Source organism: Epinephelus lanceolatus, chromosome 3 (assembly GCF_041903045.1).
Source record: "Epinephelus lanceolatus isolate andai-2023 chromosome 3, ASM4190304v1, whole genome shotgun sequence".
NCBI lineage: Eukaryota > Metazoa > Chordata > Actinopteri > Perciformes > Serranidae > Epinephelus > Epinephelus lanceolatus.
In genome coordinates, this window is record NC_135736.1 from 22569970 (window position 1) to 22626531 (window position 56562).

A 56562-nucleotide genomic window follows, 5' to 3' on the forward strand; every position below is an offset into this window, starting at 1 on the left:
ATGCCCCTAAATCCCACACACTGGACCTTAAGATTTTCAATGCTGGACTTTAACCCGTAACAAAGTATTTTTACACTCTTTTACTAAAGTAAAATATCTGAATACCTCCTCCACCCCTCCCTGTCTGACACACAGTGGGGTGTACATGTAAAGGCACTAATGAACCGCCCCCGCCCTGACATGTCTTCATGCCTCCTGTGGTAAAGGTTTCCTGTGTTGCGTTTAAGTATGCGTGTAAAAACCAGCTCCCGCCGCGACCGCTGGACTCCTTCCTCTCATCTTTGGAAATGCCGATTGATTCAAACGATCGCACGGAACAGCCTGGAGGCGGTGTAAAAAAAAAAATAAAACCCTCTCCTCCCACCGCCTCTCTGTCCATCCCACATTTCAGGACTCACCGTCAGACACACGTGTATCTAATTTAGGTGACTGTGCGGCGCTGTGCCCCTGACAACACAGCGGTTTCCGTTAGAAGGAAATGATGGAGAAGGAAAGTTTCTGACGCCTCTCCGTTGTGTTGGGACTGCCCGCAGGAAAACTGAATATCACTCCTCGCTATGCGCTGTTTGCTCGTCCTCGGCATAACACACAGATACTGTAAATCTGAACAATCTGTATGGATTTGGGATGAATAAGGTCTCCGACACTGAAATGTCTCAGGATTGGAAATGCAGCTCCACGCCTGCCTGTTGCTTTTTATTATCACAACAGGTAAGGAAATCTACCAGTCCCTGGAATCTGCTACAGACTTCATTAATGTGTTCTCCTTTTATTATCGCATTGAATTGAACACATACTTTACCTGGAAGTGCTAAATTATTATCTGCTCTTTTCAATGTAGTCACAATTGTGCTGCTCCACTGTCATAATGGAAAGGGTCAGTAGGGAGCCAGGTTTATGTAGTTTGTGGTTACCTGATTGCCTCTGGCCCAGGCCCAAATCCTGGGGTCATCAGATTAAATGGTAAAAAAGAAGGGGGAAATATTTGTGATTTTTCTTTAATCTAATTTCTCTTTTTTTGTTTATTTATTTTTGACATTTCATCCCTTGATGATGCAGAACAGTGGTTCTCAACCTTCATCATGTCAAGGACCCCAGACCACAGTGTGATAAGATTTGCTTAACGGACCTCCATCTGAAAAGATTTTAGTTGTTAGATATGATCGGAAATACTCACACTATGCTCACCCCTGTAGTGTATTTACGGTTCAGTGTGAGATTTAGTGGCATAAAGTGGTGAGAATTGCAGATTGCAACCAGCTAAAACTTCTCCCAGTTAGGAGCCGAATTATCGGCAGAGGTCTCTTCCTCTCCAAAATAAATGGACCAGGTGATTAAAACAAGTAAAAACAGAGTAAAGCCGTTTCAAGTTACAAATCAGTATTTCTTCGATGCTGTTTGGTATGTCAGGGACAGGTGGCTCGCCCACACCTTGCCAATGTGTGCTCACCTTTATCCTCTGATAACTTAAGATCCAAATGCTCAGGGGGTTTTCACCAGGAGCTGAATTATCCACAGGGGTCTCTTCCACTTCGAAACAAACGGCTCAGGTGATTACAACAAAACAAAAACACAGAATAAAGCAAACTGACATTACAAATCAGTGTTTTCCCAATGCAGCTCGTTGCAGATGGACTTCTTACTACAGTGGTCAACAAGAAAACGCGAATGACCATATCTAGAGCCAGTGTTTGGTTTGTCCGATCTGGGCTACTGACCCACTTCCTGTGTAGATATACATGGCTCAGTGTAGTGTAAGGTGATTATGTACTAAAGCAAATGTACATGTCTGTCAATATATGCCCCTACATCCTACACACTGAACCACACAAGGTCCCCTGGTTGAGAACCACTGGTGCAGAATGATACCCCTTTGTCCGAACTCCCCACAATATATACCCATAAATGAATTAGTTTTCACCGTAACATACAGATCAGGAGATCTATGCCAGAGTAATACCCTCCTTTACCACCATCTTTTTTTCTTTCCCCAGATAAAATATTGGCCTTGTCACCCCTCCACTGTGGCGGGAATGTCAGCCTGGACACAGAGCCTGCAGATCACATCAATCTCACTCTACCTGGACTTTCTACTTTTGACACCAGCAACAGACTCAACCCCATGAACAGTCAGTCCGACAAAACCCTACCGGTTTCAATTTGCACTTGGACGATAGGTATTCCCAGGGGTCGGACGGTACTTATAAAGTTAGCATGGTTGGAAAGTGGTTCGGGTGTAACAGTGCGCTGTGTCTGGAAAGAAGAAGGTCCGGTCTTGGAGAGTGGGGGGACGGCTCTGCTGTCAGGCTGTGATGGAAACAAAGCCACCTTGACTTGGACAGGAGCAGGACGATCCTCAAATCCAATTCAGTTGTCCTATTATGGTGAGAAGCCATTACTCAGTTATCCAGTTTGATTTATTGAGTCAGGATGGTCCACTTTCCCGCACCCTGATCACGAGAGTTTAATCTAATTGTCATAATAGCATTTAGATCAGACTTGTCTTTTTAGTTGACTGGATGACTGCATGAAAAGTATTTTGTTTACAGTAGAAGAATATCATGGATACTTTGGCTGTGCGACTGTGGAAACATATTGTGTTGTTCAAACTGTGCTGTGAGCCATAAATCTGTCCGTCGGAAAGTTCTTATCACACTCACCGTGGTGTGAGAGGCAGATAGATATTATGTTGTTGTGATTTCCACTCTGTCTCTCCTCACCCTCTCTGTTTTTGTGTTTGTTTCTGGCCATCCAGTCCAGGAAGATGAGAGGAATTCCTCGGAGGACCACACCAGCCCACACTCAGGCCGAGACTTCTTGCGATGGTCTCAGACAGGAACCAGCTTTACAAGCACAGCTCCTGTTGGTCAGGAGGTGGTAAGAGGGACAGAGGGGAGCAGAGGTCGCCTCCACGAAGGTCTGGAGGGGAGCTCTGAGGCTCAGTCTGTGTCTAGCCCCTCCTCTGAGGACCAGGGGCTGCTGCACCCCACCTCACCCCTGCAGGGACTCGCTGTGGCTGGGAGAGCCGATAGGGAAACTCTCCCTCTTCCTGAGGAAGGACAAAACAATGGAGCGGATACATCTGGAGCTGCTCACCTCGCTGATGGTAAAATGCCTGCCAGAGGGAGAACACACCCCTATTTTCAGCATACACTCAGTACAGATACACCGTTTCACACAGCAAACAGAGGAACAAACTCAAGCAACGAGCCCCCTCACACCCAGATGGCACTGACACACAAAACAGACAGGAGCAACAACACCTCGCATGGCACAGATATACACAAATATACAGACACTCAGAAGTCTATAATATCTATAACCACAGAAGCTCATCCCACTGTGTCCAGCTCCCGCCTCCCATTTCTCACCAGCTCTCCCCCTGAGCTACCTTCCCAGACAACCTGGGAGAGTGGAACCATCCCAGTCCCACATGATGGAGCTGTTAGCAGGACACCTGGAGAAAAACCACCCCATTCCTGGAGGAGCCAGCGAAGCACAGACAGACTTCACTCTGATCTGACCTCCGCTGTCACCTCTGATCTTTTAAAATCGCCCACTGAACCTCAGCAGGATGACTCGAGCAGTGCGCACACTGATACTGAACCCACTGCGTCATCCTCACAGGGCCCCAGTGGAAGTCAATCATCCTCCGCCCACCTCACAGGGCTTGACACCGCTGTTGGTACTGTGGAGGCTGCTTCATCTCATCCAAACATTAGTCGAGCTGACTCCTCTGTATCAGCAGCATCAGACGTTACCAGCCAGACTGCTGCGTTTGAGTCCTCTGATAAATTTGAAAACATGGAGATGCTTCACACTTTCACTCCTTCCACACAGACACAAACAAACTCTCCACAAAGCACAGAGAGCCTCCCACCTCCTCACACATCCTCCCCACTCACACAGACAAACAAGGATGAGATGCAAACAACAATAACCCAAAGTACACACAGGCATTTTGTTAATGCATACACGACTACTGAAACTATCTCCTCCTCGCCTGACGTTACCAAAGTTGATGACCAGACTTCAAGTTTCACCGGTCCTTCCTCTACACCCACAGCAGCAGTGACTTTGGGAGATGTAGTCCAGAACTCAGCTGCCACAGGAACCACCACTGACACTGGATCATACACACTGCGTCCCACTTACACATTCTTGCATGACAACTCACCCACAGATTCACCAACTCCTGCTCATCTTTCATCCTCCAGTACACCCATACACTCATCCACGACTTCATACACACTCCAAGCACACACTACAGTTCCTGGTAGTTCACACGTCACTCACACACCCCTGTTTTTGTCCTCTACTAGCACTGATTCCGCTGCACACACACCCCTCATTGACCCCGAAACAACACCTATACCCACACAGACGTCAACAGTCAAATCACACACACCTCACACACACAGCCACCTGCCTCTGCCATCCTCTACTAAAGTCCCAGTTATACATAAACAGCCCCACAGCTATTTTACTACAACACAGACTTCTCTGCTCTCACTCACAACTTCAAAGTCAAATCGTGGTTATGGAGATAAAGATGTAGAAGTAGAGAAAGAGGATGAGTCTTGGCAGCGGTTTCTCAGCAGCACAACCAAACAAACTCCCACAGCTGGAGCCCCATCCCGGACAACCCCACATCCCACCACCCAGGACAAACATTTGACACTCACACCTTCTGTTTCAACCTTTGTACCCACTTGGACGTCCACGACTCAGACTCCCAAGTTCTACATTGTGTCGGACCAGCCTGCAGCCATCAGAGGTACTGCACATATTTGTGTGTAATTAAATAATAGGTTGGGAGTGTCCAGGCCTGTTGTAATGAAATTATTTGCTCGTTGTGTCCAGTGGAGTCGATTGAGCTGCTGCTGCAGATCATTGTAGAAGAATCCAGACCGGCTTTTACTTCTGGTTTGGAGGAAGACACCGCTTCCTGGGTGAGAGCCAGACGCTGTAAACATTTGGGGCTAATCTAAAACCTATGGGGATTTAGATTGATTGATTAAAAAAAAACAAACTTGCTTGTCAAGCAAGTTGTTTGTTTTTTTTGTTTGTTTGTTTTTTGTTAGTTTGTTTTTTTCTGCCAGTCAGTGTGCAGTGTACTTCTGGGGATGTTTTTCATAGTGAGTGCTTGTCATTGTCACGCTGCTTTTCATTGCAGGCAGCTGCAGACACAGCCCCATTAGGCTCCAAAATAACGTTATCTTCTGCCTTCTGCTTAGAAGTACTGGATTTACACCTCACAGCTACCTAATATGATACAGTCTCTGGCTTTTGTTTGATATCTGTTGTCGGCAGAAACTGCTGTTGCACATTTCCAACCTGTTGTTAGTGTAGTTAGCTTGTTTACTATACATCCAAACTCTGAAACTTTATTTAGAAAATAAAGGAATAAATAGTAGAATATTCGTATTGAACAACCAAGTCTGACACAACTCTGAGTCAGGGACAGCCCTTGAAATGACAAAGAATCGGGGCTTTTGAGAAAACACTTGGGGCCGGAGCCCTAGATGCCCCCGCTCCACCTCTGGTAGCTGCTATTAAGTTCTCACTCCCTGCTTCTTACAGTTGGAGCCATACCTTCAGAGAGCCCCGGGGTTCAGCAGGTTGCAGGGAGTCTGGAGCAGGTGAGGTCTTATAAAGTACATATGTGTACCATAGCTACAGTAAACTGCAGTTAGCCTCAGTTTGTGCTTCTCATGCATTACCATTTAAATTGTGGATATACCTTCAGAACAGCAGTAAGTGTTGTTAAATGACTTTCTGGATTTTTCAAAGAATACCAAGTAGGTCTTTTTCAGAACTTTGGGTGCCTACCTGTAGCTCTAACTTGAATGTAATGGTGACACATGAGAAGCACAAACCGGGCTAGGTTGTGTGAAGAGAGGTACAGAAGGTGAATGTACTGTTGTTCCAGCGGCCATGCAGTGCAGAATCTGCTGGAGTTTAAGACCAGTGGGGCTCTGCAGTGGCTCGGCATGACTGGACCCACATCACTGTTGGAACGAACAGGACTAGCTCAGGCTGTGAGTGAGGGCAGAAGCTTCAGATCCTCCAAGATCACCAACATCACACTGGGAGGTAAGCCTGGGTCGAGATGCAGACGGCTGACTCAAGATTCCTTTTAGGGCGCCCCTGGTGGCCTCGTGGTTTAGAGGTCTTTTGTGTAGGATTAGTGGCATTTAGTAGTGAGGTTGCAGAGCTGAAATTTGTCCCATGTGCCAAGTGTGTAGGAGAACAATGATGGCCAACACAAAATCGTAAATGGCCCTATCCAGAGCCAGTGTTTGGTTTGTCTGTTCATGGCTACTGTAGAACAACATAGCGGAGTCAGTGGAGGACCCGCTCCATATGTAGATATAAGTAGCTCATCTTAAGGAAATGAAAACGCAACGATACTTACATTCAGGTGATTATACACTAATGAAAATATAGTTATGAAAGTTATATAGCATTTCTGCCAGTAGATGGCCCTAAATCCTTCACACTGGACCTTTATGTCGAGTTTGGACGGGAACCTTTAGTTGCATGTCATTCTCCTCCACTCTCCAGTCATCTCCTGTCGACTCTCCACTAAAGACACAAAAAATACTTTAACCGCCAGGTTAGCCGTCAGCCTCAGTGGCTCCATTTACCTGGGGGGAAATTCCATCCCTAACCTGCTTACCTAATTAACCCAGATTCACACTGGCACATAACCCAGACTCATGTAAACATCATAACTTGGTTAGATTGATTCAGTTAAACTCACAATCCAGTTATGAGAAATCCGATTAACACGTCTGCCTTAGTCTGGTAATAAACTTGTTACTGTGGCATGTAATCATCTCTACTGTACTCTTTTGACATGTTTGGTTTGTCACATGTATAAACACAATGGCACAAGTGTTGTGGGTCCCTGTTTGTGGGTGACAAAGTAGGTTGACAGGTTTTATTCTGTTGGTAAATATTTGGGACATAAGGGATACTATCAAATAATACAGTATTAACAATCCTCAGCCAACTCAACATGTAAAAATAGTCACCAAAGTCACACTACATAGACTTTTAAAACCTGTACTATTTTATTTGCTAGTTTTCTAGCACACATGTGGCCAACCATCTGTGAGGTATTTAAGCTATTGTTTTACTGGCAGACACATTCAAAGCATCACAATAGTAGTGGTAATGTTTCTTTCTTTCTTTTTTTTTTTTTTAAATCAACAAACCTCTTGAAATAATCCCGAAACCAACAACAAAATCATCCTGCCAACAAGTACAGTCTCTGTATCCAAAGTCTGATATGTCTTATTCCTCTGCAAGGTTATTGTATTTCACTAAAACTACACTAAAAGTAATGGTGTGGTAGTTTTCCAACCACTCAAATTTACCCATTTGCACACACATTCACACACTCGTGGCTGAGGCCATCATACTAGGTGCCATCTGCTACTCTCTTTAGATACTGACACGCTCACAGACTGATGGCACAAGTATTTTGGGGGTCAGTATCTTGCACACGAATACTTCGACATGCAGATTGGAGGAGCCAGGGATCAACCACCGATCTTCCAATTATAGGATGAGCTGCTCTACCTCCTGAGCAACAGCCACCCCCATAACTAGGTATCAAAAATTTTGTTAGATGACTGAAATCAAAAGGGAATAAAACTAAAAAACAAAACTAACTGAAACAATATTGTGAACTTACAAAATTAAAAATAAAAAATGTACAGGAAATGTTTAGTTTTAGTCTTTGTCAATTTGGTCAAATTTGTATTGCTTGTATTGTAATACCTATTCTGAACTTCTTAATTTTTTCCCCTGACAAATACCCCTCATATTATAGTTATAATTTAAAAATAAAAACCAATACCAAAACTAATAAAAATGAAACTGAAATTAAATATTTTTTAAACAATAACAACTAAACTGAGCTCCATTTTTGTGCAGAAACTGTTACATAAAACATAAATGAGCCCTACTGGGTGCACTGGGTGCCATGTGGCATCAAACTACTGAACGTCAGTGCCCAGTGGTTTTTGGACATTGCTATTCCTGTAAAAAACAAACAAACAAAAACTATATATTTGTGACTCTCTGGGGGTTTGTATCCTAGAGTTACCTCTTCAGTAGGTACTGAAATGGGTACCTTGCAAGTGAGTGTCACAGACAGGATAGGAAAGTCATAAACACAGTCATTTAACACACTGTTCCTCCAGGTCTGCAGGGCGATGTGTGTGACTGGTTACTGCAGTGTCCAGGAGGCTACAAGTGTGTGTTCCAGCCTGGTTCGTCTAACTACAGCTGCTCTTCTGTCTGCCACTTTGATTACTGTCACCACCACGGCATCTGTACTCACCACCCGAGTCAACTTCCAGTTTGCCGGTAAGAGAACACAGACACACTGATAGATACATTAATTTTGTATCTCTCTGTCCATCCAAGAAAGTTCTGTCCACGTAAGCCTGTTTTCTTTTTCCTTATTGTGTACTAGTTGCCTTGTAGGAGAGGACTTCTGGTACATGGGCCAGAGGTGTGACATGAAGATGACTCGAGCACGGCTCGTGGGTGCATGTCTTGCCATCTTACTCGTCATGGTGACAGTGATCGGCGTCTTGGCCCTTGTGGCAGTGCGACGATACCGAGCCATTCTGATCCAGGCCAAAGTAGATCAGACTAGGAGCAGGTACTCTACGACTGACTGATGTGCAGATATAAAGTTACAGCTCACAGCATACAACATGCAACATTAAGATTAATACACATAATGCACAGAAGCGGGGATTCTGCGAGGTTGCTCTAGTTAAATATTAGACTTGTAAAAACCTTTTTAATACAACATGGAATTCAATTTATTACTGATTTCAAACTCTTATGGGCTAAAGTAAGCAGGGATGATATGACCAAAATTTAGTTCTTATTATATTACATTTTTTCAGTGCTTCCATAAAGTATAGGACAATAATTTCTGATGATATAATTGATTAAATTAATAAAACGTGAACTCACAGCCTCTCGCGCACAATCAACTGGCGAACCTATCCTACTTTTACTTAATCCGTGTATAACTGCATCCAGTAAACTGTAATCTGATACAAAAACTAGGGCTTAACAATAGTGAGAAAAAAATATCTAATTGCAATTATTTTGACTGCGAATTGCGATATGATTTGCTGTATTGGAGGGTATTATCATTTTTATATCTTCTCTGTATTTTTAATTAAAAACATATTAAAATGATTATGGTGTAATATTTGTGAGAAATATTTTAATACATTACATTCAAGTATTTTAATAAGGCCTAATTCAATTATTTTAAAGACTTTTAAAAACCTGCAGATGCCCTATACATGAAATATAATGTAAAATGTTTAGAGGATGATTACCTTAAAAGAAATATTCAGAAAATGAATAAAATGATCAACTTTGCTTGTGTGGGCGATGAACTGTCTCGAGGGCTTTTGGGTGGAACACAGGAAACACACGTTAACACACACAGACACATATGGTAAACATTAACATACATATGACTCTACATGACTTGAACTGATGAGACACACATGGAAATAACTCAGTAGACACCATGGAGGCGGTGATGTGTTGGGAGGGGAAAACTAGATAGTGAGATGGTATGACTGCATAAATAGTACTTGTAATGACAGTAATATCCACTAGGTGTCAGAGTCTGGCTGCTGAACCACACGCTGAAGGTGAAGGCTGTAGACTTTACAAATGTGGAGACACTCTGGCTGTGAAGTGTTCACTGTCACCACGTCAAGTCTGTTAGGATGCCAGGAGTTGAGGGGATTAGATGTGTTAATAGACAGGACTTAAGATCTGACTCACTTCTGTGGTGATGAATCACAATTCTGTTAACAACCTCAAAGTGTTCCTCTGAGCTGTTTTCAAAGGTAGGCCTACTGACGACTTCAAATATATGTACATATATATGAGTATTATGGCTTAAAAATGTTCTTGTTGCATCCATATTGCTATAGATAATTTTCCAAGTGAAGCCTTGGGAAATCTGCACCCCTAGCAGACTCTCTGGAAGTCTGTAAATAGTCTCTTTGAGGGCCCTGTGGACTTGATGAATTGTGGATATATACAGCCTTCAAATGTATTAGACTGCAGACATTTTGATTCAGCCTCTTAAAGCTGCACTTGTCAAGATTTTTATGTTCCAACACTTGTTGTCTGAACCTAAATCACAGAGTTTGTCTGCGAGAGGGAAGAGTTTTATTTATCTTAACTGAGACACTAGTTTCATCCTGAGATTAACTCCCAATACTGGGGGGAAAGTTCAGACAGACAGTGATAAGTCTGAAGTTAAACCTTAAATCCAGACTGTCTCCATAACAGCAGGGAGTAGGAGTTCTGTCTAGAGAAAGTTGGACTCTTCAGAGCTTTACTCAGAGCACAGTTAAGTAAAGTCAGTCCTCTTCCTTATTAGTTGATTTTTGCTTTTTTCCCCCACCAATGAGACTTTTAAAACTTGTTAACATTGTTATATATGTGTGTGTGTGTGTGTGTGTGTGTCATAAAAATGTATACAGATACAATAAATCTAATAATATTGTCCCCTGTGAATATTTATTTATCCTCACATTATTTGTCGTGTGTGCAGCTATCGCAGGTTCAACCATTTTGATGAGCTGTCAGGACGGTTCTGGTTGCGTTCGTGGGCAGGGTCAGCAGACTCGCTGGATAATCCTGCCTTTACACGCTCCGATGAGTTACTGCACCTGCGGGCGCTCGACCGCCCTTGCTGTTACCACGACGACACGCTGTCGCTGGCCTCCACCTGCCCCAGCCATGGAACACGCATCAATACAATCTACCCCCACAGGTACACACACACACACACACACACAGTCCAATATTACACATTATGGTTAATATGCCTAAGAGTATCAGAATGTTATTGATCATGTAGGAAGCAAATATCATTTTGTCCTCCTCAATCTGTCTGTTTAAAACATGAAATACACACTACAGTATGTAACATGCATGTGCCTGTGCCCTGCTGTCATTTGTACACCCTTAAAACAACATCAAATTTAAGCTGTAACCAAGAAAATAATGATCAAGGCAAAAACAAGTAAGCTAAACTCGAAGCCCACTCAAAGGTATTCTATGCAGGATTGTCTGTTACTGTTTAACATGCTCAGCAGCTTAAGTGAAAATAAAATCCCATCCCACATTCACTCTCATTTGGCACATCACCTCACTATATCAGTGTTTATTTATTCATTTTGTTTTTATTTATTTTATTTATTCCATTTTATTAAGCCCTGACCTCACCTGAGCGCTGTGGGGATACATGGCCATAAACCTCCTGTACAAATACAGGCAGAGGGCAGAGTCTCTGCACATAAATACAGCACCACACTCTTCTAGTGGGCCATTGCTTATGATTTAGTGGCATTACTTTTGTATGAGTCAACACATTGTTCTTTCTTTAGGAAAATCCTGCGTAGTAGCCTTTATCTTTAATATACTGTACATAAATACCTTTAAAAAAAGTTGAAGACCTTAGTGTAAAGCTGCCACTTGGGGGCAGCAGAACAAGTTTTAAACACATAGTTGACACTGAAGCAAACAATGAAGATGTCATTGGCAAACAGTTGCTTATTCGCATATCCAGCAGACCTGGAACTACATTATCATTTGAAATCGTGTTTCTGGCCAAATGACAAAAGTTAATCAAACATTCTCATGACCTCTTGTAGCTCAGGAGGATGGAAATATTTGGCTCTTTAGCAGAAGTCTTCACTGTGTTCATCAGCTGGTTGCAAACTATCTGTCACTTAAAGCTGGGCCAGTCCTGTGCAGTGATTCCTCAGAGCTTTATCACTGAAAACAGCTGCCTACATCTTGCTGTGACTCTCATGAAGATGAGACACTGGACCAAACACGAAAACATTAAAATTGTTGGCCATAAAGAAAACAAAAAGAAAACACTGAACTAAAATGTGTTAAAAAAGACCTCTAAAGGCCGAGTTATGTGATAATTCTCTGTAGGTTTTTCATTCTCAGCAGCCCCTTGCAAAGTACACGTAATCATTTCATCTGTTTTTGGTATAAAAATATTGATCATATTTAATGTTGGGAATGTTACATTTTAAATGTAATATGTTACAGATTACTAGTTACCATGCTAAAAATGCAAGAAGTAATGTTACTATTTTAATTACTTAATCAAAGTAATGTAAATTAGAACATTTGACTAATTTTTGATAACTTTTGTGACAAATGTTTTAAACTTGGCAATAAAGCTAAAAGAAAATCCTAAAGTGCATAAATGTTGCACTCAAATTTGTCCCAACGTCTCTGCTGGCTCTTGTTGTCCAAAAATATGTTAATAGAAGGCATTCCTGTATGGCAAATGCAGAACAGAATAATAGTTACATTTTACATATACATTTTTACTAAAAAAAATATTCACATGTAACCCCTTTTGTTTTTATTAGTTACTGTAATTTGATTATATTTTTCAGTGACTTTAATGGATTACAATCATGTGTTTTGGTTATATCAGCTTTCACAACTGAACGCTGTATTTAATCTAAGTAAAAGTGAGCAAGTAAAGAGGTAAAAAGGTAAAAAAAAAAAAAAAAAAAAAGCAATTAATGAGTGCAATTTAGTGACTGTGCAGTTAAAATACTGACCTTAAACTGTTTTCCCAAACTAGAGCTGAATAAATCATTAAATCCCAATATCAATTACTAAAACTACATTTCTGGCACTATTCTTTTCTGACTGCTCAAAGTTTTTCTGTAAGTTCTGTAAGACCATGTCTGTGTAAATAATCCCTCGGCTCTCTGTATGCCCTGTAGCTCTCAGTATGGTTGGAGGGGAAGTGAGATGAGTATGGGGGACGGCGTGTTGGACTCGGGTAAGGCCAGTGACCTCTCTGTCTGTAGCTGGCCTGTGGAACCCATTCACTGGACTCCCTTCCCACTTCTGCAGCAACTGGCTTCCCACAGGACACCCCCAGTGAGTGTTTGACTGTGTGTGTGTGTGTGTGTGTGTGTGTGTGTGTGTGAGAGAGAGACACACACACACACACAGAGATACACTGTATGCATATCTGGTTTCATTTGTTTTTTTCCCTGTGAAACCAGGTGAGGGTGACGAGGCCGCGCTCCTACTGTGAAGGCATGGAGCTGGTGGACATGGGGAAGAGCTGGACTGCTTGACACAGTCAAGCTGTGGAGAGGAATCAAATCTGTTCTGACACTGGTATTTGCAGCTTGTGCTTTCATTGTAGGCCTTGCTTGTTCTGTTGATAAAAAACTGTAAAACAATAATTGTAAATGTGTGTGTGTGTGTATATAAGTGTATATTTCGTGTTAAAGTGTTGCTACATTTTCCAGTTTGAACCTGCAGTCTGTTTCTTATATGCTCACTGGATGGATAAACTGTAAAGATGAAAAAACAAAGAGGATGTCTAAACGTCTGTGGCGCAGAGTCATATATATAACTTTAATAAACAGCACTTTTACTCAGGGCAAGAATACATTTATTGTATTTTTTGTAGTTTTTAATTATACATATATACATAAACATTTATAATTTCACAACCAAACACACAGAACAAAACAATATCAAGAGTAGAAATAAAAATAGATGAATAAAATAAAGAGAATCAGGGGTTGGGCATATTGGGAATGATCTTTTCACTCCGAGGTCATCGCATAGCAAGGAAAGTTAATTTGGGTAACTTACTACATTTACAGAAGCTTTAAACAAATATATTAAAGGTGCAGTGTGTAGGCTGTAGGAGCACCTATTGGCAGGAGTAAAAAATAATACTCATAACTGTTTTCATTAGTTCATAATCACCTGAAAATAAGAATCGTCTTTTCGATACCTTAGAATGAGCTGTTTATATGAGCTAAATGAGCCGTCTACATACTGAGCTGGTCCTCTTCCAACGAGTCAGCCATGTTGTTCTACAGTAGCCCAGAATGGACAAACCAAACACTGGTGTTTTTGTATTTTCGCACAGTCCACTTTAGTGGACCTTTACAGCATTTTACCGAAACCGCAGCCAAGACCATTAAACATAAAAAAGACATAAAAGAAATTAAAAAGATATGAATAAATTACTCCTTATCCTTCCAAAATATCTTCTGGAAGTTTGTTCCATTTATAACTGGATTACAAGCTGGGCAAAGTAGGTAACTACCCCCGGGCCCCAAAAGCCCCAGTTTGTTGTTTGTACGTAATTTGATAAATCCCAAATGTGTTTAAGAATTTGCACAGCTCAAGTACACTCTCAACTAAGCTGTGTCCCATATTATTGCTAATCATGTGCTCCTGTCTGATAGAGTGATCTTGTGTCAAAGTCTAGTTTTTGGTTTCTTTCTCATTTTAAAACGCAGTTATCACATCCACAGTCAATATAAGTGGATGTACAAGCAGTGAAAATGAGCATCAGCAGACCTAAGAGTGCGGGAGGGAGTGTGCCGGTGGTGGAGCTCAGACAGGTTGGGGGGGAGCCAGGTTGTGGAGAGCTTTGTAAGTGATGATGAGGAGTTTGGAGTGAATACGCTGGGGGATGGGGAGCCAGTGGAGGTTATGAAGGGCGGGGGTGATGTGGTCATGGGTGCGAGCAGCTGAGTTCTGGATATACTGTAGTTTCTTGAGTGTTTTGGCTGACAAAGACTATTGCAGTAGTCTAGTCTGGAAGTGATGAATGCCAGGAGGATGAGAGTGTGCAGCTGAAAAGGAGAGGGATGGATGGAGGCAGGCAGTGTATGAAAATGTCCATCTTTAGGTGTAAAGAAAAAGTAAGCTTTTCCATCATGTAAATCTCCATTGTTACACCTATCCAATTATTTATAATGGGACCAAGATGCATCATTCATCTTCTGGTCAGAGCCTTTCTCCCTGCTGCCAATACCTAAATGTATGACTTTGAAATCTAGTGGTATATATATATATATATATATATATAGGTATATATATATATATATATATATATATATCCTTCTGGTAATTCTGTTTGGTTATTCCCATAAAACATGGTACCAGTTTGCAGCTTGACACAATTCCTCCAACAATGAGATATACTAGTGTCATACTGTACCTTCATAAGGGAATGATGAAAAATCAAACTACATTTCCCCAGCAGAATTCTTCCCATGCCTGAGATTTTGTGCTCAAGATCTTTAGTTTGAAGACTTAATTAGGGACCGGAAAACATGTTTTCTGCCTCTCAGCCCACTCATCAAGCAACGGCTCAAGCTCTGTGGTTCACACTGATTAAATGCTGCCTCTGCATGTTCAGTTTGAACTCTGGAAATGGTTAACAGACAACAGAGGCCAAGAGGACGCATATGATAAGAAGGTCAGAAGTGTATTAAGGTCTAAAGCTCTGTGAAGTAATAGTAAATTTAACTGTGTTTAATGACACCTGAGAATTGGTGTCATGTGTTCACTTTTCTTTGTCAGACTGGAGATTGGGGGGGTGGATTTCTGTCTGGAAATGTGTGTCTTCTAATTCAAAGAGTATCTCACTCACGTCTTCCTCTCTCTGTTTCACTGGAGCACACACACATGCCACACTTCCTCTGAATGCAGCTGGAATGTGATGCCATAAACGACTGGTAGGGAGTGTTACGGGCAAATATGCACACTGCATTGCGCTCCTATAATTGTCCCTGTCCTGGGAAAAGGAATAAGTGAGTGATTCATTTGGGTCGAAGGGAAATGTGGCGTATAAAGGAAGAGAGTGAATGTGTGTTTAAGGGAAGGAGAGAGAGGGAGAGAGATAGGGATGAGTGAAAAGTGGACAGAAGCTACCTGCTAGCTTCTTCCATATACGGTCTTAGTCAGAGCCGAGAGCCAGGCCTGTGAGTTTCTCTGACTGTGTGAGTGAGCAATGCAGGGAGTGTGTACATGTGTGCGTGTTGCAATGCATGCTTGAGTCACGCACGCCACTGAGTTATGAAATGGCTTGGGTGTCCGGAGGAAACATTGAGAAATATCTGCCAGGGAGGAGTTGATGAGTATAAAGTTTAAAAAAATATATGTATTGAAAAATGGTGTTATCTCCCTCCCTACATGTAATTCTTCAGGGTCTGATGAAGAATAGAGAAATGAAACCCAAGGCAACACGCACATGCGCACACACACACACACACACACACACACACACACACACAGCCTTAAAAAGGGAGATTCATTCATTTCCTCAGAGTGGTCACATGACCTCAGCAGTGCATTCTTCCCCCCATGTGACTAGCTCCAATATCTCCTTATATGGACGTCATCCAAAGAAACTCTTAAAGGGATGGTTGTCCTGCCCTGGGTCTATACTTGGTGTGTGTGTGTGTGTGTGTGTGTGTGTGTGTGTGTGTGTGTGTGTGTGTGTGTGTGTTTGTGTGTGGGTGTGTGGGTGTGTGTGTGTGTGTGTGTGTGTGTGTTTAGTGTCTGTCTCGAGCAGGATTTAATGCCACTCTGGAAATCCAGCTCCCTGATCAGCTCATTCACCCCCCTCTATGTTATCCTTAGCTGCCCCACACCTGATGACCTGTGGGTGCTTGTGTGTGTTTGTAGGTCTGTGTGGTCACTTCCTGCGTGCATCTGCAGAAGTGAAGCGCTCTGAAACCTACTTCCTGTCTCCTTTGGTGAGCCGGCTCCCATATATCCTTATTAGGAACACACAGAGCCACCGAGAATTCCTACTGTAAGTTTATGAGTCTTTGTCCGGTGCCCTTATTGAGTTAAAACAGCACCCTGACACACCCACTTAAGTCTCTGGTCAACTTACAGTATGAGATGAGCTTTGCATGATGACTTCCAAGTGTGTTATCATAAAAGAAAAAAATCTAAACATGTAATACAGGTTAGAGATGCACCATGCCTGTGTGTCATACTTGGGTGTGTCTATGAGCAGGTGTATATGCATATCAGCGTGAGTCACATTCCTGAATAGTAATTTCATTTCAGCACCAAATATAGGTATGTACCGGAAAGTGCACACCTGTCTATTACATCACTAAAGCAAGCAAGGTTAACCTGCACCCTCCACTCACTTAAGCATTACAAGCGATGAGAGATAAGAGATTTACACCCTCCTAAGTGTTTGCTGTAAACATACCTCAGCTTGACCACATGTATCACTGTCGCTCTGATCTGCATGTGTGTGTGTGTGTATGTGTGAGACACTGGTATGCCAGGCAGACGTGTTAATCAGGGTGTTAACAGTGCTGTCAGTGACCCCACGTCCTGGCACTACTGACCACGAGTGTCTGCCATGAATTTGCAAATGCATTAGCACAGTCTTCAGTGCAATCCTTTGCATTCCCTCAAATCCTTCACTTAAACAAGATGAATCACGGATCTGTTTGTCTGCACTTTTCCACCAATGCACAAATATAGAGCAGAAGACAATAGCATGCGTATATGAATCAAATGAGACTTTGTGTAATCAGGATGTGTAGGCCCCCTTCCCAATGTGCATGATGTCATGGATTAACACTGTAACAGTGGAGACAGTTCAGTAGAAAATAACATAAAAGCACATTTCAACTTGTTTCACACTCAAGGACTCTGCTGGGTGTTTTGCAGCTGTGATTTGTTGCCCATGTGTATATCACCCACATTGAGATCATAATAATGATGAAGAAGGATATAAAAATGTGTTTTATTGAACACTGAACGACCCCAGATTGGTAGTATTGATAGTACATAGGTTAGTTTTGGTGCTGCTTGTCCCCCCTGTCTTGTCAGAGCGCAGGACCGTTATGCATGCGCCACACCCAGTGGATGCGGCAGGACCAATCAGAGGGCGCCGTGCGGAAAGTTCTCCTTTTATGGAGAGGGGCTGCAGCGCGAGCTCTGATAAAACCCTGCAATTTATTGGCGTCCATTGCAGTCAAGTTCAGACATTAAATCCTACCGGAGTGTAACGCTCAGTCACAGCCTTCCTAACGCCGACAACCCTTCCTCTAACAGGTAAGACAACTGCGGTGCGACGATGAAAGTTTCTGTCACATTTTAAATACCTTTGTTTTAACACAAGTGTGTGTAATATCACAGCCTGGCGCCAGTTAAGTTACGATGTGGGGTTTTCTGTGTGACTTTCAAGTTGCAGCAACCGTTACAACTGCTAACTGAAATTCACGTAGCCTGTCATTCATTACATGTCTTTGAATGGGCACCGTTTAAGTTTAAGGGGATGCTGCCGGTAACATTTAACGCCTTTAAGTGTGGCTGTTTATCGGCATGCTGTCGTTTGTATTAAAGAGCTGGTGTGAAATAACCCGGCTGCTCCGTGCTGTCACCACTTCATTACTGAAACAAATCAGACGGCGTTAAAAAAGCTTGACCTTCTCGCTTACATATAAGCATCTGCTTTGGCACGGTCCCCGGGTCTGCTGTCTCCGATTTCACACACGGACAGATGATGGCAGATTAGACGGATTAAACTTAAAAGACTTCACTTAAATTGCATGGAGACATAAGAAAATGTTGCGTTGACATTACAGCCACAATGTCATTTGGTGATCAAGTTAACGTTACGTCTAGCAAATGTCAGAAGTTGTTATTTATCATATAACCTTGTAGGTATGAATAATGGTCACGACAAAACTGCATCTGATGACTGACATGATAGTGAATGGAAGTTTATGCACATCAAAACTGCTGTATTAAATTGTGCGTTAGAGATGTGTGGTTGGTTAATTCAGTGATGGTGATCCCGGTAAAGGGAGTGGCCGGCTGTCGGTGTCATTTGAGGTTTAACGACACACGGGGCGGCTTCGCGGGCCGGGCTGCCGCCGTCTCTAAGCTGCTCTCACTTTTGCCTTATATGGCCATGGCCAGACCGAGGGAGAAACTGCCTTTGTTTCTCAGCTCTGGATTTGGGCTGGGACCTGCGCCACTGCGACATCCAGCGTCCAGTCTCCATAATGACAAGGCTTTCATCCAGTTGATGTTTGCCAGATGTAACTCCTAACTGTCACAGAGCATCAGTTGTAACCACCCTTCCTCTTTTTTCATCCTTCCTCCTGCTCAGAAAATGGATGATGAAATCGCCGCCCTCGTTGTTGACAACGGATCCGGTATGTGCAAAGCTGGCTTTGCAGGAGATGATGCTCCACGTGCTGTGTTCCCCTCCATTGTTGGACGTCCCAGACATCAGGTACAGTTTGTGCAGAATATCATATCAAACATTAATACCTAAACTTGTTCTACATTTGTCTTGATTTTAACCTTCTGTCTTCTTCCCTAGGGTGTGATGGTTGGTATGGGCCAGAAGGACAGCTATGTCGGTGATGAGGCACAGAGCAAAAGGGGCATCCTGACCCTGAAGTACCCCATTGAGCACGGTATTGTCACCAACTGGGACGACATGGAGAAGATCTGGCATCACACCTTCTACAATGAGCTGAGAGTTGCCCCCGAGGAGCACCCAGTCCTGCTGACAGAGGCTCCCCTGAACCCCAAGGCCAACAGGGAAAAGATGACCCAGGTAACTACAGCTGACATACTGACATACTGAGATCCCCTCAATCAGGAAACCCTCTCAGCTCACTTTTAGGGCCCCGCAACAGGAAAGCGTGTTGCCGCTCAGGCATTTCTTCCTCTGTTCAATCTGTCCATTTCCTCCTGCTCCTTCAACCTCCAGGTTTCTTCTATCCTGTGCTGATCTATTCATCTCTGCAGATGCTTCAGGTTTCTATCTCTCTGCACTGTGATGCATCAGGAATGACTTGTTGCAGCATGGTCACTGCTGATTAAATTAGGCTTGTTTTTAAGACTTCCTAAAGTAGATAAGCATTTAACCACACTGGTGTCTGCATGATGCAATAGATGATGGTGGAGCAGGTTGCTGCACTCATTTTGTAAGTCAACATGACCTAACTAAAGTACAGGTTATTGTAATGACTGGTTTTAGTATGGATTTTCTACTCAAAACAAAACAGGCCAGTGTGCTGTGCTTTTCTTGATCTGACTGTACTAACCCATACCAGCTTACTTCAGGTTACTTTGACTCACTGAATCAGTGACTGATCTCTCATCTCCTCTCTCCCCCAGATCATGTTTGAGACCTTCAACACCCCTGCCATGTATGTGGCCATCCAGGCTGTGCTGTCCCTGTACGCCTCTGGTCGTACCACTGGTATTGTCATGGACTCTGGTGATGGTGTGACCCACACTGTGCCCATCTATGAAGGCTACGCCCTGCCCCACGCCATCCTCAGGTTGGACCTGGCTGGCAGGGACCTCACAGACTACCTCATGAAGATCCTGACTGAGAGAGGTTACAGCTTCACCACCACAGGTTAGCTCAAACACTGAATAAAACAAGCTAATATTTTAAAGCAAGGGGGAAACTGACAGGGGAAAAAATGGAACTGGCTCTAAATTGTATTTTCTTGTCTTACAGCTGAGCGTGAGATTGTGCGTGACATCAAGGAGAAGCTGTGTTACGTTGCACTGGACTTTGAGCAGGAAATGGGCACTGCTGCCTCCTCTTCATCCCTGGAGAAGAGCTACGAGCTGCCTGACGGACAGGTCATCACCATTGGAAATGAGAGGTTCCGTTGCCCTGAGGCCCTCTTCCAGCCCTCTTTCCTTGGTGAGTTGAGTCAGGAAGACTAAATGAAATCTACGTATGGACAAAGTTTGTTGAAGGGAGTTAAATGGTTAGGAAGAATAGGGGTGTTGTAGCAGCAAATAGAGTTGAGAATTGTTTTAAATTTTCTCAAAAGTATGTGAAACACATTACTAACTTTTTACTTTACACCCTCTCACAGGTATGGAGTCTTGCGGTATCCATGAAACTACCTTCAACAGCATCATGAAGTGTGATGTGGACATCCGTAAGGACCTGTATGCCAACACTGTGCTGTCTGGAGGTACCACCATGTACCCTGGCATCGCTGACCGTATGCAGAAGGAAATCACTGCCCTGGCACCCACCACCATGAAAATCAAGGTATAACTCAACCTTATTATTCAGACTCACATCCTCCCTGAGGCAATGATGCAAAAAATGTTCCAGAAAGCTCTTTACCTCTACTGCCACTCAGTGGACAAACATGGTTAATGCAGTGTTCACGCTCTGTTGCTTCTCCTTCAGCTGTAGACTTAAAGTACTTGTAGGATGTAAATGCATATGCAAACAGATGTGGATTGATTTATATAATTTAACATCTTATTTTATCTTGCTCCCTGCAGATCATTGCTCCCCCAGAGAGGAAGTACTCCGTATGGATCGGAGGCTCCATCCTGGCTTCCCTGTCCACCTTCCAGCAGATGTGGATCAGCAAGCAGGAGTACGATGAGTCCGGCCCCAGCATTGTCCACAGGAAGTGCTTCTAAAGAGACTGTCAGTCCCCTCCCCCGAAACACACACTGCTACAAACCCAAACGACTGGCTCTGCATACATGCCTATACCAACACACTGGTGTATGCTGAGCCCACAACACCTCTTCCCATTTTCCCTCATCACTATGGCTATGGCACCATGCCCCCTGATGGGGAGAAACTCTGCAGGAAGTCCAGAGCGTCCCAGGCGGTGTGAATGTGTGAGGAACATGATGTCCATTGTCGTGTTTGTGTAGGTCATTCCAGATGTGTTTGTTCACCACCTTATTTGCCTCTATGAAGGTTTATTCTCTGGTGGGCCCACTGCCCAACAGACCTCTGTAGTATTGCTTATGTAAATTATGTAATCTGAAACTTGTTTTGTTTTTGTACTTTCAGCCTTAAACGATACTTGGTCCAGTTTGTTTTTGTCATTATGCAAAAGACAAAGCTTCTACCTTGTATGGGGGTATATGAAGGATTGTGCATGGGGCTCCAAGCCTCTGGTGTACACAACAACCCAATAAAGCGCACATGTCTGAGATTCTGGTCTGTCTGCTTGGTATTTATTCATCTTAGCTGATACGCATTAAAGGGAAAGCATTAATCATCCCAGGATTTATACTGTATCAACCACACTAACTTTCACATATACAAAGATCAGACACACGTTGCATCACACTAAGATTAAACATCACTGAGAAGACCTTTTCAAATGTCACAAAAGAAGCACAGGTGTAAATAGGTGGATTGCTGAATTTCATTTAGCTGCTTCAGTTTCAGGTCCTGGTGTTGAATAGAACAGGGCCATCATTAGTGCCAGTAACACCTGTTGGTTTATACTATAGCAAGTCAAGTCTGCTGGGGAAAAAGGCCTATACTAAAACACTTATCTTGTGCATTCAAATATTGCTATTAAAGGCTCTCAACCAATCATTTTTTGTAACTTATTTATACTTTTGGTCCATCCTGAAAACTTGTCAACACTGCACACCAGTTCTCAACCTTTTTTGTGTGTCACGGACCCTAAATTGACACAGTTTTGCTTCAGAGACCTCCATCTGAAAAGATTTTTATTATTAACTTCGGTTGAGAAGATAACCGTGCAGGAAGTGAAAGCTATGATCACAACAGTCACTCTTATGACTAACTCACATGTGGCTCACTTCTGTAGTGAATTACATAGTGAAAATAAACTACTACTGAGAACCACTAGTGTGAAGCATTAAGTGGCATAATTCAACCTGATTGTTCTTAGAGGGCTAAAACTGCAAACTTTTACCTCAAGCATACAGGCCGGGTTTAAGTGTTGTACTCTAAAGACAGACTTTGGGTGGAGTATCGCTTCACTGTGAAACTTTTTGTTATAGTGCCATCATGTGGACAACTACATTAGTATAAGAAGTAAGTATAAATCAGATATAATGATTTGTATCAGTAACTTTGTAGGACTACTCAGAAGTCATATATGGTTGTGAAACTGAAAACAATAAGTCACAGAGAGTAACTCAGTTTCATTAAAACTTCACATTTATTATCAAAGGAGCCATGTGCACTGATTGTTAATTTACGGACATTTTTTTAACCTTCAGCTGTTGAATTTTGATATGATTAGTTGGAGCACATACTGTACTGCACTCTGCTGCAGGAAAGGTTTTAGAAGTTTGTACTGTGTGTTATTTCCCAGTGATAAATATCCATCACAGGCTTTGTGAGCATTTGATAAAAGCAGGAATTCTTCTGTCATCATCATCATCATCATCATCACATTGACATAATCCATTGTTTAAAAAGCAGTTTTTCCCCTTAATCCGTGTCCCCACATATTAGCAAATGTTTACTTCTTTTTTTCTAAACTGTGAAATTAACATTTTAAGCAATCGCTCCCATTAACTTTGGATAGTAATCAAGTAACTACAGAACAAATTTGTAGTTCCATGCTCATGTGTTATCTGCTTGTTCACCTTTTCTGTCAGAAAAGCAGCCAAACACTGCATTTATATCCACAAAATAAAACAAAAAGCAGTCAACCTGTAATATCATAATTGTCTTATTTGAATTTGATTTTGGCCGAGTAAATTCACCAACAAGTTTTTATTTATGCTTTTCATTAAGAAAATCACAGTATATTATAATCAGTGGTGGAAATTAAATGAGCACATTTACTCAACTAGGCTACTGTAATTCTAAAGGTTGCCTACTTCCATTTTACCGAACTTTATACTTCTACTATGCTACACTTCAGAGGGAAATATTGTTTATTTACATTTACAGCTATAGTTAACAGTTACTTTGAAGATCAATGTTTCACATACAAAATATATGCTCTGTTTATAATGTATGATGCATTATAGATTAATAGTTTGAGATGAAACTACCCCACAGGATAAAAAAGTACCTAAATTATGCACAGCTAAAACGTAAAATGCTGCTTAAACAGTAATGCATATGTTTTTGGCTAATCCAATACTATAGCCTAACATCACACTGATAGGGGGCATTCTGCTGCCTCATACATGTTGCTGCTTCTATTCTTCTACTTAAATAAGCTTTTGCAAGGTTTTTACTTGTAGTGGACCAGTGTAGGCACCAATAATCACTAATCAAAACCATACATCGTGCAATCACATCCATAAGGCTAGCGTACTTCAGATTACACAAAATATCCACCTGTTTTGTGTTAAACCACAATATCTTTTTGACTCTGTTACTAAGATAAGAACAAATAAGAACGCTATTATCGTTAAAAAGCCTAGTCCCAATTAAACACACAGTCCCTTACAATTGTCCAGTGTGGCTACACATTTGTTCAATTAGATGCCTGGTCTGGTGGCCAAGCAGCTCATTTTTTCTTTACACAAGTTTTTCAGATGTATAAAAGCGGGTTGTTGGCTACCTCAAATTATGTGTCCATTCCTTGATTACCCTGTAAGTTATTCATATTCCCTTAGTCCGTAAGGGTCCTCAGATCAAAAGAATCAAAAGGTATTTTCATAAAAATTAATCCAAGTTGTGAGTATTGTTTTAACAGGATAAGTTAAAAAGTGTTACTCACTCTCTCTGATGCGCTGTCTGTCAGAGCTAGATCAAATTAATTATTCATAATTAATACATTATCTGGAGTCTAATTTTTAAACAAGTAATATTCATACTGCTTTAAATAAACAATTTGATTGTGTTTCAAATCTTTGCCAAGCAACAGTTTTGTGTGCAAAGAATTAGAGGCCTGTCCCATATAGACTCCTGTCCCAAATATTGCCTGGGCTATTAATTTAAGTCTTACTGTATGAACTCCAAAAAACATTTGGTAAATTTCTATCTAATAAAAACAAATTAGGTGTGTTATATCTAGGTTTTCATCTCCTTCGTACTGTTTCATGTATGTATTATTTTTTTGTCATATTCTTTTTTCATGTTGGATTTTGCTGTTTGACTTCATTTATATGAACATTATTGGTATATTTGAAAAATCCTGCAGTGCAAAGAAAACCATAAGTACTTTAAACACTGTAATGTCTCTTTACTGTTTTTACTTATAATTTTCTTCTTTCTAAAAAAATAATAATTAAAATTTAGTACAAACTACAACTTTTAAGAAAGCTAACGTTACTCTTGCTACTTTTAGAAAATCGTATCGGACCGACAGGAAGTGTGTCCGTCACTGACAGACTTCCGTCAGTGTGCAGCAGCAAACTTGATCCGTCCTGTCAACGGCTGGACGTTCACACCACCTCCGGTTCAACAGAAAGCGGCTTGATGGAAACATGAATCGCTGCTCGGCTGGATGAACATCAAAAATAACGTTTGAATCCCAGTGATCATGAGTGGGACCGTGAGAGGGATTTCAGAGGACATGGACCGACAAATCGTACAGGTAGGTTCACTGACACACCTCGACAACACATTAACAAACGGTAACGGTAACGTTACAGCTGAGCTGACGAAGTGAACTAACGTTAGCTAATGTTAACGCTAAGTGAGGTTTGACCAGGCTTCACCCAAATTTCTGCTCATTTTTCTTTCAACCAAGTTTGGTTAAAGGCACAGACAGTGGTAGAAAGACGTGTGGTTAGGTGTCTTCTTTTTATTAACTAATTTATAGGAGTGGACCGACAGACAGACAGACAGACAGACTTCAGCTGGTAGTAATACTGACATTAATGTCTGTACACTTCTGTAAATTGCTGCATAGTGTCTGAGCTCAGGATTCAAAAAGCTATATCATTGAAACATACATATTTGTACTTTCTATTCGGCTAATGTAGCGTGGTAATGGTATCACCCCCTAATCTAAAAAATGGCACTAAATTGTCATATCACCCAGCCATGATGTAGTTTCTCAATAACAGATTCTCTCTCTGTGTTGGACCTCACTAACAAAATACCAAGAATTAGAAATGCTACCTAAAGCATATAAAAACAGTACAGGTAGAGTGATTTCAGCATTGTACCGGGGACTAGAAAAGAACAGGGGAACCTCTACACTGTACATTAGAGACAGGTGGACAAAAGAAAGTAAAATACAATTAACGGAAGAGGACTGGTTTAACATTTGTGACACTCAGCGAAACCACCACCAGCTCCAAGATGTGGAAAGAATTTTGTTGGAAAAATATAACCAGGTTCTTCATCACTCCTAAGATAAAAAGCAAATTTCACCAGACTGTTCAGCAAACATGCTGGAGAGGGTGTGGGGAGCTGAATGTAGGACACACTCACATTTTCTGGGAATGTATTAGAATAAGAAAATATTGGAATGATGTATGGCTGGAATTGAAAACTATACTGGGGTATGAACTACAAATGTCATGTAAGGTTTTGTACCTGTGTAATTTGACAAGTGAAAATGTTCAATGTGAAGATAAATATCTGGTCAAAATTCTGTTAGCTGCGACCAAAAAGGCAGTTACTAGGAAATGGTGCAGAGAGGACCCTCCCACTTTGAGGAACTGGTTGGACATAATGGAGGAGATATTTGATATGGAAAGACTCACACATATACTGAGAATCCAACAAGTTGAATTCAACACGAAATGGGACAAATGGACAACATATAAGTCTCACAACAGAGGCACCACTGGAGACCCTGATTGAAACCATAGATATTGCATCAAGAAGCTGTGTTTTCTACTGACACTGTCTATAACTTTTTGTTGTTTTATGTTCAAAATTAATAAAAATTGAGTATAAAAAAAAAGAAATGCTACCAGACATTAAGAAAAGAGTTGTTGCATCTAGGTGATTCTTTGTGTTGTGTTTGTTCAACTGTTGACTGAATACTCAGAGAATCTAAAAGCACTTAACTGTATCACTGTTTGCTGTCTGTCTCAGGCTGTATTTGACGAGGACACAATGTCCTCCACCTCAGTGGGGATGTCAGATTTGTCTGATGAGATCCTTCTGTGCATCCTCCACCATGTTCCAGTGTGTGACCTGGTGCTGAATGTGGCAAATGTCTGCCACAAGTTACACACACTGTGCCACGATAAGACGCTGCTCACAAACGTCAGCCTGTCTGAGGAGTATCTGGTAAAGCTGTTTATCATCACTAGAACTGACGAGGCTTCATATTGTTTAGTAAAGATCACTGTCACAGCTTCTGTTAATCTTTGAGTTCATGCATGTTTGTGGAACTTTCTGTGTATATTAAAAGCATGTCTTTCACAATGTGGAATATTTATTTAAATACTTATTTGTTCTTTGTCTCCTCTAGGCTGATGATCTATTGGTCCAGCGGTTATTGAGGCAGCTAGCCAATCACGTGCAGTCTCTCAGCCTAAACGGCTGCTACTGGCTGTCTGGCTCTACAGTGGAGCTTCTTGCTCGCTGCAGAGGAGTGTTGCACCTTGATGTCACCGGCTGTCGCCTCACTTCCCTGCGTCTATCCCGTATCCTCTCCTCGCTCTCTCTGCTCAGATCACTTGCTTTTGATGTGACGCCAGGCTTCAACTCTGCTCAGCTCAGTTCAGAGGCGGTGGATACGCTGAGCCGCCTGTCAGAGCTCAGACAGACACTGTTGACACCCAGCTATGGTGTGGTGCCATGCTGTGCCCAACTCCGCAAGTAAGAATCTGTTGGATTACTGAGATTTCACATGACACCTGTGTCCAGAATTACTCCTATATATTTACTTTTATCCATAATAATTTGATTATCTGGATAGCAGCTGTAGCATTTATGCATCATGTGGTGTCCACGGAAAAAATACCAGGATATCCAAAAATACCAAGATGTCCCACTTCATCCGGTCACATTTTGCAGTATGCAAGCCAGCATGTTTTTCTGGCTATTGTGACCCGACAGTCCCCTGCACAGGGTAATATTCATTACATTGACTGAGCCGCAGACAGATGTCCATACTGTATGCAACAGTACATACTTTTTAAGGGCAGCTGCAGTAACTACTAAAAATAAAAAGAGAAAGTTTCGGAGCACAGTGTTCCACCATGTTGGGGGCTCTGTTAGGCTGTACTAGGTAAATACTAACTCATCTTAGTTTAGCATGTTAGCATGCTAACAATGGCAAATTAGCACCAAGCACAAAGTATAACTGAGGTATTTGGTCATCAACCAAAGCATTAGACAGATAGAAGTTTTGACCTGGTGGTGGTGTTAAATGAAAAGTGAAGGGGTCGATTAGATTTCAGAGGGGAACAGAAATGTCTGTCATCAAAACTACAAAAGCTAACCTTAAGGTGGCGCTAGAGGGAAAGTCAGGGGTTTACCAAGTCAGCAGGATGTATCCTCTGGGGATCATGACTGTCTGCAAAACTTTTGCCAGTTTATCTTGTAGATGTCAAGATGTCTTATGGATGAATAAAATGTTTTGACCCGTTGGAGGCACTTGAGGAAAAGTCAGTGGATAACCAAATTCATTAGGCTGTATCCTCTGGAGGTCATGAGTGTGGCATTGTGTCACAATCAAATCCCTATTTTTTTAAATTAGTTGTTATACACAATGTTAAATACTAATTCAGAAAATTCAATGAGCATTTGTGTGTCATTTCAAAGCACATTATTGCTCTCTAAGGTCTTTGTTACTGTTTTAGTGCTACAGTTTTCAATGTGTGTGTTTGTGTTTGTGCATCGCAGGCTGATGCTGCAGTTTGACATCTCTGATGTAACCAGAGAGGGTATCGGCATTTGCTGTCAGTTAATGATGGGTCAGAGCAGTGTGCCACATTATCAACAGCTGGAGGAGTTCACTGCCAGGCTGGCTCCAGGAGAGGTGAGTGTGGGTGTGCATGTACATGTAATGTGTTCCCATCTGCATTTTATACTGTGCAGTTTGTTACCAGTGGATCTGTGTGTTGATGTCCTCAGGTAAACCAGACCTTGCTCCTGCTCTACCTGGCAGTGTTCAGCGTTCATGTTCCAAAGCGTCTCAGAGTTTTCCTCGTGTCAATTCCTGGTCCAAACCCTGCTCACTGGCCCGCTGCTCCCTCACTGGCCCAGAGCTTAGGTCAACAAGGTGACCTGGAGGCGCTGCAGCTCCCTCGTTCCTGGCTGGATTCCTTATCCCTGAAGCGAGCCCTGGAGGGAAACAGTCCCAAGCACTTGAGCTTCAGCCGCTGCCCAACGTTGTGGCCACAGGTGTTCCAGTCATTGCTGGAGGGAGGAGTCAGAGACACTAAGCAACTGACCAGCCTGAACCTCAGCGGGATCAACAAGGTCCTTTACTCAGAGTGTAGGAGTGTGGAAGATCAGCTGGTTCCTGCCACAATGAGCCAGTTGGCAGTCGGCTGCCCCAACATCAAACAGCTGAACCTGATGCACACACACTATCACCATGAAAACACACCTGTTGTAGGTGGAGAAACACACCTGTGTGCCAGCTTGGCCAAGCTCACACACCTGCGCTCTCTCACTCTGCCTGCCTGCACCTTGTCAGACGGTTTAAACAAACATCAAATCTCTACAAACAACACGTCTCCCTCTGCGTTGTTCCTGGGGTTAAAGAAGACTCCACGGATGGGGCTTCAGATTTACAAGCCTGATTCAGATTCTTCTGTGTCAGGGGACAGCACCTCAGGGCTCACTCTGCTCCTAGCTGGTTGCCCTTTTTTAGAGACCTTAGAGCTCATTGGTCCGGGTTTTGTCTCTGTGCTGCCTCGGCTTGAGCCCTGCACTCGTGCCACCGTGGAGCCTCGTGGCATGTGTGCGTGGGCACAAGGAGTCGGTGATGCACACTTGGCGGCACTTGAGGCTTTGCCTCGATTGCGTCGTCTGACTCTGGCTGGGCTTCCTGGGGTCCTTAAGGGGACAGGGCTGATACAGCTGACCAGGCACTGCAAGGACCTGCGGGTATTATCCCTTGCCAACATGGGATCGCTAAAAACCATGAACTACGCCCCCGCCTTGCTGGATACACTTAAACAGTGCACACAACTCCAGGAACTCAGGTCAGAAGATGTCTTTGTGTATCCTTCATTTACTGTAGCACTAACCATCAGACAGTCAGAAGTAATATTGTATGTCCCTTTAGTGATCAGATTTTCTTTCAGTCCAATAAAAGCAATTATTATTAATTAATTCTAATATTAAATGTATTATTTGAACTAATAATTTAATCTTAATGTTAAGCAGGGTGTTGAGCAGATTCAGAATCATTAAATGCTTGGTGAACTTTGTCATCACACAAATAATCCAGCCATTGTCTTTTAGCAGGTTTTACTGTTATTAATCTGTCTTTTGATATGGTGCAAAATAATGTGTTTTTTACAAAGTCTTATAATCTGTTATAAAAAGTTAGAATTAGCAGATTTTTTGTTTTTCTGATAATTATTGGAGTCCTTACACAGGCAAACCATGCACTCAAATTCACCCTGTAGTATACTTGCCCCCCTCCTTCAAAGTTGGTGCTTTAGATTCACTACAAAACATGGGGCAGTACATCAGTTAGACTAATTACATTTATGGATGCCATTTTGACGCATTTGCTCAGCTTGTTGTTTTTATTTATTGAATTTTTGTTTGTCTGTGTGTTTTAGATTAGAGCAGCCCTACCTGAATGCCAACGCGTCATTCTTTGAGGCTCTGTCCTGCTGCTCTCGTCTGCAGCGTCTCTGCCTTATCTCACGCAGCGGTACCTTTGACCCACCGTCTGCAGAAACCTTCATGGAGCGATGCCACCATGTCATCATGTGCCACATGTTCATGGGTGGCACTTTGGTGGCTTGTCGCACACTGCAGAAAGCTCTGCTGGACAGGTCAGTGCTTGTGCGTGAGGACAAACTCAACATCAAACATTAAACAGCAAAAGAAAATCTAAAATTCAGCTTTTCTTGTGTTTTCTTTCTGTTAGATTTTCAGTCGAGCGCCCGGCCCTGAGTGTGGTCATCTATCCACTACAACACGAAGACCTGCCTGCAGTCATCAGAGACATCCCACTGACACTGCTGGATAGGATCACTCTGTTCCAGAGCCACGTGGCCCAACCACCACATTTATCACCATTGTGACATCAGCAGAAAGCTTCAGTGTGACTGATGCTCAACAGCTGAGGTGCTCAGATCATTTTATTCTGCAGGAAATAAAAGACACAAATTAAAGCACTGGCTGTCATCTGCACAGTGTTTTCCGGTGTTGTGATTTTTGACATCAACATGTGTTTCAGGCTGCTCAACAACAACACATCAACCATGATTGTTTACATCTACAAGTCAGAGTAATGATGGTCTCCAAAGGGTGATTAGCTGGTGGGGAGTTTTTAGTTTACTGTTCCAGGACATTTCACAGTTGGGCCTACATTGTGGTTTCTCAGTCAAAAATAACATTTGTTACTTCATATATCACTCTGTACTTTAGAAAATAAAGTGCCAAAAATACAAAAGAAGGGATGTATTGTTCAGATATTTAGTACTGAGAATCTAAATAAAATGATGTTGTAATAAACTCCATATAAATTATTTTTAATTCTTGTCTTTGTATCACTTGTCTGTTCATGTCATATTTTTGAATGGTCACAACAGATACACACCAGTGTTTTAGTGTAGGTGGTGTCACCCAGTCCCCACAGTGGTGTCAAATAAGACTTGAGGAATAGTCTGACATTTTGGGAAATACGCTGACTTGCTTTCTTGCCAAGGTAGAAAAGACTGATATTACTGTGCTATTGCTAATTTTAAAGCTATAGCAGCTGGCAATTAACTTAGCATCAGCCTGGTTAAGAAACAGTCCAGCATTTAACCTCCCAAACAACTTATTTTCACTTGTTTTTGACAAAGCAAAATGACTCATTCTGCACAATAATATAGAACAAGAGGCACAGTAACAACTGATAACAACTCTGACATTTTAATCTGTTAATATCTGTAATAAAATCTAATAAATTATAAATCAGTGTTGATCATAGAATTACATGGAACAGTCTGCAACCATGCTAGCTGCTCTATGAGGTTTCACTGAGGCACAGTGATGCTTTTAGTTCAATGCTAACTCTGCTAGCATGACTAGGAATGTAAATGTAAATTACTTTTAAGATACATTACTGTGATTTGTTTAAATCAACCCAGCATTGATACTTAAGTCTTTCTGATTAAAAAAAATTAAAAAAAATCAAAGTTATGTATTCTCTGCAGTCTGTTATATGGTTTGCATCATTCACCGTCCTACTAAATAGCAATAATGCTCATCTCCACGGTGGACTCGGAGGGGCAGGAGCACAGAAAGTTTTCTAGCATGTAGGGCAGCCTATGTGTCCGTTAATCACCTGTAAGGGCTCCCTAGAGGATATTCACTCAGGTCTTTTGCGCACTGGGCTTCTGTAGAAACAGCGACAGAGCCAGGCATAAACATTCGAGGCATTTTCTGGCAGCTATGTGGACTATTTTCAAGCCATTTGATATCATGGAGCCCCTAAAATCTGCATCATTTGGGATAAGCATGATAGTTTACAATCAGTCTATTAACTTTTTAATATTTATAGATTCCTTTATTCCACTGAACTCCTTGGCATATTTTAGGTAGGAAAGGAATTTGGCATAAACAATTTACTTATCTTGAAACCTAATTTTGTTATACTATGCAGTAGTAGAGTTCACAAAATGAATATTAAGCTGTAACAATTACATTAGATTTCTTTAGGGAATGGCCTAATAGGGTAAACAACATGGGCATGTGTTATTATCTGAGTGACACACAGCTGAAAGTATTATAAAAAACATTTGGGGCTTTTGAGACAACATTGGGTGTCCCCCGCCCAGCCTCTGTGTAAAAGACACTCCATCGTGTCTTATCTACCCTAGGGGCTTGCAAGCACCTTAAGAGCATAGGGACACCCCTGTCCTCCCAAGTCCACCAGTGGTGACATGAGGTAGTTGACACTTTTAGGCTGGACCTCTATTCCAAGTCACACAGCTGGGCAGTGAATGCGACATACAGCCCTGGGTAGAGTGGCTTTGTGAAAGTGGTTTCCTCTCTGTGCATCAGCTGCAGCGTCGTGTCACAGACACAGTAGTAGGTCAGACTACCCGCCTTATGATCGAGGTACACACCGACTCTGGAGGACTGAGGCTCCGGCACCTCAGTCTCCTCATCATTGTGTCTGAAACATTTGCTGTTACTGTTTATGTCTAAACTCCAGGATTTGTCATTGCACCCGAACGCACACTCGGAATAATAGTCTGATCTGCCCAGATCTTTGTACGCCACTGCTACTTCAACAGACCTGTCAAACTCCACCTCCCAGTAACAGCGTCCAGTCAGACCCTCTTTGCACAGCACCTGATAGAGGTGAGAGAACCTCTCTGGGTGTTCAGGGTAGTCCTGGACTAGATCTGTGAGCTCCGCCTTTCTGTTCCCCTCAGACAGGACCATCTCTCTGTATGCTGTGTTTGGGTCCAGGGTGAGGTGACAGTAATCTGAGAGGAGAGGAAGAAGGGGACAGATGTATAAAAAACTGAGTTATTTAAATACCTCAAGCCTCAACGTGTGACTGCATTTTGTTTCAGGAATAGGCCAACATCAGCACTCTCAACTGGGATGACTTTAAAACTTGCTGCGAGAGTGAAGGAATGATTTAACATTTTGTAAAATAGGCTTATTTGCATTCTTGCAAAGAGGTACGTATGCATATGTCAATATAGTTATATGTATGGCATTATATGAACCATCCATATAATAACAAAATTATTGCCAGCATAGTAGTTCTTGGCACCTATGCCCAACTGTATGTTCAGTACATATCCTACAGAGTAAACAGCTAATTTCCATGGCATGTCATTGTTATCTGTTATCAATCTATGAGAGACTTTTTTTTTTTATCATTAAAAAAAAAAAGGACTCACATTTTAAGAGGTCTGCTCTGGTCTGAGGCTCATCCATCAATGAATCATCTGCTTCACCAAACACACAAACACACACACGTTCAGTCTCATATTAACAGTTCTTTTCATGTGCTTATATGTGACGCTAAAATCATTGACGTGTTATTTATAAGGATATTTTCGACATCAATGTATTACATAATATGGCAAATATTTAAAAAGTCTTTCATAAAATAATAATAAAACAGAGAACACCACATGAATTCATACAAAAAGTGTAATCAATCACAGTTTACATAAAACCATTCATATGGACAACAAACCATAATACGCTTAAATTATTACTGAATGACTTCACTGAAATTTGATAACACAGTATGAAATGATAACGCTGATATGTTATTCAGGGACAAAGTCCATCCATGTGTGATGCTGGCACATTTGTTGCGTGGGTGTGTTGTGTGTGCTGTGTACCAGGGGCAGGTGTGGTGTTGAACACAGGGCGGAAGGGTGGAACTTGCTGGTCTTGCTCCTGTAGAAATCAATGTTAGTAATGTGTTTCTCTCTGTGACTCTGGCAGAATACAGAAAATAATGGTGACTATGAAATTAATTGAAAAATAATCTAATGTAATAATCAGCTTATAATGCATCCTATTGATTATGAACACACAATATTCATCTTAGAAGGTATTACACATACATACAATATGTTTTAAAGCATCACTTAATTCATTAATATGGGTTAACCATTCATGAAAATGAATAATCTCATGTTTTTTGTGGAGAAGAGGTCTGTTAAAAACATTTATTGTATTTTTTCTATCAAGTAATGTCTCCATTAAGAATATTTTTCCATAAGAATGGACGAAAACAAAACCCCACACATTTGAGTAAATATTTTTTGTGTTTGTAACATAATAGGGATCTGAATGGGTTAAAATGGGTGCAGACAGATGACACACACTTGTCATAAACTACATTTTACCATTGACGCTGGAGGTGCAGCTCCTCTCTTGCTGTTGCTGTGACTTTGGTTAAAACTTGTATCCGGGACGCCTGTGTCGACTCTGACAGCTTTGTCTTTGTATATTGCTAGTGTCTACAAATATCAAACTAGACTCTTACACAGTCTGGCTCACTGTCTTCACCTTGTTTCACCCCAGGAAGAGACGAAAAACTCACTTGTATGTTTATGACCAGCTGCGGGGAGTGGCCTTGGTCTACATTAAGTCAACGGCACAGGCATAGTAGTCTATCACCGATGTAGTCGATCGAAGCGGAACATCCTATACAGAGTAGATGAAGCTTTTAAAACAATGTACGTAACCTAGAAATAAGCAGTGATATATTTAAAGTAAATTAATGTCATTGTTAGCACATTTTAGGAACCACGACGTCAGCTTTATAAATATTACTCATTATCAATTATTCAGGTCTTGCTTAGTGTCTGTCATTGAAACATCGTGGTGCGCACAACATGACAGAAGCTAACGTTACGCAGTTGTGTCCTAGCTAGCATTGTAAGTTGGATTTTTTAAGTTCTGTTAATTGTCGCGTTGTTAGATAGATTAAAATCGTTAAATATGTTAACTTCTGTCGCCTGTTCGTGTGTGCGAAACGGGAGGAAAGTCTCGGTCCCTGTAGCTAAGTTGTCCCTGTTTTCAACGGTTAAAAAGTCGACCAGAACCCTGAGTGTAACAGGGGTACACGATTTGTCACGACACCGGTTACCCGGACTCCTCACGCCGACTCCCTGGCAGCTGCTGTCCGCCAGATCTGTGTCCCTATCAGCCGCTTCCCATGGGGGTGCAGACCCTCTGGGCTCACCTTCAACCCCAGCCGAGAGCGACCCACCAGACAGGGAGAACTTCGGCTCCCTCTCCACCGACATGTCCTCCAGGAGGTCGTTCAAGAAAATGAGCCCATACATCCAGGACCTGCAGTATCGAGAGGAGGACGATAATGGTGGTAAGGAGCTGGTGAGACCTCGCAGGAGGCCCGGGACGAGAAACACACCGTACTGGTACTTCCTACAGTGCAAGAGGCTGATCAAAGAGAACAAGGTGAGTCCATCTGAGCTGGTCTGTCTGTCCCCTCACCTCCTCCTGTGTGCTGACATTACATAACATTATTTGTCCTCTCACAGCTGCAGGAAGCTTTGGATGTGTTCAGCAGAGACATGCTGCAGGGAGAGAGGCTGCAGCCGGAGGAGTTCAACTACACTGTGCTGATAGGAGGCTGTGGTCGAGCTGGACAGCCAAAGAGGGCCTTCAGACTCTACAATGATGTAGGAATATCATATTTATACACTTTTATAATGCTTATATGGTCCCTTAGCATGTTCATTAACATGTCACATGATAGACAAGATCCTAAAGTGGTGTAAAACAGTGTTCTCTGTCTGTTATATAGAAATTGTCAAGCCACAACCAGCTTGCATGTATTATTTTTAGTTTAACTATTGATTTATAATGTAATAAATCCTACCTTCACAAAAGATATAGGCCTGATGTTCAATGTTTGTTATACACTACATACATACACTACACTTCTGCAGCACCACAAACTGCAACCTGTCGGTAAAGATAAATAATAGAACAGCTGAAACCGTCTGTTAAGTTCAGAAAATGACATCGCTTTACTGTAATGCAGCCTTTATAACCAGGAAAAGACAACACTTACAATATTACAATATCCAAAATTTAAGACGATATCTAGTCTCATATCATGATATCGATATATCATTGATATATTGCCCAGCCCGAGTTCAAGTTAGATTATTTGTCAGTTATCAGCGTCACATTTTTATATTTCAGATGTCAACTTCTTAACACAAACTTCTCAGGTTGAATATAATGTCTGTAATAATGTGTGTCTTCCAGATGAAGAAACGAGGTCTAGATCCCACAGATGCCACCTACACCGCCCTGTTTAATGCCTGCGCTGAGTCGCCATTCAAACAAGCAGGTCTCCAGCAAGCATTGAAGTTGGAGCAAGAACTCCGTCGTAAAAACCACCCCCTCAGCACCATCACGTATCATGCCCTCCTCAAGACACACGCCATCACCAACCACCTTCAAGCCTGCATTCACACACTCAGGGTACGACACGATCCGACATTACTGCATGTGTGTGGAAGGTTGGTCATCTGTTAGATTTATGTTTCTACATTAGTCTGTGCTTGTTTGTAGGAGATGCTGCAGAACGGCCACGCTGTAACTCGGGAGACGTTTCACTACTTGCTGATGGGCTGTTTGAAGAACAAGGAAACTGGATTCAGACTGGCTCTACAGGTAGATATGTGATTTCTAATCACACATCTTTTTCATGGTTGAGGTTTTTGGTGTGCTACGACCAAAGCTTGTTTCTGTTTCTGTTACATATTTAAAAGATTAGACTAATGCAGGTGACATATCATTTCTTGCATGGGCTTTTTTATGTTTAACATAGCAGCAAAATTGCTATCTAAATTGATACTGTACACTTATAGACCCAACTTGCACAGTGAAACATACAAAGAAGTTGTCATCGCACAGTCTGTAGGCTCCTTTCTCTTTGTTTTTGTTTCAGGTTTGGCGGCAGATGCTGAGATCAGGGATTACTCCAGACTCAAATGACTATAACCTGCTCCTGCGAACTGCCAGGGATTGTGGGATTGGCGATGTCGCCCTCACCACTGGTGTGCTGCTGCAGCCTGGCCAGAAGTACGAGAGGGATCGTGCATCACGTGTGAAGTCAGAGTCTGGATGTAAGGATGTGGTAGACATCGACCTCTTGGAGAGGCAGTTGTTTATCCAACCTGATCCACGCAGTGCGAGTCAGCAGGACAGCAGACACGGTGAGGAGGAGCCCTACAGCAGACAAGAATCAACCCATTTAGTACCAGTCAGACAAACAGAAACCATCACGCTGCCTGTTGACTTAGCAAGTGAATCTGCAGCCCCTAACCTGCTGGACATTTTTGAGGGTAAGAGCAGCAGTGTGGTGTCCCTTGGCACCGTGGATGGACCCACAGATAGGCTCGCCCTCATCGGAGGAGCAGAGGGTTTCCTGGAGAAGATGGCGGCTAACAAACTGAGTCCAGACCTCAAAACAATGACTCTGCTGGCCGACACGATGGAGCCGAGCCACCAGTCTCTGCAGATGCTGCTGAAAGTCGCCAAGCAGCACAAAGTGAAGCTCGATGTCGCCTTCTTTAACTCTGTGATTCGCAAAGCAGCTAAAGCTGGTGACCTGGAGGAGGCAAAGGTACACACACACACACACACACACACACACACACACACACACACGCACACACACACTCTTAATCAAGCTAGAGTTACATTTAGTTCACCCAAATTAAAAAATATTTTCTTAGTTACTTTTCGTTCTGCTTCCACCCAAATTCATCAGTTGTGGAAAGTAACTAAGTACATTTACTCAAGTACTGTACTGTAAGATACTTTTACTTTACTTGTAAGTATTCCCATTTGATAATACAAAATATAATCAACAAATAAAGATGATTTATTATCAGGGATAAAGATTAAACTTTATTGACTTCTGAGGGTAAATTCACAAGATACCCAAGAGGAGAGGGAAATGTCTGTATTTTTGAACCTGGACCATGTTTTCTCATGTTTTTTGTGCCTACGTGACTAATGGAGATGAAAATTTATGACATTAGTCTAATATTGAGAGACTGCTACAGCCACAGTGGTGAAACAGGCTGCAATTGCAATCCTGCACCATCAGTTTTCATCCATTAAACTGCTTGTTTTTGCCACAGACAGGTTCAGATTGTGTCAGAAGTGTCTGACAATATTACAGAAAGGATCCCTACAGAAAAAAATAAACATTTTTTTTTACCTTACCTGTCCCTTGTTCCAGTCTTGTGTCAGTGTGTGCAACCAAGTCTGGCTCAAGGAGAAGTCCCATTCTGAAATCTCTGACTTTTCCATGTTGTCAAAATCAGCTTAATATTCAGCCATGACATTGAAAATCTTTTAGATAACACTAAGCTACACTTTCTGTACGTGTATACAGCAAACTTCTCCCGACATTATTCTCTCCAACATTATCGATTCCATCTCACAAGATTTCAGAACGAGACTGCTCCTTGAGTGAGACTTGTTCACATTAACAAACAGACTTAGTTTTGTAACTTAGGTGAATGGACTCCTTTTTAAATGTGTGCTCACTTCTTTCTCTTTCTAGTCTGTGCTGAGTGTGATGCGACAGCGTAATGTAAACGTGGATGCGCAGACATTTGGGAGCCTTGCTTTCGGCTGTGAGCAACAGCAGGATGGGCTGCAGCTGCTGACAGACATGGAGGTAAAGAAACACGCATCCTACAAGTCAGAGTGGATGTTCCTTTTTTTATGCTATATTTGTGTAATTGAGGTCAGAAATCCCTCTATATTCTGTCACAACTGCACTAAGACATGAACTTTAACATTGTCATAGTGAATAATACTCCAATATTAGCAGGAATTGTTTTAGGAGTAGTAGTAGCAGCACTAGTGAAGGACCAGTATTATGATTTGACAGTTCTTTCATCTGCATGTGTTTTTCGCAGGAGGCGGGATTTAAGCCTAACATCCAGGTGTTCTCTGCTCTGATTGGCCGAGCAACTCGAAGACTGGATTACGTCTACCTTAAAACATTGCTGAAAAGTATGAGAAGCATGGGGGTGTGGCCTAATGAGGTCATCATCAGACAGCTGGAGTTTGCCTCACAGTATCCCCCCAACTATAACAAGGTAAACACACGTACAGTTCATCAGGAAGCTTCCCAAACCAGTCAGTAGATACCCAAGCATTAAAACTTATCAGTGTGCATGGGTAGGTGCAGATTCTGACCGCAACCCTGAAGCTAAAGACTCTGCTGTAAACTTCATGGCACAATAATTTTATTAGCAGTGAATGAAATAAGTTTCAAATGGATGAAAAACAGATGTCCCAAAGCTTTTTGTATCAGAGACCTACAGAGGTTCATGACAGCTCTGAGCCCTTTCTGTCATTTCCAAATTTATTATTGCTATGACACTCGAAAGGTCGAGGTGTGTGTGAGCCTTGTGCTTTAACTGAGCTGTTTGGATGCTTTTATGTTGTCCAGTGCTGTGAATGTTTCCATGCAGTGTATTTGTGTTAAATATCAGTGGTAAGGCCTCTCCACTAAAGTTGATGATAAAGTATGTATGTATGTATGTGATACGACAAACTTTTCTTAACCCTAACTAAGGAATTTTGTTGCCTTAATCTAACTGCCGACACCTTCTTAGGCCTTAATCAGACTTCCAGCTCAAATCATTTTTTTTGGAATGTCCTCATTGTAGCTCACATCAGATGTCAAAGTGTCTTTGAACACAACACACAATGATGATGTTAAATTAAGTTAAGTGATGGAAGTGCTGAGCATATCCATGCTGCTACTAGCAGAGCACTAAAGAAGCCAACATGCCGAACAATAGCCTGTGGACAGACGCCAAAAAAATTGTTTGGAAAGGCGAAATACTGGTCCTCCATGTCTCATGCTTCTGCTTTGGAAAGCCGTGTAACCCATGTTGCTACATAGTTACTGACGCCTATTTTGTGACCATAGAAACCCATACAGATAGGCTGGTGATGTCTGGACGCACAACAGTGCCGACAGTCTGTTTTAAAGATCTGATCTGAGAAACAAATTTGATTTGCTTGCACTCTGGGCATAGCCTTAGTCACATGAGTAGACTCACATGACTTACGCCAACCCCTCCTGTGAAGGTACACTGTAAAAGCCTCCATAATGCCACTATAATGATGGTGGGGCGTCAAAATCTGATGAGCAGGGATGAGATCACTTTGGTTAAAGCTCTGATAAGCCCACTGTGTGTCACCTGCTCAGCACCAAATATCAGACTGACACAGTTAGTGACAAGCTGGTGAATATAATGCAGCATTTACCAGCTAAAGAGGCGGGGGTCGAAGGACAAATCAGCTAAAAGGAGAATTCATGTTAGACGTGCATGGTGGACAGAAACGTGACTCTGCTAAATGAATGGTCCACGTATTAGTGGTTGTGTAAATAGACAAATGTATTTTGCTCTTAGCTCATTCCTCTTCCTCCAAGTGGCCAAACACTGCTTTATAGAAACAGACACTCATATTTTTATCCTTCTGCTCCCCTCTTTATTTTCTCCCCTCATCTTTCCTCCCTTCCATCGATCCCAGTACAAGTCCAGAAACAAATACCTTGACCAAATCGATGGTTTCCGTGGTTACTACCAGCAGTGGCTGAGAGACATGCCTGCTCAGGGCGCTGAGGACGATCGGGCAGGGCTGCAGTCTGAGGCGGATGCTGCAGTGTTAAAAACAGAAGCTGAAGACGGACTGACAGAGAACCAAAGGAACCAGAGGGCAGCAGCAAGGAGATATAACTCTCGTAAGAAGGACAAGACGAGCAGCGCTGCTTTGTGACAGCACTCCTGAATATATCTCTCTTTTCTCTCCTCCGTCCTCTGATGGTGTGTTTGTATGCAGCTGTGTAACACTGGACGGACTCTGAGTTGAAGTAGCAGCTCCATCTTCTGTCAGTTAACTTATGGCAGATGTGTTTTTCTCCAAAGACTGAACAACTGTAATTTTCTAACGCAATTAAAGACTGTGTATTACACTATGCTTCGTTTTGAAATCACATGCAAGATGCACATTGCTCATTGGTCTTTGCAAGTTCACTGGGAGATGAGGTGTATCAGATCGGATTTTTAAAGTTATTTTTTTTCTTCTCAGAACAGACTCAAATAAAAAAATTAATTTAATGAGCCTTATTTGAAGGATTTGGAAGAGTGTTGAGGGGCCATGGCAGGGTATCAGGGGTTTATACTTTGTCCTATTGAATTGTGAAAAGTGTGCATTTGCAGAGTCAACTATGATCAAATTATGATATGTAATCATCTAAAAGTACTGCTTGAAACTGAAATCTCAAAGGTTGAGGCAGTTGAGGCCTTGCAGTCTGATAGACTAAAATTTAACGGGATGAAACTAAACAAATGTGTCAGCAATGGACTATGTTAGCAATATCTTCTTAAAAGAGGCAACCTGGATCATGTTGTGCTTCACCAGAGCAGAGGAAATCGGTTGTTAGTTGTAACAATTTTGTAAATAAACTTTCTAAAGAACAAGTAAAAGAGAGGCTTAAAAATACTGTATGTGTAAGGTAATGTGGAAGAAGGCGGTAAGGAAAATGAAAACTGCATTTTAATAGGCAAGCATCCATCTTGGTTATTTGATTATTTTGAAATAAAGGACTCATATGTCAAGGTCAAAAATACTCAAGAAATTATGGAGTGGAAGAAATAAGTCCAAAAAATGTTTTAATACTTAGTATAAATGGTGTAATACTACTACTACTAATAATAATAACAATAGTAATAATAATTATTTATTAGTATTATTATTATTACACGGAAATGATGGGAAATAATTAACCACTGAACAGAACAGGCGTATCAACGAATATCTTTTTATTTATCAACCCTTTTTTTTTTTAGTGTCCATCTTCTGCGCCACACTGCAGTCCAGCAGGTGGCAGTAATTCATTTATAAGTTGGTTGGCCTACCGCCAATAAAGCCGACAAAGAAGAAGAAGAAACGTCACATCCGGTGAAGAAAGGGGACTCAATTGAGAACTCCCGGCGCCAAAAACAAATTTTTTTGTCATTAAACGGACACTAAAGGTAAGAAAACTGTCGGAGTTGTTGTTTGTTTATAATCTAAAATTTGTAGTAAAGAAGTTCACTTTTGATGTTGCCACAAACTGACTGTTGTTACACGTATGTAACTTTCTGTTTTCTTCCTTGAGGAAAGCTAGCTAGCTTTTTAAAGTACGCAAAAAAACACAGTGTGGTTTGGTCTGTTTACAAAAGTTACCTCGACAGCATAACGAGTTGTTTTAATGACAAAGACTCGGTAAAATCTCATCCAGGTGATGAATCCTGTAAATTTTATTGACATGAGCACGGTCTCCTCCCAAAATCCTGACGAACCAGAGCTTAAAATTATAAAACCTGACCGACATCTTAAAACTGTGTGCTACAATGATGTATTAAGCTGCTGGCAGTATATGAAGTAGATGACATATGTAGTTCCACCTTTACCAGCTCACCCAGTACTATAATATTCTGTGATGTGCCATTCTTTATAACCAATACTTTTACAGTTAGTACATTATGTATATTCTGATGCTAATGCTTTGGCACATTTACTTTATTAAACATTTGAAAGCACCACTTTCACCTTTAACAGAGTGTTTTTATCCTGTATTATTGCTACTTGCCCTCTCTTTTTGCTAGAAAATTCAAATGTGTACAACGGTGGACACTGGAGAGATCATCATCCTCAGTGATGATGATGATGATGACTGTGAAGAAGATGTATCATGCAGTGAACCCTCGGTTCTCCTGGTGGAGGTGGAGGATGTGAAGCAGAGTGGTAACAACTTAACACACCAGCAGCCTGTATGTGTAGGTTGATCATGTTATAAATATTCACCAGCTGCTCCTCCTTTGTGTTTCAGACTGTGTTTTATCTCCCACTGCTCTGGATGAAGACCTGGTCGTCACCTACTCCTGCCGTGCTGAGGTGCTGCCTCATGCTCGCTACGACTGTCCCATACATCCTTTTGCGTGAGTAAATTGTAACTCATGCTCTGTTAAATATTGATCAGTGCCTCGTTTGTCTCTCCATTGGAGATAATCACTTCTCTGTCCTGATCAGGGCTACAGATTGTGAGATTGGTGCTCCTGTGGCTTCTAACCAGCTGATGTGTGAACAGTGCTTCTGCTACATCTGTGACAAGTTGGCGTCATCGGTATGTGTTGATGTAGTCTCTAAACTGAATGTACATCTTCAGTGACTTGAATGATGCACTGATTGATTTCAGTTCATGTTTGTTTGTTTTTTCTCTTGAATTTTGGTCACTGTAAAATTGGTCTTAAACATCATTCCAAGTGACATTAAAAAGAATTCAGTCTAACTTGCCGTAAGCTGTAGGAACCCTGTTATAACTGTAACAGAGTGGATGCTACTCTTTGCAAACAATGTGTCCTTAGAAAGTCTTAAATGTCTTTAATTCAACGGTGTAAATATTAGGCCTTAAAAGTCATCAAACAGTCTTAAATTTGAATTTGTGTGGTCTCAATTCCCATCTTATTTCATTTATCCATCTTTTAATTTCTTTTCTCACAGTCTTAAATACACCCTACATCTGCACGGACCACATATATATTTACATGTATGCTTACCTGCAGTGTTTGAAGAAGAAATGATTTGTCAGAAAAATCTGTCTTGAATTTGAAAGGTGATATTTTTTTTATATTTATTGCAGGTTTGTTGTTTGAAATTTATTGTCATGTTTTTCTTTTATTTCAAAACATTAAAAGCAATTTTCTTTCTTCTATGTAAGTGTTTATTTAGCACAACACTGCCAATTTTAGATCTAATGTGTATCTGATTGACCAAATACATCAATAAATAACATTCTTAGAGTGACTACAAATTATGGAAACAGCTTCAGTGTACTTAAACCAGCTGTGCTCTCGACAAAATGGACACATGTATTTATAGATAAAGATAATTTGAAGTTTTGCTCTTGTGCTTTTTTTTGTTAAGAAAAAAATCCTAACAGCTGCTTTACTGTTGTCGTCCTGTGTTTGTGTGTTTAGTGTGTAATGTGGTGTCACAGCGGTATGTGTCACTGCAACAGCCACAAGAGGAGCGAGTTCTGGAACCAGTTCAGAAACAGTGCACTACTGGGAGGACTGAAGATTTTCAACCTCACTCTGTCTGAAATAGACTCTCACCTCCGACATGCAGGTTCTCGTTCTCTCACGAATATCTGGACATAGACGTCACAGTGACATTTGGAAAACCTCAGACTGAACCACTTGTTGATGGTTCTAATTGCCACTGAATTTGTCTTCCTCCTGTCCAGAGACGATGCTGCAGAACTTCAGACAAGAGCTCTCTGCACTCTTCTCTTCCTTCCTGAAGGGAAAGACGGCACAGGAATACGGTCTGAATCTACCGAACCAACAAATCCTCATCTTTGAGTGAGTGACGGAGCAGAGCTGTCCATAATGTTAAAACAACACTGTTATCCCTCTCAGACAATCGTGCATCATTTACATATCAGCAATCTGTGATACATCAAAGTCATTAGGATTTATCCTCATTTATCCTATGTCTGTGCCAAACGCCCATCTCAGTACCATATGGTCAAAAGTATGTGGACACTCACTGAATACTTTCATCTGCAACAAAACTAGGGCTGTACCCAACTCAGAATCAAATTTGGCTGATCATACAAATATTTGACGATTTGTTTTCTTTTCTTTTCTTTTACCATACAAAGTTTTAGAGTTTGAGCGGGGCTCCGCCAGACCATCAGTGTGACAGTGACATTCACTTAATATAGTAAACAAGCTAACGCCGCTAACAATGGATCGTAAATATGCGACTTTTTTTTTTTGCCAAGGCTAGATATCAAACAAAAGCCAGAGGCTGTGTCGTTTAAGTGTCTGTGAGCTGTAAATTCACGTTGTCTCAGAGTCTTACGGTGCAGACTCTCCTCCGTGATGCTACATCGTGTCCGCAGCATTCTGTACCAAAGAGTAGATTAATAGCGTAGTTTTTGCAGGCTGCCATTTTTAAAAATCTGAGTTGAGTGAACAAAAAAACTGCAGTCACTATTGATAGTAGCTTTGCTATTTAAAAATGGCAGATTTGTGCACTAGTGATGGTTCTCTCTGACCAATCTGTGGTCTGAAGTATTTTAACCCAGGTTCCAGGGTAAAAAGGTTCCAGGTACTATCCACAGCTCTCTAATGGAAAATCAAAAAGAGCGAGTAAGCAGAGCTGTGACATATCACGCAGTGGAAATGTGGCATTTAAGTCCATCTGACAATACTTTTTAAAATTTTAACCTGGATGGAAGTGAAATACTAAATCACTGGCGGAGTTCCCCTTTAGAGGTCCAGACACACCAAACAACATCACAGAACAAGTGGCGACAAAGGCTGACTGTTGCCAAAAAGTTTGTTGTAATCTCACACCCTGTTGACTTTTGTCGTTTGTTTACTTTCCTCTTTCATTGCTCTTCTCGTGCACTGAGCTGAACTGTCAATCAGAGGGATTTCCCTCCGATTCCAATTCAACACGCTGAAATCAGCCGCCAAGGGTCGACTAGTGGCAACACTGCGGGACACACCGCAAAAACTTGGGAGACAGACCCTCACCGAAGGCCCGACATTGGCCAACGGCCGACCATCAGCGTAGTGTGTTAGGGCCCTAATATTTCCAGTCATTGTGAAGGGGCCTAGCCAACACCATCAAAAACGATCCAGATTAAAATACACAAAAGTATGTGGACATCATGCAGAGTATTAAATTTAGGCTAAAGCCTTGAACCGACAGACTTATCTCACCATCACTAGAGCTACAACGACACCACCAAGGAACATCAACTGTGGCGTTTCTACAGCTTAAATTGTGTCACATCCCAAACACTGATCTAATTTACAAATGAAAACTAAAATCTTTTCAAACTTTTCAAAACCTTTTTCCTGTTTTGTTTGTTTGTTTCAGCTACACACCTGTGTACGAGTTTGTGTCATCGTTCCTGAACAAAGCAGACAAAGAGGACGGCAGAGCTGCTGCCATCATGCAACTGGGAGCTCTTCAGTGCTTTATTAAGCATTTTCAAGCATCAGGGTACACACACACACACACACACACACACACACACATACAGTGGCATTTCCTGTTTTTGATTTGTGGTTATCTTCACAGCACACAGCATTATGTTTTCTATATATTTGTTTTCTTTGGTTGATTCTCGACAGGACAATCATCTCGCAGTCTCCCATGGCTCATGCTACTGAAGCCAAACTGGTGTTAATGCAGAGGTACACACACACACACACACACACACACAGAGCCCATGGTGTGTCTATAACTAATTAATTTAGATATTTACCTGTGTGTATGTGTGTGTGTCTTCCAGGGTCATAGCGTCAGTGCAGAGACAGATGGTGATGGCTGATTTTACCTCAGAGTTCATCAACAAACTGCAGGACTTTTACAAGAAGCTCTATTTACCTGCAGAGCTGAAGAGCCATAGGAACAGGTGTGTGTTTAAGTGTGTCTCTGAGGCAGCAGCTCATAAGAGCTTGTGTGTGTTTTCCTTTATTATCCCCAAAGTTACACATTAAAGTTTTATTGTGTATAATTCTGTGTGTGTTCATGTGTGTGTGTGTATACGCTTCAGCCTGTGTGTTCGTCCTTGGGATGATATCCTGCTGGTGTCTGTGCTGAGGGGGCAGAACGTGTCGGGCGTCCGCAAAGACAAAGGCAAGAAGGACGTGCTGATTGAACCGATTTCTGTGGTTCTACTGAGAGCAGAACTCCTACAGCGACAGCACAGGTACAAATCGGACACACATACAAACTGTTTCACACTTGTGTAACATATAGACCAGGGGTGTCACTATTCTCCAAATCCAGTTTGATTTGACCTTTAATATAAATATTTTTATTCCGTTTTCTATGACATTGTTAGAATATCCAGTCGTGATTCTTAAAGATCAACAGATCATTGGTTTTATGCCCTCACAACATTTTCACATTCTTCTTTATAAAGATATGGTACAGACATGGTGTCAGGTGTGAATTAAGTTCCATATTTTGGGGGCGAAAAAGTACTGAAAGACACACTGATACAATTTCACCAAGGTTTGTATCATAAAAACACCAATAAATGTAGCAGCACTGAGCACTTAATTGTTTCCACAAACAGTAGCCAATACCGTATCAACCTTTAAAATCTGCGTTAACGGGGCGTCGGTAGCGTAGTGGATAGTGCCGGCGCCCCATGTACAGAGGCGATGCTTTGCTGCAGCGGTTGCAGGTTCGAATCCGGCTTGCAACCCTTTGCTGCACGTCAACCCCCACTCTCTCTCTCTCACTCCATTTCAATCTGTCCTGTCCATTAAAGGAAAAAAGCCCCAAAAAATAATCTTTAAAAAAACAAAACTGCATTAACAGTAACATTTAATATTAATGATAGCATGTCTTTTTCATGCTTGCTCGAGTGTCCAGTAGCATCTCTGTGTTTGCCTGCAGCACACCCACTCTGTAAACAAGGAAATAACAAAACAGTGGATCGATTATCGATATAGAATTGAAACTGTGACACCCCTAATATAGACACACACTTCCCCTTTTCAGCTGCTAATAAAACCAGTCCTGTTTGTGTTGTAATTGTCTGCAGGTACAGAGAATTGTGTCGCTACCTACGAGTCGTCCAGACTGATGATTCAAAACTGTGAGTGAGCAAATAACCACTAATATTTAACATGCTGAATCAGTGTTTAGGTTGAGTTTCATGGTGGATTTAATGAGGATGGTGGCTTGTCATAGAAATCTTCGAGTATTATATGAGTGTATGTAAAATTGAGATTTTAGAATGATAAGTAATTATTCATCACCACCAAAGCCAGCGTTTGTGCTTTGGACTATATTACAGTTACTGTCTTTTTAGTGGAGGTGGTTCCACTTCTGCTTTAACTTTCAAAACTGTTGTCTATGAAGGAGTCTGACCTTTTCCCAAAATAACTTTCAGTAAGCATTTACCATTCACCATGACGAAATATGTCACAATGAAAGGGACACTATGATGTTTTTCATACTGGACCCTATTTTCCCATGTTGTTTTGTCTAAGTGACGAATGGAGACCGCAGTTCTTTAAATTGGTTTAGACACCGCTCCAGCCGCAGCAACAAAACATGCTGCAATGTAATTCCTACAGATAATGTATTGTAATATTAAGTGTCTGATAACATTATGGGGGAAAAACCTCATAAAAATGAGATGTTTTTCCTGCCCTTTTGCTCGATCTGGTCTGTTTGTTATTGTGACCAAGTCTTGCTCAAGGAGAATTTTCATCCAGAAATCTCCTGAGAGGTGACCTGTTGCAGGAAAAACAGGTTGAAACATTAGTTAGAGTTGTAGAGATGAATGCCAAGAAGAGTATGTTGTGTTTGAGTAGGCACAGGTCAATGTATTATGTTACTGTAATATTTACAGTGTCATGGCTGAATATTTAGCTGATTTCGACAATGTAGAAAAGTCTGAGTTTTTATGTTTTTACACACATTAACAAACAGACTGGATCAGCAAAAGGTAAAGAAAAACGTTTAATTTCTCTGTAGGGTTTTTTCTGTAATGTTATCAGACACTTACAGTAACAATCTGAGCCTGTCAGTGGTAAAAACGAGTACTTTTAATAGACGTAAATTGACACTGCACAATTTCCCCCAGGGATAACATAGCAGCCTGTTTCACGTTTCGACTGCAGCAGTCTCTCTCAATACTGGACTAATGTCAATAATTGTTGTTCCCATCAGTCACTTAGACATGCAAAACATTGGAAAATAAGTCCAGGTTCAGAACTCATAAGTTTCCCTTTGGCATTTAAAAGCAGAACTTCCAGCCCCCAATGTGAAACACTTACATTTGTTCTCTATCAGATGAGTCAAACTTTGAAGCTTCTTGATTTCATTTAGCAAATAAATGTTGTGTTTAACTACAGGCAAATGCAACTTTATTTTCCAAATGACTCTCACATATTAGTTGATTGTAGTAAAATGTAATTTCTAACCCTGTCTGACACCATACATCATCAAGCTTATCACCTCAATATTTCAGCCGTACTCTGTTGACAGCCAGCAAGCTATTGATTAAAAATAACATTTTTATTATCTGCTAATGAATTTTCTAAGAAGGACAATTTGTTTTTTTTCTGGGACCAGCCATGGTTCTTTTAGAGAGGATGTTTTTTCAACCTTAGTGTCATATTTTTGGAGTTTTGTTTCTGTCTGTGCTGTTTTAGAGGAAGTTTGACAGTATTTCAAAATTTGAATATATGCTATGAAATCCTGTTTTCCAACTATGTGGACATTTAGATAGAAAAGCAAAGCACATGAAGGTTTAGGCCCATTTGTTTTCGTTTTTAAATTATTATAACCTTTCAAAATAAAGTTTCATGCTTAGATTTACATATGATTGTAGACTTGACAGGTGACATCATGTTGTTGACTTGCTGTATTCGTTTTGTTCCTCCGGTAGCTTCCAGCACGTACAAGACCTCGTCCCGTTCTTCATGTGCATGGAGGGAGACTTTACGTCCGCTGTGCACAGCTTGCTGCCCTCAGTGAACGCCCCCGCCTCCCGCTTTACTCCACAGCTCTTCCGCTTTTATCTTTGCGTCTTAAACACAGCAACAGCACCAAAGCTGGTGGTCAGTCAGCCGGCACAGCTCTGTCGCTCTGATGCAGCATGGGAGCCAATTAAAGGTCAGACATAGACTAATGATTTTTTTAACCTGTGACACCTTTTTTTTTTGGATGTATTTTCTCAAAAGAAGTCAAACTCCCTCCTCTGCAGGTGCTGTGCCACTGGCACGTGCTGTGCTGGTGAGGTTTGCTCTCAGGGTTCACAGATGCTGCTCTGAAGTCTTGAGTGATGTAAGTCTGTAACGCTCATCACTGTTTAGTGTCACAACAAAGGAATATCAGCTTTTTATCTCTTGGAAATGTTTAAAAAAATCAGACTCGTGCATGCGTTTTTAGCTTTGAAAACAGACTACAGTAACGAGGTTGTACCTTTCTGATCCAGTCTCAGTGTTGGACCAGTTTACTCAGAGTCGTCAACACACTCACCGCCCTCCCAGAACCGAGCCCACAGTTTCTACTTGTATGTATTTCTCGTTTATTAACAGCTCTTTAATTTATTTAATGTTTCTAATTTTCCATTTATTTTTAGCAATATGTGTTTTCATTTTTTATTTTCTTTCTTTCCTGTCTGGACCTCAGGACATGAAGGATGTGGTGAATATGATACTGCTCGACCAGCACGGGTCAAACTTACACATCCCACGATTCTTTCAGGATGTACGTATGTTATGCTTTTACACATGTGCTCTGAAACACAGGGACGTTACAATAAAGTGAGGTAATAAACTGTAAATATACGTGTTTTTTGTGTTCACAGGTGTACCCAGATCAGGCCTTGTTGCTGTTGGTAACGGGGGCTTTAGGTTTGAGAATCGTTGTCGCTCCTCTGAGTCCAGCCCTCCCTGTGCTCAATACATTTACGGTAATCTCCAGTTCTTCTCTTCCTCTGATGTCACATCCTGTTTGTAGACACTTAGTGCACATAACCTGCAGATCAGATATAAGTGTTACAAATACATGAGGAAAATAAAATGGGAGGTTTTATTTTTTCTCATGAAAAGTTACAACAGTTCCTTTGTGCGCCACAGAGTGGGAAGTTTGTCCCAAAGCTTGCCGCCACATTTATACTCCACACCTTCATGAAGATTTGAGATTCAACACTATATTGCCATACCAGCGTAGTCGTTTGGGGTTTGTTTTAGTGAGCTCTACGCACAGACAAAAGAAACACTCACTGCAAATGTGATGGAGTGGGAGAGAGCGGGGTCTGGTTTAGGAAGGGCCCCAACAGTTTCCTGACTCTTGCACAGTTTCCATGTTCCTTATCCCCATTTAGCTAAAAGTTTTATCCATGTATACATTTCTGTCTCTCAGGAGAACACGTGGGCTCTCAGGTGGCTGTGGACCAATTTGTCCTTCAACCCACAACGCCTCGCTGCCTTCTCACAGGAGATCTACCAGGAGATGAAAAACACAGCAGGTGGGTGGATGTCCTTCTCTTGATAATGAATCAGTGCAATAAACCCTTAACACCCCGACTGAGTCATCAAAACTAGGTAGAATTTATCAGTAAGAAAGTGCTGAGGTTGAATATTTCTGTCAGGGGAAGGTGTTTTGGGTTCTTTTTCAAGAGCTAACAAGTTATTTGCACATGTTGGTGACATCTAGTGGCAGCATGTATGAACTGCACCGACTTGCAGTCACTCAGGTGTGTGGCACAGCCAGCATCACTGCCCCGTAAAAACATCAGTAAAATTCAAACGAAAAGCCTAAATCAGATTGTGTAGCAGTTTCTTAAAATGGAATCTCAAAATCGTTCATTTAATACCTGACAGGATGATCAGCTTCACCTTCACTTTTACAAATTGAAACATGGTCAGTAGTCCCTCAGATATCATTGTGTACAGACATTGAACACTAAACTGTTATCAAGGGCTCGAGCTTTATTGGTTTTTATTGGATTACTGTTCATTGGTTGGTTTCTTTTTCTGCTCAGTGTGCTTCTTGTTGTCATTTATCTTTTGTTGTGTTTTTTCTGAATAATGTCAGTTAAGTTCTTTTTTTTTCTTTTCATCTTAAGTTAAGGAGAGGTCTCTAAGTATAAGCCTGTAGCGTCTTGACCTCTCCTTACACTTTTTCATTCTCATTATCCAGATTTTATGCAGTTTTATGAGCAAATAAAAACAAATAATTAAAATTAAATACTTCCACAAGATTATCCAGAAGTTTCAGGGAACACCTGCACGACAGCAGAATCTCAGGCCAGTGATATATACTTTTGACACACAAATTTAACTTGCCTGGTTAAGGTGCTATTTGTAGCCTGTGACTGTGCCCAGCCTCAAAAAATGAGGGAGGACCCTTCAGTCTGTGACATCGCCAGTGTTCCCACACTTTTTCCAAAGTCAAATTCAAGCATTTTGCAACCATATTCAAGTTTTCTAGCACTTTACAGCTGTGGTGAATAGGGGTAAATCACAGGGTAAATCGCAACTCCATTTAAAATCTAAAAAATATTGTATCGTCACTCAAGTATCGTGATAATATTGAATCGTGGGGCCACTAGTGATTCCCACCCCTAGTGGTAAATGACCTTTATCTGCAGTACATAAACTCAGTGGCCATTTTATTAGGTACACTAGTACAATCGGACTTATTTTATTTCTTTATCTAAACAGCAAACTATTTAGTCAGATAGATTTGTCACAAAAGTAATGCAGTTACAATTTTAAGCAGTTTCAACTTTTCAAACTTTGAAAATATCACGTTAAAATTTAAGCACTTTCAAGGATTTCACAAACCCTGCATCACTGCATCATAGACTGAGTGTTTATGTATCTCCAACACATTCATCAGGGTGATGTGACAAAAAAAACTTGATTGGGACATCCCTACTCTCAAGCTTTTTTTATAATGCTGCGTTCATGTCTTGTAATAGCCACAGCTATTCTTGTTATCGTTTAATCTACTTAGACATTTCCACGATTAAACATTGGGTCTAAAAATGTCAGAGAATAAACAGTTTCCATTGGTCCAATGAGATGTCTTCAGATGTTCATCACGCCCATGCTTGTGGTGTCCATGCATGTGCTGATAAAGCACAAGATACAAATACACATTTTTCTACAGTGCCATTAGAGGTCAAAATCTCTTAAGTGTATCTGTGAATGAAGATGAAACAGAAACCAAACGACCCTGAGGTTTAACAGCCACACAACAGCATGTCTTTGTTTCTCTGTTTCTGTCAGATGGGGAAAATTTGCCAGTCTTGCCTCACCTCTTGGTACAGTGTTCTCTGTCTTCAACAGAAAACTGGGACCAGTGAGTCATATTTAACTCTTAACCAAAGCACCTCAACCCTTAGAGCTAGAACAGTTCACACTAGGTTTTCTATTGTCCTTTAGTAATAGATAGTCACTGGCTGTGGATCTGATCTGTTGCCTTGTTTTCCATGTCCTCTCTCCTGATGTGGTGGTGATCAGCACCTACAGTAAGTTTCCCTATCACATGTGGTGATTCTTTACAATGTGTCCTGAAGGTTGTGATGCTGATTTAACCTTCTGTCTTTTCTCCTCATGTAGGCAGTCCAGCGCCTGTTAAATTCCACTCATCGCAGTGTCAGCTGTAAGTCACACAACTCTCATCAGCTGTTCCCTCCTCTGGGGCTTTTTGTGTTATTTCAGGATCCACTCTTAAAGGAAAAGTCTCTATCTTTAAAGTCAAACTGTAGATTAGTTAGTATTCATCAACTATTTGTCACTAAAAGACATCATGTGAAACCTTGAAGCAGGATTTATACTTGTGCAGCAGACCCTACGCATGTCGCCTACGCCATTGTGAACATTTATATTTGTGCGGTGGTGTGTCTGTCACTCTGCAGTTACACCTCCAAAACACTAGTCAGCAGCAGAGGTTTCTGTGAAGTGCTGTAAAGTTTAGTTGATTCAAAACACACATTAAACATGGCTTAATAGAGACAATTTCAAACAAACATAGACAAACTGGCTTGCAGCATTCACAGACAAACACTTGGACAAAAATCTGGACACATTTTCCCCACAAATACAACATGCTAATGTTTTTAGCACAAGTCTATGGCATTTTACATTTAATAAATTAGCCTAGCAGCTAGCAAACTTTTCCTCTCCTCATATGAAGCCAGGGACAACAGCAACATTTTAACAAAGGTAACATTACAAAATTCGGCTCCATTACAACTCACAGGGTTCACTGACAAAACAACTGTCTTATACTAAAACCGTATTACACACAAATATTACAAGCCTAGCGATGAGCAGAGATTTCCTTTGCGCATTCTTTACACATGTCCAAAGAATGCTCCTAAAAAAACGAATATCCTATGTCTTAGTGGGAAAATGCTACATTTGGAAAAAGGCCTAATTTGGAATATCTAAACAATAAATGCTGTTTATACAACTCGTATCATATTCAGAAAACTGATATTCAGAAAAGTAGTGGTCACCTGTCAGGACTTCAGGGGCTTCGTATTCTTCCTGTCTGTGTAATGTAACAAAGCTGGAGCTACACATCACACATTCATAGACTATAAAATTAAATTATCTTGTTCTGAGGTTTATAAGGCCACACTGTTTATAAAAACAATAAGTAAGAATTTTTTTTAATGTCTATCTGTCGCATCTGGCCTGATCTGTGCTGACATGATCCATTATGCTCAATCAACACAATGAGTTTTGCTTTTTAACCAAACTAATGAAAACAAGTTAATCAATTAATCCTGATTGTTTGTGATTAATGTTCTGTGAGTCAGTCGACTGATTAATTGGTCAATCATCAGCTAATAATGGGTTTGACATAGTCTGTGATTTATGGAATGCAATGTAAGTCGATCTTCAATGAATATTACATAAATAAATAACCCTATACAACAAATCTTGAAATGAATAAATGTAGATTTACAAACTGAAATTCCCCTGAAATTATATTGAACTGCACGTATATTGAGTCATTTTAAATATTTACATTCACTTCTACAGATTTTTTTATATCATTATTGCCTCTTTTATCTATTCCAAAGGCATATTTATGTGTGTTTTTATGTATTTATTTATTTATTTAATATTGACATAAATGGCATTCCATGTGAGTGGATGTGTGATAATACTATTTTCTTCTTCCCTCAGAGCTGATCCTCTCCACCATTTCTAGCTCCATTTGCACATAAAATAACCAAGTTGTAAGTGTTACCTTTCAGATTTACATTTGACATTAGGTCTCCTATTAATTTTTATTATTTTATTTATTATTATAACAAATGAAATATTTCTTATTTTATGTATTAGAGTTATTAATTGTCTTTTGATGGTTGCAGCTGGGCTTGATTCCACGTTGACGTTCCTGTCAGACACTGCATTCGCAGCACTCTTTCCTGAGTTGAGCACAGCGGATGCAGATGTGATGTCAGAATGCAGATGTCAGAATGTACCTGGACAGACCGGCCAGGTGTCAACAGACTGATGAAGAGACTTCAAACACATCCTCATTGTCGACCAGAATTTATTAACATTATGGAGACACTTTATGTTGCTTCCTTCTTTAATGACTTCAGTACGTGAAGTCTATACTGGATACAAGTTTTGTTTCTGCACTGTGAATTTTTGTTTTTAATTTAGTGGTGTTTAATTATTCTCTGAAAATAATTTTTGATATTCAATTTTATCACAAATGTTCACAAAAGGCAATCATGTTATGTTGGAAAATAAATGGAAAACCTGACCAAAAAAATGACTCTGGATTGCTGACTAAATAATAGATTGCTGAGTAAATATACACACACTAAAAATCGGCTCATATTTGCATCAATAAAACAACAAACATAAAAGTACAATGTAAAAACAGAAGGAGGCTGTTGCTCTGTCATCAGCTGCAGTTTACAGTCAAAGCCATGATATTAAACTGGTGCTGTCAGAACAAATCACACTTTAACCAAGTCTATGTTCAAACTCAGGTCTCGTATTTTTAAACATTACTGTATTCACTGATGTTAAGCTAAAACCTGCAGTCCACATGCTTTAATTGATCTTAAGTCACTGTGCAGTGGAATGGTTTGAACTGAAATTTCTGCTGCTCAGATTGTTATGTTAAAAATTTTTTATCATATGGTACGTTGATTTTGGTGTCCAATATAACACTGAAATGTTAACACTATTTAGGTGGAGGATGCGAATACACTGGTGCAGGAATGAGTCCTAAAACCAGGGAAACCATAATTTATAGTTTCCTTGCCTAAAACCCAGCCAGATGCCTGAAATAAGGTCTGTGGTTAATATAAGCGTAAGAGACTTTCACATTTTCTTCTATAAAAAATGCCAGTAAATACCCCACTTGTAAATTTTAAGTGTCTTTAAAAGGGCGGTTGCTCTAAAATGACTAAATGAGACTATAGAGCGTCATCAAGCTGAACATGACTTCACAGCCTCATTGTGGTGGCGACACCAAGTCATGCAACCATAGTGTAGCCTAAAGTGAGCTTTTTACTTCTGGTGATTGAATTTACACTTCAAAACTAATGAAAGTGGTGTTTATATGTGAAGACTGTCTTGTCGATCAAAACGTGTAAATATGAACTTTTGTTTTCCACAGTGTTTATTTTCTGTAATAATCCAAAGGAAAAATCTCACAGGCTTTTTGACAAGGGACCATCGCCCTACGAAAAAATGTCATCCCTGCAGCAC

General features: G+C 41.1%; 6 protein-coding genes across 9 annotated transcripts; 5 read left to right on the forward strand and 1 right to left on the reverse strand.

The window, feature by feature from the left end:
- The first annotated feature begins 395 nt into the window (after nucleotides 1–395).
- Nucleotides 396–13514, forward strand: vap (vascular associated protein). Its single transcript, XM_033623052.2, has 11 exons — nucleotides 396–711; nucleotides 1995–2384; nucleotides 2756–4777; nucleotides 4864–4952; nucleotides 5584–5642; nucleotides 5933–6096; nucleotides 8217–8382; nucleotides 8492–8683; nucleotides 10625–10846; nucleotides 12837–12996; nucleotides 13125–13514. The coding sequence occupies exons 1-11, from the start codon at nucleotides 669–671 to the stop codon at nucleotides 13197–13199; spliced, it is 3582 nt and encodes a 1193-aa protein (XP_033478943.1). The 5' UTR covers nucleotides 396–668; the 3' UTR covers nucleotides 13200–13514.
- A 4317-nt stretch (nucleotides 13515–17831) lies between these two features.
- On the forward strand, nucleotides 17832–21872 carry actb1 (actin, beta 1). Its single transcript, XM_033624749.2, has 7 exons — nucleotides 17832–17967; nucleotides 19031–19156; nucleotides 19247–19486; nucleotides 20053–20299; nucleotides 20405–20596; nucleotides 20775–20956; nucleotides 21199–21872. Exons 2-7 carry the CDS (start codon nucleotides 19034–19036, stop codon nucleotides 21340–21342), a joined length of 1128 nt encoding a protein of 375 aa, XP_033480640.1. The 5' UTR covers nucleotides 17832–17967; nucleotides 19031–19033; the 3' UTR covers nucleotides 21343–21872.
- Nucleotides 21873–25021: 3149 nt separating this feature from the next.
- On the forward strand, nucleotides 25022–31233 carry fbxl18 (F-box and leucine-rich repeat protein 18). The gene is made up of 7 exons (XM_033624278.2): nucleotides 25022–25202; nucleotides 26660–26857; nucleotides 27042–27391; nucleotides 28421–28556; nucleotides 28652–29730; nucleotides 30319–30537; nucleotides 30633–31233. Exons 1-7 carry the CDS (start codon nucleotides 25149–25151, stop codon nucleotides 30787–30789), a joined length of 2193 nt encoding a protein of 730 aa, XP_033480169.1. The 5' UTR covers nucleotides 25022–25148; the 3' UTR covers nucleotides 30790–31233.
- LOC117255405 (stonustoxin subunit beta-like) lies at nucleotides 30829–35071 on the reverse strand. 2 transcript variants are annotated; one of them, XM_033624281.2, is made up of 4 exons: nucleotides 34582–35071; nucleotides 34069–34126; nucleotides 33616–33663; nucleotides 30829–33189 (listed from the first exon to the last, which is right to left on the reverse strand). In XM_033624281.2, exons 1-4 carry the CDS (start codon nucleotides 34582–34584, stop codon nucleotides 32669–32671), a joined length of 630 nt encoding a protein of 209 aa, XP_033480172.1. In that variant the 5' UTR covers nucleotides 34585–35071; the 3' UTR covers nucleotides 30829–32668. The 2 variants fall into 2 exon arrangements, with proteins under 2 accessions (XP_033480172.1, XP_033480171.1); XM_033624280.2 differs by having other exon boundaries at nucleotides 33616–33666.
- ptcd1 (pentatricopeptide repeat domain 1) lies at nucleotides 35056–41231 on the forward strand. Its single transcript, XM_033624279.2, has 8 exons — nucleotides 35056–35659; nucleotides 35743–35883; nucleotides 36479–36697; nucleotides 36788–36889; nucleotides 37167–37844; nucleotides 38796–38912; nucleotides 39157–39339; nucleotides 40790–41231. Exons 1-8 carry the CDS (start codon nucleotides 35180–35182, stop codon nucleotides 41033–41035), a joined length of 2166 nt encoding a protein of 721 aa, XP_033480170.2. The 5' UTR covers nucleotides 35056–35179; the 3' UTR covers nucleotides 41036–41231.
- A 968-nt stretch (nucleotides 41232–42199) lies between these two features.
- On the forward strand, nucleotides 42200–55615 carry LOC117255571 (uncharacterized). Of its 3 annotated transcripts, XR_004501562.2 has the most exons (21): nucleotides 42200–42294; nucleotides 42910–43048; nucleotides 43134–43242; nucleotides 43334–43427; nucleotides 44281–44431; nucleotides 44550–44667; nucleotides 46202–46327; nucleotides 46459–46521; nucleotides 46620–46742; nucleotides 46884–47039; nucleotides 47886–47939; nucleotides 49743–49969; nucleotides 50061–50140; nucleotides 50292–50369; nucleotides 50489–50566; nucleotides 50667–50771; nucleotides 51224–51329; nucleotides 53098–53170; nucleotides 53431–53473; nucleotides 55012–55064; nucleotides 55200–55615. XR_004501562.2 is itself a non-coding variant. In XM_033624607.2 (20 exons), the coding sequence occupies exons 2-19, from the start codon at nucleotides 42919–42921 to the stop codon at nucleotides 55034–55036; spliced, it is 1866 nt and encodes a 621-aa protein (XP_033480498.2). In that variant the 5' UTR covers nucleotides 42203–42294; nucleotides 42910–42918; the 3' UTR covers nucleotides 55037–55064; nucleotides 55200–55340. The 3 variants fall into 3 exon arrangements, 2 of the variants coding, with proteins under 2 accessions (XP_033480498.2, XP_078022276.1); XM_033624607.2 differs by lacking the exon at nucleotides 53098–53170 and having other exon boundaries at nucleotides 42203–42294; nucleotides 55200–55340; XM_078166150.1 differs by lacking the exons at nucleotides 53431–53473; nucleotides 55012–55064; nucleotides 55200–55615 and having other exon boundaries at nucleotides 42203–42294; nucleotides 53098–53311.
- Nucleotides 55616–56562: the final 947 nt, after the last annotated feature.

Bases quoted from the DNA above. Each gene is read 5' to 3' on its own strand.
- ptcd1 (XM_033624279.2), top strand. From the start codon at position 35,180: ATGTTAACTTCTGTCGCCTGTTCGTGTGTGCGAAACGGGAGGAAAGTC. The intron at 36,698-36,787 runs GTACGACACGAT...GCTTGTTTGTAG, and splicing joins CCTGCATTCACACACTCAGG to GAGATGCTGCAGAACGGCCA. The intron at 36,890-37,166 runs GTAGATATGTGA...TTTTTGTTTCAG, and splicing joins GATTCAGACTGGCTCTACAG to GTTTGGCGGCAGATGCTGAG.
- fbxl18 (XM_033624278.2), top strand. From the start codon at position 25,149: ATGAGTGGGACCGTGAGAGGGATTTCAGAGGACATGGACCGACAAATC. The intron at 26,858-27,041 runs GTAAAGCTGTTT...TGTCTCCTCTAG, and splicing joins GCCTGTCTGAGGAGTATCTG to GCTGATGATCTATTGGTCCA. The intron at 30,538-30,632 runs GTCAGTGCTTGT...TCTTTCTGTTAG, and splicing joins CAGAAAGCTCTGCTGGACAG to ATTTTCAGTCGAGCGCCCGG.
- LOC117255405 (XM_033624280.2), bottom strand. The intron at 33,667-34,068 runs GTACACAGCACA...TGTTTGGTGAAG, and splicing joins CAACACCACACCTGCCCCTG to CAGATGATTCATTGATGGAT. The intron at 33,190-33,615 runs GTGAGTCCTTTT...CTCTCCTCTCAG, and splicing joins CAGAGCAGACCTCTTAAAAT to ATTACTGTCACCTCACCCTG.
- vap (XM_033623052.2), top strand. From the start codon at position 669: ATGCAGCTCCACGCCTGCCTGTTGCTTTTTATTATCACAACAG. The intron at 4,778-4,863 runs GTACTGCACATA...CGTTGTGTCCAG, and splicing joins CCAGCCTGCAGCCATCAGAG to TGGAGTCGATTGAGCTGCTG. The intron at 8,684-10,624 runs GTACTCTACGAC...TCGTGTGTGCAG, and splicing joins GTAGATCAGACTAGGAGCAG to CTATCGCAGGTTCAACCATT.
- actb1 (XM_033624749.2), top strand. From the start codon at position 19,034: ATGGATGATGAAATCGCCGCCCTCGTTGTTGACAACGGATCCGGTATG. The intron at 19,157-19,246 runs GTACAGTTTGTG...CTTCTTCCCTAG, and splicing joins TTGGACGTCCCAGACATCAG to GGTGTGATGGTTGGTATGGG. The intron at 20,597-20,774 runs GTGAGTTGAGTC...ACCCTCTCACAG, and splicing joins CTTCCAGCCCTCTTTCCTTG to GTATGGAGTCTTGCGGTATC.
- LOC117255571 (XM_078166150.1), top strand. From the start codon at position 42,919: ATGTGTACAACGGTGGACACTGGAGAGATCATCATCCTCAGTGATGAT. The intron at 43,243-43,333 runs GTGAGTAAATTG...TGTCCTGATCAG, and splicing joins TGTCCCATACATCCTTTTGC to GGCTACAGATTGTGAGATTG. The intron at 51,330-53,097 runs GTGGGTGGATGT...TGTTTCTGTCAG, and splicing joins GGAGATGAAAAACACAGCAG to ATGGGGAAAATTTGCCAGTC.